The following is a 72,089-nucleotide window of genomic DNA, read 5'->3' as shown; positions in this document are numbered from 1 at the left end:
TTTAATGTAACAACTTTCTGAGCCTGTGCTTAGTTCAGGGACTGTTTTGGGGGCATTTTTGTTGCCTGGCCATTTCGCCATTTTGTTGTGAAAGGTTAAGCTGACAAAGGGACAGTCGTGATTGCTAGGCTGGATGGCTGATGGAAGGGACAAAGAGCTTTGGACACATGTCAAAGTTTGCACAGGGCTGGCTGATCGAAACTATTTCAGGGGTAATCATTATCAGCATATCTGAATAATTAGTCTCATTTTCCAGAGGATAACAGCTTCTAACTACAGTTCAGTGCTTTGTGGCACATAGCCATTTTTCCAGCTTTTTAATGTAACCAGTCATTGACCCTTCGGGAGTCTACTCAGAGCTGTTCTGCAGCCCAGGCAATTGGATTACATCTCACTGCTCTGGACTCCTCTGAAAGTGCCACATGGGTGAACCACTCTGAAACAGATTCCAGTGTGAATACCATGTCCCGGTGCTCAGCTGCTCCATGATGTTGAACGTGTAAACAGTTTAAAACAGCAAAGTGAATGCTGTGTGCTGTGCTGTCTTTTTTGTTCTTTTTGTGTTCTTTTGCTGGGACAAAAGCATTTTGGTTGACAGTGCTGGAGCCTGAGATGTTTCATGTACCCTCCAAATGTGTAGAGTACGAAGGGGTTGCTCTCCCATGAAATGCTTGAACTTCAACGCTTGGCCTAATGCAACCATAATTCAGCCTCATAGTCTCAGACCCCTCAAGGAGATTGTTGGTCCACATCCCAGGGAACCAAAGTCACAGAATCACAGAATCACTAAGTTTGGAAAAGACCTGTAAGATCGTCAAGTCCAACCAATAACCCAACACTACCATGCTCACTAAACCATGTCCTGCGGTGCCACGTCCACACATTTTTTGAAGTCTTTATATAGTCCACAGTCTGGTAGTTTCTGCCTCTGCTAGACCAAGTTGAGTTTTACCCATGTGCCTGAAGTGCCAAGCACATGTGAAGTCTCAGGGACTTTCCAGGTTCCACCTTGCTCCAAGAAACACTCGGGTCACCTGCAGCCATGTAATGAGGTAGCTGAGACTCTTCACATGCTGGTTTGATCACCATCATTTATGTGTTTATTGCCCGATGTCGACTGCTGAAACACAGACTTTGAGGGGTAAAAAATGGCGTACTCAGAAAGATATGAATAGTTATAAATTAAAACTGGATTTGTGAACTTACCTTTTCATCCATCCATCCATCCATTGAAGAAATTGCCTTCCTTTCCAAAGTCAAGAGGCTCCAATATTGACTCTAGAGCTCCTTAGGCACCAGAACCTCATTTATTCAAAGCTCATCTTCGCGACTGTTAATTAAAATGGTTGCTAGGTTTATTTGCAACAAGAAGACAACTTGCAAACAGAGGAAAGCAAGTCTTAGTCACCATACTCTCTTCCATGGGTTCCACCATCTGGAGAACACGAGACTTGTCCTTCCGCGTGTCTTCCCAGTTGGAAGCCCAACAAGAACCCTGCCTCTCCCTGTCCAGTCTGCAATGATTAGGACTCTCATTTTCAAATTAGCTCTCCCTTCACTATAAGAGCTCATGAGAGATACTGCAACTCCCACCTGTGTTTTAGCCACATGCATGTAAACAAGGTTTCTCCAAACAGGTTGCTACACCTTCCACTGAACTCCTTCTGTTTTGTGGCCTTTAAAGAGCTGCTTGAAGAATTGACTGAGACAGATGGAGTTACAAGTCAACAACCCATCTCCTAAGTATGTGACTTTTGCCACAAGACCTTTATGTCTTTTTAAACCTCATAGTCTTTCAAAGTCTTTGAGCAAAAGCCCTATTATAATGCTATTACTATTATGCTGGCTGGCAGCTTGTTATGGCTTTGCATTGCTCATGCACCCTTTTCCTTACAGTTTTTCTATCTCAATCTGTTTAATAGATGGTGCTTTTTCAAAGGCATCTCAGCTCCAGGACACTGGGCCCTCTAAGTGGTCTGCGACCTAACACCTTTCGCAATTATCTTCAGCTTCACCTCCTGTGTGCTGAGAGTCTCATTATTACATACAAGGTGGGTTCTTTTCTGCAAATTGCTCCCATGTATTTGGCTATTTAATAGTTATTGGTTGTACACTGAAGTGCTCTTTTAAGTCCTCTATTCTATGCTGGACTGTGACACTTTTCGCTCTCCAACTCATCAGCCACTGTGAAATGACACTATTTCATATTATGTTAATAGCCATAAATGCATGGTTCAATATTAACGACACTCCAAATTTCAGAGCTAAGCTCAGTCTATTCGATTATTAGTAAAAGGCACAGGCAGCTTTGCAGTGGATTAGACGTAGCACTCTCCTTGGAGAGCAGAGCCGCGAGGGTTATCTCAAATCTGCTCAGGAAAGGATGCTCAAAAAAGAAACAAGGTTATCCCTTTGGGCTAATCTAAGCATGCTGCCACAAGATTCCTAAAATACTTCAGATTATGCCCTTATCTTATTTGTCTTTGGGGGAACTTTACATATCTCGAAGTCAGCAAGTATATAGTTTACTTAGCTTAATTACTCATTAACATAACAAACCTGCTTTCAGTACTAGTAGAGTCATCCGCTTGATGTCACGCTGAAGTCTGAGAAATGCTGCGATTTCGGACAAGTTTAACATAATTGAAAAATACTGCATGGCTGCGCTTCAAAGTCACTTGCTTAGCTTAAGTACACGCTGCTAAGTAGGCGTTGACTATCACTTCTTCCCCTCCCAACCCTGTAACCTCAGTTACTCTATCACCTTGACATCTTTGCTAAATGGATATAAATGACAAATGTTAAGAAATTCCTGTGCCATTCACACAGGTCAAGAAAACAAGCAAACATAAGGTTAATGCAACTTAATCAGATACTGTTTACAGAATAACTGAAGTCTTGAAACAAAACCTCTCTGGTTTTCATAATGAATATTTGTAAATCACTGTTGCCACATGAGATCATTCAGCATCTTTCCTGCCTTATAACTTTCAGCCTAATTTTAATAATGAGTGCCTTTTCAGTCTAACAATGTTCTTTAGATTTAAAGTTAGCAGATTAATATGCACATAAAAAATAAGTACATCACCTCTAATATCTCCCCGGTGGTCAGGTTTTACTTTGCATGACTGACTCATTATGTGTAATTAATATTGGCATGATTACAGTTTGGCAAATTAAACTACGTGCCCGTGGAGTAAATACAGAATGACAGAATAATTTCTTTGCAAGTGAGATGGCCGTACAAAATCGTCTGTAAAAGATGATTCAGATGATGTGTCTTCCTTACCATCTCTCTTGGTTTTCAATTATACATAAAGATATTTCCAAAGATGATAATTTTATTTGTAACTTATAAGAGACCCAACAATGTAAGGCAGACTATACTAAAGCAAGCAGCTTGTTCTCACTTTTTATTCTCCATCCTTTTGTCTGGTGCAGCATCAAACATCTTTTTGCAGCTCTTTTGAATTTTCCAGACTGTTAACTGCCCACAATTGTATTTGCTGAGTGTGTCTTGTAACTTCTTCATAAAAAACTCTACTGTAACTCCTTTTACATGTCCAAAGATTGTATTTTTTCTCACAGAAAACATCCTAAATTGTGCAAAAGTAGGAGGCCAGGTATAAAAGAGAGACTCTGTGACTGCCCTCACCTTTTTCTTCACCAGCAAAGCAAGAAGTTTGTCTCATCTCCTCCCTCCTCCCATCTCTTCGGCTGTACAATGCAACCACAGAATTAAGTTCTCCTGTGTTTGTTTTTCATACCCTCTGCCTTTCCCTGATACTCTCCGTTCAGACTATGGGCTAAGGGGTGCTAAGATTTTTTGATGTTTTCAGAGTGCTTTTTTTCACTCCTCGTGTTCTTAAAAGCCTTATTGCAAGTATATTATCACCTTTTATTTTTTTCTTGGCTTCACCTTCTCCACCACCACCCCACTTTGTTTTCAGCAGGCTACAAAGTCTATTATCTTCTGCAACCAGCACTAAGAATGCCCCCCCACGGCCAGCTATGGGGTAAAGCATAAAACCCTCAAGGGAAGTTGTGCTTCACTTTCTTGTTTGCTCTGACTTTAATGCTGTAAAGCATTTCAGCATGACCCGTGTCTGGAAGGCATTTTACCAAAGAGAAATCGATATCAGCTGGTTATTCCTGTTGCAAGTTCTGTCAATGTCAGCACAGCGTGGCTTGCATTGGATGATTATGCAAATAAAATCCAGAATTACCAAATTGTAATCACAGTGCAAACACTATTAGCACCTGATTCATTGATCACTACCTTATTAACCACTCTGATTAGTATGAGCTGTGAGAAAACCCTCTGGGTACGGATGCATTGATCTACATTTAAATATAGCCATAATTTTGGCGGTCCAATATTGAAACCACCCAGTTCAAACCATAACTTTGTAAGTAAAAGAAAAATGCAGCATGTCATCTCCGGCAGCATTATCCAGGTTAGAGATATATCACAAAACAAATGGTCTAAGATACCTGTTTTATCACTGCCATTGTTTGGAAGCTTTCCTCTGCTACTAGATATACCTGCTGCAACTGAAAGCTGCGTGACATGTCCCAGAAATGAGCTGCTCTTTGTCTTTGGAATCTTTAGTGTTTCCAAAATGCAATGTGGATGACAGAGTTCTTGGCCTCAGTGAATCCCAGTTGCTCTTCTGCTTTTTTTCCAGTTTCACAAAAAATTATTTTGCTTGATGCAATTTATTGTAAATCAATCCAAAGCAAAAATAATTTATTTTTAATGCATACACACATAAATATATGTATAGGTATGTACATAAATCCTCCTAATATGCTGGATCTTCAACATGGTGGTGGAGAGCAGGAATGATTCTTACTGAATTCAGGTTCTGCCAAGTTATTGTGATATTTTCTAGATTCCTGGATTAGAAGTGGATGTACGTACGCCGTTCTTGACAAGCTCACTCTGAACAGCTCTCATGTATTCCAGACACAATGTTTTTGATAACTGTGGAAAAACATGTACAAAAACAAGAAAAAAAAATGCATTTCAAACATTTTTAAATTGTTTGTGGATTGAAAAAGTTTTCAGGCAACTCAGGTTATTTCCTCTCTTTAAAAATCCAGAGAGTTTTTACCGATTTACGCATAGCATTCCTTTTTCCCTGCTAGACGGCTGATGTATATGATTTGTGTATGTGGGGTAAGTTGGTTTATCTGAGAATTTTAGAGGGAATCAAAGGGCAAAATGTGTTCTGACGCTTGATTTTACAAGTACATTTGTTCTGCCAAATAATTAATACTTCAAATTCTTCCAAATGGGAAATCATGTTTTCTGGCCCATAAGCAGACTTGTTATTCCTAACCATAGAGTCTGAAAAATAACAGCCTTTTTTGCAGATATCAGTCCATGTGGCACCTATAATTTACAGCATTTGTAAATTCAATTGGAATTAATGCCAGGTAAGGTTTCCAAAGGGCCTGGGAATCGGATGTGCTTTTGAAAGAGTGTTGACCAAGGATCACAGACTAATCTGTTTAAGGGACATGCCTGGCACACTGTCTTGAAAACTTCTCTTCACCGAAGTAGCGGTGTTGAACTCAGCAGTTTAACATGTCTGGGTAAGCACTGGCAGGATTCACTCCTCCTTAAACGTCTACATTTTTACAGAGCGGTCTGGACATGTAGGAACAAGCTCTAACTATAGCTGACTTATTTACGTTGTTCATGCCAATCAAAATATTAAAGAACTTGGGACATTAGCACCCTGTTATCTCTTTGTCTGTACATATTGCAATCCATACAAAAGAGGAATTAACTCTTTCTCCCTTCCCTCCCATCCTTTTTCATTCTTTGCTTAAATTATTTTACGCTTGCCATTCATTCTTTGCAACATCTTTTGTTTGTATCATTTGAATTTTGGCTTTCGGGATTATTATAGAATTGAAACTACTTTCATTTTCACCCCTTCGGTCCCTCTCAGAAACACTGAAAAAACAAAGGTACAGGTGATAAAAGCAATACTCTGTCCTTGGAGGTGTTCTAGAGTCAACTGGGCATGGCCCTGAGCAACCTGACCTAGTGAAACCTGGTTTGAGCAGGGTGTTGGACTAGATGACCTCTTGAGGCCCCTTCCAACCTAAAATAATTTGCTGCTACAGTTCTATTAAATTCCAGCTAAACTACACTTCCTATGATGACCAATATCAGTATACTGGACAGATATCTTTCCCCAGTAGAGTGACTGGGACCTAAGGAATACAGTTGTATGAGTGTGGCACGGTGCCTAACTTTTAAATCCTTGTTCACCTTGAGCTGTTTGTGGCCCCCTTCATAGAAGCATGGCACTATCCAGAATTTGGGAGACAAGCTGACCAGCCAACATTACTGAGCTAAAGATAGCCAGTGTATCACCCATTACCATTAACAGTCCTATGCCATCTGCTTTCTGAATTAATAGTAGAGCTCATCACAAGCCGCAAACTTTCTGTAGACCAAAGTTACCAGGATTTCTATGCCAAAACCAGCCTTAGCCATGACCATACTGTTAAACGACCTTCCCATTGTCTCTCTGGGGTCCTTTTTTGTTAGTATCCAAATAAAAAGTGTAATAAGAAGTAATAAAAATACCCCAAATCCTGAAAAAAATCTTAGAATATGGAAAAATTATATTAATTACCACTATATTTACAGCAATATGATTCCACACACTTTAAGAGCATTATGTCGTATTAGAATGGTTTAAGTGAGAAAAAGAGTTGTTATGGACTTGATCGTTTTTTACTTACAACCTGGTACATTCCCATCTCTGCAGGGCAGTTTCCTTTTCTACAGCAGTGTGAATGCCTGACAAATATTCCTTGTGTGTATGTCGTGGCCCTGGTTCTCCACATGGCTGCTGCCACTCATCCACTCTCCTGTATCGTACAGTTGATTATTTGTTCTGAGGGCTAGAATTTTACATTTGGCCTTATTGAATTGGACTTTATTTTTTCCAAACAATTTTTCCAATCTGTCAAGACAATTTGGGATTTCAGTCTTGTCTTTCTGCTTGTTCACATGGGTTGCAAATGCCATCAATCTGTAGAATCTCAAAGTCATTAATAAAAAATGTTCACTGGTACTAGTGCTGCGGCAGACATGCTTTTGTTTCTTAATACATTGTTCTGGTCCTATACTTCTCAGAGAATAGTTGTTAATGCTTTGCTATTTCCCAGTCAAATGCCAGTACAATAAATAGTAGCATTATCTAATCCTTGTTTCCCAAAATTGCTTAGGAGACTAGTGAAATAATGTCCAGACCTTAAGTCATAATATTTGACATCTATGGTTTCTTTCCTATCCTTCAGGCCTATTGCTTTGTCAAAAAAAAAAAAATTAAAAAACAAAAAAAAATTCGTCAAATTAGGTTATTCTTTACAAAGAAAAAATATTTTGGCTGTTATTCATGCCTCTGTTGTCTTCTTCACGCTTACAGACTGAGTATTCATTTCAAAATTATTCTGAAAACTGAAATTATGTTAACTCGTTGTATCATGCCATCCTTCTTTCCGACGACTGGCGCTGTGTTACTCTTTTCCCACCTCACCCCCCACCTCGTGTTCTCAAAGGTCATTACTCCGTGTGTTTTTCCAGCTATCCCCCAGGATACACATAGATGAATGTTGTCAAGTCCAGATCATTTGAAACACCTACCTGCTGTATCTTTTTTCCTCCCATTATAGCCTGACTTCTCATTTCTTTTCAGTAATGTTAATTGTGTCAACCACCTAATCACTTTTGAGATAGCATTATTTTTTATGTCTTTGGCTGAAATCTTCCTCTCCCTTGAGCTGAGGAACAGCTGTGTCATGGACATTCATCTCATTCTTCGTATATTTATCAGATGCTTTTTTGTTGTTCTTTGTCGATCTGATTTTTCTCCCTATATATTTGTGCATAAACTTGTACATAGTGCTTTGATGAAGTTTCTGGATCCTGTATGTTTTCTACCTGTCTCTGAGATCCCTAAAGGTCTGTTTGGCCAAGTAAGTTTCTTACAACTTTCTTAAGCCATTTTTCATGTCGGGATAGTCTGTATGTCTGTCTTTAACAGAAATTTATTAAGGCATTTCCAGTTCTCCACAATTTTTCCCCTCAAAATAGTTCCCTCCTGGGTCTTGACTACTTCTATTTGAGGAAATGCATTTTTCTGAAGTCCATTATCAATATCTTGCCTTCTTTTCCTAAAACCCATCCATACTGTTTCAGTCTCGTTCAAGCTGTCCTCTATCTTCGTGTTCTCAGTCTGTTCCTACCTGTTCTATTAAAAGTCATAACATCTCCTTTTCTCTTTGGTTGTTCTTTTTTAGTTGCCCATCAAAAATTTATGCTTATTAACATCCAGAGTTTTCCACATTCTCTATACACCCTGCTGTACTCTTCTTTCCGGACATCTCTGGGTCAAAGAATTCTTTTTTCACATCCCCCAGTTGCTACCAATAGGTATCGCTGTGACGAATTCTGTTAATTTTCCAGAAATGGATTCAAAGTTGTAAAGTGAATTTTTCACACTGACAGTTGGAAGATGGTTGTGGCACGTGACCAGGATACAATCAGTGTTTAGCAAAGGAGTGAATTGTTGCTACACAAGAGACCTTTCTACAAGCGTATCAGTTCTGGCACCTCTGTTAGAAACTAAAACCAAATCAAACATCAAATAAAGCCAGCTGGTACACACAGCAGGAAAGGCTGCTTTCCACAACACTGGACCATTGCTGGAGTGTTTTCTGGGATGATTCTCATCCTGGCTTTATAGGAAACCCAAAGACTGTTCCAACTCCAGGAATCAACTCTGATTGTGGTTCTTGGATACACAGTTTTACACAGACTGTGGCCAAGCTCCATGGAGAAGAGCTTTTTCCCAGTTTATTGGCTGGACTGTTTATATTCCTTGTGGTTTGTTTGTCTGCTTAATCAGTACTTGAATCCCTTTTCACTTTATTTCCTCTAGAAACTGATTCTAGGGTATTTTAGTACCCTCTAGGAAATTTCTTGTAATGCTTCAATTAGAAGCTTTCTCACACTCAGCTTATTTTATTTTAGGGCTCTGCGTTCGACTGACAGAAGAACAATAAAAAGAAAATTGGTTGGACCCTGTTATTTTGATAGGTTTGAAAGGTGAACATTACTGATTGCATGGGTTATCTCTTTGGTTTCTTTTTCTATTCCGCATGCTCATCTATATCATGCTCATCACCATTGTGTCTGAGCACTTCTTGGTCATGCATTAGGCTACGTGACTTACACACATTATCACTGTTCTTGTCTTCCCCCTTCCACCGTGTGCATGGAGTCTTTTCCTGTTTTTTTAACTTATTTACTAAATACACCATTTGTATTAGATGTATTGCTATGCACTGATGTTTAAAAGTCAGGATCAAGGACTAGAAAGACAGTGGTCCTTAGCTCAACAGCCTTACTGACAGCTTTTTGCTATGAACAAGGGGAGTTTTACCTAGTTCAAGGCAAGTTCATTGCATCAGAAGAGTGAAAGTATTAGCCATTATTTTCATTTGATAAATACTGATGATCTGCTACATATTTCAGCCCAAACCCTTCTTCATCTCTGAATACAATCACTAATTACCCTTTTGTATGATAAAATTAACCGCAAATGTAAACCTGCTTTTGAAGCTTCCAGTTTATTTCTGTTAGGCAAAGTGTTGCTGCCCATTAATTTTCTTAAAATCTTGCAACTTTATGAGTTTGCTAGGTGAGCCATGCTTCTCTCTTCCCCTTGATTTGAATGCATCTAGCTGAAAAAAAGTAGTTTGAGTGGGATATCTATGATGACTCGTGGTTGTGATTGCCAAGAGTTAGAGGCAAGCATACCATGCAAATGTACAAAATAAATCAGCAAGTATTGGGCTGGTCAGCTTGTTCAACATCATTTGGATGAATGTCTCAGAAACCTGAATATATATCATGCCCTGCACAGGCCTCGTCTGGCATGCCCTGCTTTGGCTACGCATCTCAATTACTGACCATCACTGTGATTTGCTACTGTGAAGCTGACCTAGTTTCTGGAGAGAAATTCTAATTAAGCAAATATCTCAGCTGTGCAGTTTTTCTTAATAGGAACATGTTGCTTCGAGTACATTATTTTGAAGGATATAGCATTGCTTTGGGAAAGTTAGCACTGCAAAGAATCCACTCAAGCTGTCCAGCAGATACTTAGGAATTAAGTATATCATATGAGAAGGAAACAACGCATTTTCTAATCTTTGTCAACCACATGGAGATTCATCTCTCTTATGTTTCATGTCCTGAGATGATGACCGGGATAAGAAGACTTAAATCCCACAGACCTTGTTTTTGCTTGCAAATTGGCTTAAGCTCATCTTCTAATCAGGTAGTTGAACCATTTATGTTTCTTGGCTGAATTCCAATTCGGGTTCATCTCTTATGAAATTGTTCCAGTTCATTAACCAGTCTGGTGATCCTGAACCAGTCATTATGGGAAAATACAACACTTACTTACAGCCACAAAAGGGAAGATGACCAAGGCAGATTTCAGATAAGACCTTTAGACCCTTTGTCTTAGTCTTGTGACAGATCCTGAAGGCCGCTTCCCAGCAGAGTGTCCCAGATCCTCCCCATCTCCTTCAGCTTGGCATATAGAGCTGAGCACCCACTGAGCCTGTCATGGGGTCATGAGTGGTATCAGTACGATGGCAGGTCCACCTCCCCTTCTGCCGGTGCTGGCACCCACAGCCTCAGAGCATTGAGCTCATCACTCTTGCCCTAGAACATTCTTTGGGGTAGATTGAGGGATGGATGGGGCAGCACAGGTTCGTGAGGCACATCAGCCCCAACCGGGTGCCGCTGAGGGTAACAAAGTCATTCTCCAATGTGACAGAGAGGCATCAAAGGTATGCCTTTGGTTGAGAAAGACTCTCTGTTGGTGATGTTCCTGGAGCTGGCTTTAAAACTGTCAGCCTTGTAGAGTCAGGGAGAGTCAGAACATGGCATGAAAACATGGCACTTCCCTTGTGCATTCCCACTGTCTACCATTACATTCAGCTCAGAAGATTTCCTGAATATGATGCAATTGTCTCATTCAGTAATCTATTTCTTCAAACACTCGTGCAAACTCTTCCAGGCGCCATATAAAATACCTGCACCACAAAAGCCTCTGGCAAGGAAGCCTGTTGTATTTTTTTAATCTGACATGTACTAGTTTCATTCAATGGCCCCCAGTTCTTACTTTGGAAAAGATCAGAAATAGTTGGTTCTTCTCCACCACCTCCATTCCCCTTGATTTTTTTATCCTCATCTTTAAGCATCTCTTTCCCAGACTGAGGAGTCCTAACCTACTTAATCAGACTTAATAGAAAAACTCTTGCTAACAGCTGCATGGATTTGTTGCTCTCCTCTGTAGTTCTCCTATATCCCCTTCAAGATAAGGGTGCCAAATTTACACGTAGTATTCGAGATATGGGAAAATCCAAATATTAAGGATTAATGCAGTATCATAATGTTCTGTGTTTTCTTTTCCACTTCTAACTTTTGTGGTACTTTTTGGTTTACTCAATTGAGTTTTGGGCTGTTTTATAGAAAACCTAGGTATTTATGGAAGTATATATATATATGGAAGTTTATAACCCCAAGAGCTCACTGCATTTTTAGGTTATCTAGTGTGAAAGGAGATAAGTCCTGCAGTCCCTGCAGCTGACACCTGAAGGCATTGCTTCAGCTGAACGTATCACACTGTTCTCACCACATTGAGCTTCAGTTCTTCCAGCATGTTGTAAAAACCCCCAAAATTAGTTTTGCCTCCATGAAGCCAAGGAGGTTTTCTTAATCTGAATCCAGCTAGTTACTTTCAAAGAATTAGACGATGCCCGTGGAAGTATTCAAAAAACAATTACATGGACTATGAACACAAAGGGGTTTTTTACACTCAGGTGCTTGTAGTCTGGCAGTTGTGCCACAGCCATCACTGTCAAGCTGTAGCCTTTGTGCAAGAAAATACGTAATTTCTGACTAGTACGGTACTGCACACTGTTATTTGATAACATAAGAAGTGATCAGAGTTGGGTCACTTATACAAAGGGATTTTCATACATTGTCATGCTGAAAATACAGGAATGGGTGCTAAGAGCTCTCCTAAACAAATTATTTTCCTAGCATTCAACAAGCTATTAGCATTCATGCTAATTTTGCTCATGTGCACCCTCTCTCCTGACCCCTCACTGCTGTGCTAAGGTACTCCCATCACATGGAATTATTTGGATTTCGGAGGCATCCCTGGATGGTGAGGACCTGAGTTCTGGTCTTTGTTGGCTGTAGCAATTGGCTGTTATATTCTTCATAAACAAATATAACCTAAGGCAAACATTTGCTGCTCACACTTTCTCCAGCAAATGTGGCTTTAAACATGGGGGAAAAAACAAACTCTAAGACCGCCTCTCAGCTTTCAATAACTTTTGTGTTCATTTTTCATGTTTTATTTTCCCTCATCCTGGAAGGAAAGCGGAACAGTAGAAAGAATTAATCTCTAACCACAGTAATTTCCTGAATGCCAGAGAACTGCTGTCAAAACCAAGGATTCACTCACTGCTGAAACATCTGCATTAGATTACTGCACTTTCCTTTTTGCTCCTGCATCGTGGTCTGCAGTCAGCCGCTGCTCCGAACCAGAAGCTGGAAGCAGCTGCAGACTTCAAAACCCCTCCAGGCTTCCCCTGCCTAACAGTGTTGCAATGTAACTTTTACAGCAAAGACATCTTTCTGGATTTTATGGAAGCTTCTTTATCCAAACACTGCAGAGCAAACCGTAAATCCTGTTTTCTTCCTGGAACAGAGCTGGAAAAAATCTGTGTTGGGTTCCTACTGTTTTTCAATGTGTCCTTACTAATTTCTCTCTGCCTCACTTTCCAGATTGCTGCCTCTAATCTGTACCATTTTCTCCCACTGACTGTCAAGCTGCTCATAACACACACTTCTCTGGAAGTGTATTTTTCTTCTTTTCCTTTCTGTATATTTATATTCTAGTCCCTACTAAAAATAATGGTGATAGTTTTAATAATGACTGATCTTCCTTGACCTGATTTAGCTCTCTAGCTAGCTGACGCAAGAAGATTATTCATTGTCTTCTCCAAAGTAATTTCCATGAGTCTTTGGGAGTCATGTCTTCTGTCTGATTGACTCATTAGATTTCAAGATCCCTAATAGCCAAGATCAGAAAGACTGCTTTGGATAGCACCTTCTGGGCGTTTGCTGCTGACTTGCATGTCAGACCGGGATTTCTCTTGAGAGGTAGCAACGCACACAGACCCCACAGATTTATCACCAGAAGAAAGCATGACTCTACCAAGTGCCCTGAGATATTTATTTTGACACCTGGCATGTTGCTGGTCTGTTGTGTGATGGCCACCCTCTGCCAGGGTCCCCACAACAAGGACCCTCTGACTTCCAAGTAAATGTTCAAAAAGGAAAAAGCGGGGAGCTATGTGGCATAGCCCCAAGCAAAAACAGTCTCCGTAAAATGGTGGCTGTTTGCACATTGAACACTGTCAAGATATCCTCAGACTGAAGTTCAACTCTCCCAGCCTTTACAACCTACAGCCTTGTGGGCAACTGAGCCCGGCTCACCAGGGACCGTGGTGATCCAGGAAATCTGACAGTGGAGACAGAAAATTTGGCTCCTTTCCCTGAAGGATCCTGGTTAATACCTTTGTTTCTTTGCCTTTAACTAGGGGATAATATGTAAAAAAATTTTTAAATTTATCTCTAACCCCTTCCTTCTAATTGGGATGTGTAATTTGACAGACACACTCAGTAAATGAGGCTAACGCGTCACCAGTGGGAACAGAGATCTGATCCCACATTTGGGGCTTGGATCTCCCAACCTCCTCCCTGGAAAGTCAGAAAATAGGGTATATGCTACAGTTACCAAGTGTTTTCTTGAAAAGTTTCATCATCAGAAATATGCTGGTAAAAAGTCCACCCGACGCTGTTGTCTAAAGCACCTTGGAGCGGCACAGAGGAGGAGGAGATAAGATGACTATATCTCCCTTCCTCTACAGCAGCCTGGTGTCACAGCCACTGGTAAGGTTGCTGAACTTCCATGGGTTTTGGGAACCGCATGGAAGATTTCCAAACCCCATGGAAGTTCATTTGCAGAAACAGGGTTCATACCCAGACAGAAAGCCACCAGTGAAGAAATTTGGGACCTGCAGCTCCGTACTGTTTCCCATCTGAAGAGACAACCTTACAGTGGACACCAGGGAAGTCTGATTCAAGGCATCTCATTGAAGCCTTGCAGGGGCATCATATGTATTATATCCTTGGATGGGCATTCACCTGGTAAACACATCTGCCTATGGTTGCTGGCTCCCGAAGCAGTTGCTATTATTTCAAGCTCTGGAGTCCCAGGTGTATGTTTATCTATCACTGCCCATTCTCCTCCCTCGCTCTGCACGCTAACAGAAAGCCCTGCCCTGGGAGGCCAAGTGCACTGACTGCAACGACAAAGCAGCACAGAATCACTTGGGAACAACTAATAAGAAACCGATGCTGCCATCCAAATAGCCTAGCCATTCCACTAAGGTCATTCCTTCAGCAAAATCTATCTTAATGGGACTACTCTGACCTAGCTCACTTCCAAACTAGAGAGCTATCAGCAATGTTTTCTCGCTTTTACTAGCCAAGACGAAGCTGATGTTCCCTTCTGGCCTCTAAATCAGAATGCAGTCATGCAGTCACTTTAGAGCCAGGGGGAAGAGAACAAGCCTCTCCTACATGTGTCATGCTGAAAGCAAACATCTGGCTAATGCTTTTACATGCCTGTTGCTAAGCCTGTTGCTAAATTCATTACCACTTTTAACTCTGTAGGTTGCATCAGGTTGCAATACTTGGATCAGCATCTAGAGGTATTATTCTCCTCTTCTTTTAGTAACTTTGGCTATTTGTACATGTGTGATGCCTTTATTGGAAATAATATTCAGAGACTAGGAAACTGTCGCGTTAGCATCACTCATGGGGACACTCTTTCTTGGTTTACGGGGGGATTAGCAGAAGCCGAGCTGAACCACATGAGGGTTCAAGCAAAAAGACCCAGAGATGCATTTCTGACCTTTCATGGGGAGACAGGGGAAGGCAGAGCTGATCAACAGGGTGTTGAAACAGGGATAAGGAGATGTCCTCCTCCTGCTCTCAGTGCTGCCATAGGTTTCCACTTTGTGATGGATTACATTTTAGCAGACAGAGAAAGTCAGGCATGCAGAAGAGATGTAATTCTCTCAGCCCCTAGTTGCCCATGCTATAGACCCAAAAATGTCTTTAAGATTTTGTGGCAGAGAGGAGGCCGAGCTCAGTCCAGCCTTTGTACACTCCCAGGTAGCACACGAGTTCCCAAAATGGCCACGTTTGGAGCACAAGCACTGGGTAAGCAAGCAGAGCCCAGGCTGGCTGGTGTTGCATGTCACCGGAACTGGCAAGACAGACCTCTGGCAAAAAGGATTTTGTTTGAGCTGGAAGAAGAAGAAAGCCAGCTGGACAGCATCTTGGTATATTGGGCCAAATTTCACAGAACCACAGATTCAGTAAGGTTGGAAAAGACCTGTAAGATCATCAAGTCCAACCATCAACTAACACCACCATGCCCACTAAACCGTGTTCCACAATGCCTCGTCCACACGTCCCTTGAACACCTCCAGGGATGGTGACTCCACCACCTCCCTGGGCAGCCTCTTCCAATGCTTCACCACTCTCTCAGTAAAGAAATTTTTCCTAATATCCAGACTGAAGATGTAAAACAGGATGGTGCATTGTTTCTGTGGGGAAAAAGGTGTCAGAATTTGCTCCCAGAGGGCTGGTAAATGGCCTTATTTTTACTGAGGGAGACTACAGGAAGAAGCCTCCATTAGACATTGCCACTCGCTGTTGGCATTAAAAGCAAGAAAAAGAACAATGCATTAGGGGGTTTTTTCCCACACCCCCTTTGTTTTGCAAACATTTCTTGGAGACAAGACACTCGTGTGCTTTTATCTACATACAGCCTCAACTTCTACTGTTCAAAATTTGGCACCTGTAATATGCAAGGCATTAAATTGAAAATGAAACAGAAAAAACACCACCAACAAATAGGAAACAAACAAAGCTGGCGGCTGAAGATATTAGTGCAGGAGAGATTTTATTCTAGGTGTGGTTTTCACAGTGAGCCACCCTTGTGTCATGCCATGTGTCCTTGCGCACAGGTAGCCGGCTTCAAGCACTTATTTTATTGACTCCTACCTCAAGGTGGACATGAGGTGAGGAAGACAGTCAGGGCATGAACTTGCTTAATGCCACAGAAATAAATCAGCCCAACATTTATTCCTCATCCTTTACTATTTTAGGTGGCATATAAAAAAACCCAAAACCTCACACACATTGAACCCATATCTTTTTAATCTGTCACGAGGTAGCTGCTAAAGTAACTCCAGCTATTTCTAACTGAAGGCACAGTTGAGGAACAGCACCCAGTTTGCAGAGTTTAATTTTAGTCTGAGTCTATGCCACTCATTTTCATGCCATGTATTTATATTTGTTTGTATTTACTTGTGCTAAACTAGAGGGTGGAAGCCTAGGAGGTCCCTGTGTTCACTTAAGAAAGCAACGAAGCTACTGGGTGAAATGGCAATGAACTTGAATTTATCAAAATACTACATATTTATTTATATTTATATATATTTATATTTACATTTACATTTACATTTACATTTACATTTACATTTATATTGTTTATATTATTTATATTAATGCATCATGCAAACTGCATTGCCAAAAGGTTTTAGGCTGTTGGGCTTTATTGGACTCGAGATTGTTAATTTGCTTCCAAAGCACACTCCTGGCTTGGACTAACACACAAAGGTCAACTCACCCCTTTTACGCCAAGAGAGCAACCCCATGGCCACCCAGCATCACCCTCTGCCCTGTGTGCTTCTCCCCAAGTGGCCACACCACTTTCCCCCTCCTCCTTCCCTGCCGTCCCCTTTGCCCACACCCATGCCCTTGTGTCCAGGATGACCGAGGGACAGGTCTATAGCAGGATCAAACTCGGAGGTGCCTTCACATGCATGCACCATGATGGACACCCGTGTGGTCTACAAGCCCAAAGACCCTCATGCCCTGCAAGTGTCCCCTGCTCCTGATTGCCAAAGGGAAGTCACACAAAATCACAGAATCATTAACGTTGGAAAAGACCTTTAAGATCATCAAGTCCACTCAAGCCAAACACCCAGGATCCTCTTTGCTAACCCTCCCCTCCTCCTAGTGCTCCCGACATCTCCATTTCTCTACCCAACTCCTATATTCCCTGTTTATTTAAACAGCGGCTGTCGGGACAACAACTTTCTCAAGTTTTACGGTTATTTTACAGTTGCTGGGATGGAATGATGTCATGACAACTTCTCTTTGTGGGCCAAGTCCTAGTTTGGTATCCTTTTCCAAAAGCTGCTTCTCAGTACTTTTATTTATGAGCAAAAGAGTCAACCATGAGAGGCAGACTTTTGCAAATCAGAGGGGCTTTTGTGCAGGTCTCTAACCGTATCTGCCATTTGAGGCAGCTGATGGTCTGAATTTCAAACTGGTAGGAAAAAATACAGTAACGACAAATAAATGCTGACATTTGGGGGAAGTGAAATTTCTCAAAGAAACAAAACTGCCAACAAAAATATTTTTCTGTGATAATGGAGAAACCCTTCGTTGTAATTTTGACCTTTTGTAGCATTTTTATTTATATACTTAGTTCTGCTGTGATTTATCTTTTGTGCTATTATTTATTTTATTCTATACATTGGTGGCTGCTCTGTTTGCATCATCATTAGCAATCGTTCTGCTAATTGCTAATTCTGTTAGTAATTTCTGAAGTAATTTGCCTTATGTTTTGTTCGTCCAACACCCCCCCAAAAAAGTGTTTTGAAATGCGAATCTAAAATGTTCTGCTTGGTATTAAAGTATTTTATTATATGGCTCTTCACAGAGCAAAAGACAAAAAAAGAACATCCCTGAGGAATGCTTCATTTCAAACACATCAACATTCCCACTGAAATAACAAACATGTCCAACCAGCCCTATAAACCACATTTATCTGCTGGTTCTATCTACCCATCCCACCTGCTTTGGCTACCCAGATATCAGCATGGACTCAGAGCTGTTCTCCTTGCACACAGAAAATCTGGCCTCTTTCCTTGGCTCCTGTCCACTGCATTAGGCTCTGTCTGAGATTTGGGGTAGAGGCTTACTCCTGAAATGCCTGTAGCCCATGCGTGTCGATAGGCATAGATTGCCGATGGCCCAAAGATGCTTTGCCACCTTGTTTTATTCCATCTCTTGTTTTGAGTTTGGAGTGGTTTCTGTTAGCTTCTGCCTCGCTCCCCCACTTGCTGTGTCAGCTCTTGCACCCAGGAAGCCAAAATAATTTCTGCTCCTGAGAGTCTTCACCGTTAATTACAACCAGGCTCTGTAAAAGCACCTTCACTGCAGTAAGACAGTCAGAAAGAAGGAGTTAATGTGTTTGGTAACCCTTTTTCTTTCCTTTCTTTTTTTTCTTTTTCCCTTTTTTTTGCCTTTTTTTATTCAGTTGCCCCAAAATTAAATTAAAACCCATAAGAGGAAGGTAATAAATTACTCTCCGCATCAACTGGCAACAAGCCATGAAATAACAGCAAAGAAAGTTTAGGTTAGACCAGAGAAGACTTTCTAACCAAGAGGATAGGGAGGCAATGGAGTCCACTGCAGGAGGAGAAAGCCACCATGAAGGGTGGGTTTGGAAGAGGCAACTCCATCATCTGTAGAGGGGCTTGGGCCAGATCACCACTGTCCCTCCCATGCGTGGTCTGGAGACCACTGATGGACACCAGAGCTGCAGTAAGGTAGCAGTAAGGTAGCAAGCAGTTAAAAACCAAACCAAACCCAAAGCAGACACATTCACACGCAAAGGAGAAAACTGACAAATGTAGGAAATGTAGTAAGGGTGTTGATGTGATAGTGGCTGGGGTGGTTCGGGGGACCGGGAAGGCAAGGAGAAAGGGAAGGTATAATACACATCTGGGCAATTTTAGGTAGGTGTCACAAGAGGACTGTCTGATTTTCTTTTCCCTCACCTCTAACAGTCAGCTAATATAAGCTATTTCCTCTCCTTATCCTTCTCGCCTCATTAATTAAGACATAAACATTCAAAGTGTAGCCTGATTTTTCCTAGACTTCCAATAAAATTGTAACAATACAACAACATTATTAAAACATACATTCATCACAATCTTCACAAACCTCACATACATCAACAAAAAAAGAACTCCCCACACCAAAATCAAAATAACGTCATCACCACGCCGACAAAGGTGGACAATTTATGCACGCTCCACCCTTCATCCCTTAACCAGAATTAAAAGAAAAATTCCCCACAATTGTAATGCTGTCCAGTGATGTCCTCTCCCAATTACTGTCCTTATCTGGAATTTCTCAAGAGCCCCATGTTGGGCGCTGCAAAAGACAGGTTTGAGTCACCTCTTGCAATCGTTTCTAGTCCATTTTTAATACGCTTGAAGACCGGGGGTCAGCTGGAGATAGGAGCCAGCAGAGCTAAATGACCTCCAGCTGGATACGGCCTCAGAGGGACATGCAGCGAAGACCGATCCCATCTTCCCAGAGGACTGTTGAATCACCTACACACGGCCAGGCACGACCATCTTTTCAATAACTTAAATATTATCATTTCAGCACTATTCTGCATTGAATGTGACCAGGATCCATCTCTCCCAGCTCTGGACCCAGGAGATGCTGCAGGCAGCGGCACCGCAGCCTTGCAGAGCAAGGGTGCGCCCAGGGCATGACTCTCCTCGGTGTGCCTTGTGTAAACCTGGAGCACGTGCAAATGTTGACCAATGCCCCTTAAGCTGTGGTCTTTTGCACCGAAAAATTGCCGTCTCTTTTCAAGACTCAGGTGTAACATGCAATTACAGTCTGACAAACACTGTTCTTCAGGTGTATGTGTCTTTATTTAAAAAGCCCCATTCACATCACTACATGGCACTGCCCAAGTCCTAGGATAACCTCCGCCCCAAAAGGGTAAAAAAGGGTAAAAAAGAGGGAGGAAAGAGATGCAAATGTCAAGAGGGGAAGGAGCTGTACTTCCTTCCAACTCAAGCCCAACAGATTGGCAAGGTCCCAGGTGCTCGCAGATCTCCGTGTGTTCTTACTTCAAGCCCTTCAGTTCCTCCATGCAGACCTACCCGAACACTTTTATTTGGGTTTAAGTGCTTTAGCATAAAACTGTTCCTCATTAGTTTAAATTAACCATAATAGCCCTGGTTTAGACTGAAACAAGGAGACAGATGGAAAGCAATGAGGTAACTGGATCTTATCGAGTTGATGTTTGCTAGCTGAGCTGCAGTGGCAGCACGGGACGTGCTCTCTCCCTGCCCTGGTTGGGAGGGGAAAGGCATCAGTGCAACCCCAAGGGTTTTGTACATGTTTGGAGCAGGTCCATCAGTCCTGAGCAGCACACGAGGCGGCAGCCCCAGCCTTACCCCCACCAAAAGGTGCAGCTTCAGCTCAGCTATCCCATCCCTGCGTCCCATTCAAACCCTGCGGTCCAAGACAGCTCCAGCTTCTCAGCAACGTGGGCAAGTTGTCTTTGGAGAGGTCAGAAGAGGAGGAGAGCTCACCCAGGGAGGGCACGAGGCCGGGCAGATGCAATCTCCACCCTAACGACATTAGCTATCATGTCATTCGGCGGAAACCTTTCTTTTCTGACCAAAGAGGTGGTTAAAATCCTGCTGTACATGAGAATCTCAGTCCAGCCTTAACTTTGGAGAAAGGCACATGTTTTCTTTATCTCTGTATGTCACTGGATAGATTAGATGAGATATATTTATCTAGACAGCAATCTGTGTAGCTGCAAAGATACAGCTACAAAATTCCATGGGCTGAGATCATCCCATGCTGAGTTTAGCATCCCAGTAAGAAACGATACTTCATTTTGGTGGTTGACATGTTTTCATCAAAACATAAGGAAACTGAGTGATTTGACCTCAAGTGTTGGGTGTCTGTGCTCTTTTTTTTTTTTTTAATTCACATTAAAAAAAATGTAAAGGGTTTGTTGGGTGGGGTTCTTTAAGCAAAACCATCCTTTTGAACAATTTCCTTGTACAGTATTTGTTCCTGTTTGCTTGTGTTTTCCAGTTGCTCTACTTTGCTTGTTCCCAGTAGGGTCAAAAACCCTAAGAAGGAGCGTGAAATCCTAAGGAAGAGAAAAATGCATGAAAGAAATAAGGAGGATCAAAAATGTGTCACTTCCTGCAATGACTGTCAAGGAAAATAAAGGAATAAATAACCTATTATATTTTTTTGTCCACTCTCATATCCAGTGAATCAGCAGATCTCCCGTGATCTGACAGAGCAGCAGTTAAATCACTGTCCACTTGGACTGCCCTTTAAAGTCATTCTTTAGGAAAGAAAAGTTGAAAAACCCTGGATAAACACACTCCAAGGAAATATTTCCTGTGTACAGTAGAAAGGAGCTGAGGGAGGGCCCCTGTTCAACACTGGGGTCAGTCCCCATCGCAACGTATGGAGGCAAGAGAATAGGGTCACTGGGAGGAAACCAGTGTAAACAGGATCTGCTTTTATCAGTGGGAAAAAAAAAACAACCCTGTTTAAATTAGCCAGAAATATTCGCCTATATGTTTTAATCACAAGCTGCCATTTCCAAGTCTTGCAGCAGGGTTAAGTCACAGATGAGGAGCTGCTGATCACATGCTGTCCCTGAATGCAAGAAGCTGATTGTCCCTTCTGCTTTTGGAAGGAACTAGCAAGGGGCACCCCATGCTTGAAGCCTGAGCAGGATGCCTGGGCTGGAGCTGCAGGACGGGAGGACCAGGCTTAGCATGGGAAGGATGCTTGCTAGAAACCCTGGGTGCGGGACAAGAAAGGAGACCTGCCAGCCTTGCAGAGCATCCCTCCTGGTGGGATGCGGGGACTGGGGGGCACCCACCAGCCTTGCAGAGCATCCCTCCTGGTGGGATGCGGGGACTGAGGGTACCCGCCAACCTTGCAGAGCATCCCTCCTGGTGGGATGTGGGGACTGGGGGGCACCCGCCAGCCTTGCAGAGCATCCCTCCTGGTGGGATGTGGGGAATGGGGGTACCTGCCAACCTTACAGAGCATCCCTCCTGGTGGGATGCAGGGGCTGGAGGAGACCCACCAGCCTTGCAGAGCATATGCCTCCTGGTGGGATGTGGGGACTGGGGGGCACCCGCCAGCCTTGCAGAGCATCCCTCCTGGTGGGATGCGGGGAATGGGGGTACCTGCCAACCTTGCAGAGCATCCCTCCTGGTGGGATGCTGGGGCCGAGGGCTGCGGCACGGGTGGTCTCCAGCGCGAAAGTGCAGCGCCCCCCCCCCCCCCCCCCCCCAGCAGCGCGGCGCCAGGACCCCGCGGGGGGGGACGGACCCGCCGGGCCGCCCGCGCCGCCGGGCGAACCCTGCGCTCTGCTGCCCCCTGGCGGCGGCGGGCAGCGCGGCGGCGGGCCGGCAGCACCCCCGGGGTACCTGCCCCTCCCCGGGGTGTCTGCACCCCCGTGCTGCACCCGCCCCCCCCACGAGTGGGTGCCTGCCCGTCCCTGGGCGTGCCTTCTCCCCCGGAACGGTGCCTGCCCCCCAAGTGCGTACCTGCCCTCTCCGTCTGTTTCTGGGCCCCCCAGTTGTCCCTGCTCCCCCCCCCCGGTCCGCCGCGAGTGCGTGCCTGCCCCCCAAGTGCGTGCCTGCCCCCCCCCCCCCATCGTCTCGCCTCCCCCCGCAGGGTCTGCAAGCGCCCGGCGCCGGTGCCGGCTTCATCCTGCCCCGGGGCTCGCCTCGTCCGGCAGAGCAGCGCTGCTGCCGCCTCCTCCTCCTCCTCCTCCTCCTCCTCCTCCTCCTCCTCCTCCTCCTCCTCCTCCTCCTCCTCCTCCTCCTCCGGCGGCACCTGACGCTCGGGGCTCCCGACGCCCCCCCGGGCCGCCCCTCCCTCCCTCCCTCCCCTCGCCCCTCCCGGAGCTCTCCCGTGAGAGCGGGACGGCGAGCGGAGCCGCCGAGCGCTGCCGGCCGCTGCCCAGCGCAGCCCCCCGGAGCATGCGAGGGCAGCGGGGGGGCACCGACCTCGCTGCCCCCCGGGGCGGGCCGGCGGCGGGGCTGAGCGGCGGCGAGAGCCGGTGGCGGGGAGGGGGGCAGCGCGGCCGGCCGGCGTGAAGCGGGCCGGGGGGGGCGCGGAGCCGCGCGTGCCGCCCGCCCTCCGTCGCGGCTGGGGGGCCCGAGCCTTGCCCGGGGCAGCGCGGGGAGCGAGGCGCTGAGCGAGCCTTGGGGGGGGCCGCGGGGATCATGCCGGGGGGGCTGCGCCTCGGCATCGCTTTCTGCTCGCCCTCCATGGAGCCCGGACCTTTTCTACAATGACTTTCCCCGAGCTGAGCAATGGCAGCTTGAGTGGGAACCGGACGGGACAGGGCAGCCAGAGCGGTGCCAACCGGTCCTGGGGGCTGCAGGGTGAGGAGCCCCCCGAGGGCAACGGCACCGCCCTGACCTTCGCCTTGGACGTGCAGGCGGTGGGCGTCGGGGTCTTCCTGGCCGTCTTCATCCTCTCAGCCATCGTGGGGAACATACTCGTCATCCTCTCGGTGGCTTGCAACCGGCACCTGCAGACAGTCACCAACTACTTCATCGTCAACCTGGCCATCGCCGACCTGCTGCTCAGCACCACCGTGCTGCCCTTCTCGGCCACCTTGGAGGTGCTGGGCTTCTGGGTGTTTGGGCGCATCTTCTGCAACATCTGGGCAGCAGTGGACGTGCTGTGCTGCTCCGCCTCCATCATGAGCTTGTGTATCATCTCGGTGGACAGGTACATCGGCGTCAAGTACTCCCTCAAGTACCCCACGATCATGACCGAGAGGAAGGCGGGGGTCATCCTCGTGGTGGTCTGGCTCTCGTCCATGGTCATCTCCATCGGCCCACTGCTGGGATGGAAGGAGCCGCCACCGCCGGATGAGAGCATCTGCAGCATCACAGAGGAGCCAGGCTATGCCCTGTTCTCCTCCCTCTTCTCCTTCTACCTGCCCCTCATGGTCATCCTGGTGATGTACTTCAGGATCTATGTGGTGGCCAGGAGGACCACCCGGAGCTTGGAGGCAGGGGTCAAGAAGGAGAGGAATAAATCCATGGAAGTGGTACTGCGCATCCACTGCCGCAGCGTGCTGGAGGAGCCTCTCTCCAGCACCCGGAACAAGGGGCACAACTTCAGGAGCTCCCTCTCCGTGCGGCTCCTCAAGTTCTCCCGTGAGAAAAAAGCAGCCAAGACTCTCGCCATCGTCGTGGGTGTTTTCATCCTCTGCTGGTTCCCCTTCTTCTTCGTCCTGCCTTTTGGTAAGTGACCCCGTCCCCCATCCCAGCCCCGCTGCCTGTGGCTGAACTCCCGGGGACCTGCTCCTTGGGACAAACTTTCAGGACACAAGTCATACGTGGAGGTGAGGGATAGGTAACTGATGGGTGAATAAACCAGCAATGAATTAATTCAATTAATTAACACTTATTCAATATTTATTAATCAGTGTCTTATAATCAATCAAAGTAAATAGCAAATGAATAAAATAGCTGCATAATAATTGGTTTAATTAATTCATTCTGCATTCAGCACTTTAATTAACGAAGTTCAGGCTGAGGAGGAAGCAGCTCTATTCCAAGCAGGCTGTAGTTACGGCACAGTGGTCTCCAAACAGCTTTGCCGTCCCTGCCCCCAGCCTCCCTTCCTCCCAGCCTGGGGGAGCGCACCTGGATCTGCCCCTGCGTGCTCAGGGCTCCCACCCCTGCTGCGAACTGGTGATGATGCTGGAGATGAGTGAGGTTTGATCCCTCCAAGGAGCGTGTCAGAGTCTGAAACATAAGTCCCACCAACTTCCTGGGACGCCAATGTTGCGCAGGGACCGGGAGCAGGACCAGGTCTTACCTACAAGGGTGATGGTCCCGGGTGATTTCCCAGGACTGATCCAGCTCCCACAGGAGCCGTGCCCTCAGCTCCTGGCCCTGCCATGGTGCCTGTGTCACTGGGTGCTCGTTTAGGGTTGTCTGATGCGTTGTGCTCTAAAATTTTGGCAAGTTGTTTGCACGGGTGCAAAGGATGCAGCTCCCTGCCTGCAGCGGAGGCGGAGTGGGCACAGAGCCCACCGGGCACGGGGCCGTGTGATGTCCAAGGCAACGTCCCCCTCCAGCACCAGTGCTACCCGCAGCCCGTAAAGTGCAGGAAAGCCAGAGCTCTTCATCTCCACCTCAACAGGCACCCAGTTCAGGGGACCGGATTAACCCCTGGAGTGGCATAGCTAAACCTGGGGCGGGGGGGGCAAGATTAAAATAACTTCTGAATATTGACGATGGCCTTTGCACAGAGCTCGGAGGTCTGCCACTCCATCTGCGGGGTGGGACCCACGTGTCCCACGGCCCACTGGGGACTTGTGTCCAAGTAACCCTGCAGACAGGGAAACATAGCTAGTTCTGCACTTTTTCTCAGGATTTTTCAAATCCTCTCGCTCGAGGCTGCCTCTCAAGTCAATGGAAACAGAGCATCGTGACCACAGGACTCACTCTGACCTGCTGAGGTTTTGATCTCCCTCCAGCGCTGCGGGTGTCCCCTTGGGGACAGCTGGAGCCCAAGGCTGTTAGACACCTAACTGAGGCCACTCCATCCCCACCTGCCCTCCAGTGGGATAACTCACCAGGAGCAATGGTGCCTTGGGAGCTGAGGTGTCCCTAGGGTGGTGGATCAAGGTTGTGGGTGGCTGGTCTCACTATGCTGCTGTCTTGTTCCTCTTTGCTTTGGTTTCTCTCTCTGTGTGATGGTGGCATTTGCTGAGTTTATCTCAGCTCTCCGTAGGGGTGAAACTGCTGCTGTGAAGAGTTTTCACCCTATGTGAGCATGAATTATCCCGTCTGTCTGTGCCTCAGTTTCCATTTCATTGATCAGGTGCATTGGGGGATTTTTGTAGCCTGCAAATAAATAGTTTGGGCATGTGGTGCTCAGGGAGATGCCGGTACCCGAAGGCTGAGCTCTCTGGGCAGCCCCAGTCTGATACTCACCTCCCTGGCCGATCAGCAGGGCAGGAACCAGCTCTGAACCTCATTCATACCTTTACACATTACAGCTAACGAAGCTGGGAGTCGGGATCCTGTTCCTGAGTTATTTCCAGTACTTGGAAATAGAGAACAAACATCAGGCAAATAGTTTTCAGTAGAAAAAAATATTTTATTTTGTTTTACCATCTCTGTTCTCCCTTGAAACACTTGAACCAGCTTCTCCACTGATGTAAATCGCTACCCTTGCACTGAGGTCAAAGGAGATATGCTGATTTACACCAGCTAAAAATCCAAACTTCATTCTTTAAGTACCTCCCGTGAACCCATTTGCTTCCTCCAAGCACACAACTTGCCAAGTTCTTTATAAACACGGCTTTGATCTTTACTTCCTGCTGTATTATACGTATAATATAAACACAGCAAAAGTTCATTTATTTTATGACTACAAAATATGCTGCCTTTCATTTCACACACCCCCCCCTTTTATTAATTGCAATTTCCTATTCAAATCTGAGAATCATTCAATGCTATCTAGAAGGAGAACAGAAACTTCTGCAAGGTCTAAGCACTGATTTTACAGCTCAGGAGACAGGTCTGAAACTCAGAGAAATCAGCAAAGTTCACTGTAAATCCACAAACTGAAACATGCTGGAGCCAATTCTCCTTGAAAAGAGGATTGTAAATGGTTAAGTAAAATGGCTTTTTTATTTGCTTGTTAGACAAACTTACGTGAAATAATTCGGGGCCAACTGGAAATTATATTGATACATATTTCGAATGAAAATGAAATACTGGTGAGAAACAAAAATCACTTTCAATTGAAGTGAAACATTTTGTTTCAATTCAAGAGAAGAGTGAATGGAAGTTTATTAAAAAATGAGTACTCAGATACGTTTCAAAATGAACTGTCACATTAAAATGAAATTAATAAGTGATCTATTTTCTTCTGAAAACATTGAAATGTTTTGACTTTTTTTCTGTTTGACATGAATTTGCAAGAAGTTGTCATTGACTGACAGTTGACTGACTGTTGTCTGATTATACTTTTTAGGGATAAGTAAATTTGTCAACTGAAAAAAGACTCCCAGCTCTACTTAGCATTGACTTAGCAAGCAGAAACTTCTGTACCGGCTCTGTCACCGGTGTCTGTGTGAGTCTGCACACATCTTTGCAACTCTCTGCACAATAGTTTCCATATTAGTTACACAGGAGGAATATTTATCACATCAGTGTTCAGAAGCTGAAATAACCAATAATCTTAAATAACAGGACCTATGTATGTGCCAAATGTTGTCAGCCATTTCTCCGTGCTGCTTCTTTAAACCAGCTCAAACTCCCCAATACCTCTACAGTCTATTTATCAGCTGAGTAATTTAGCTCACTCTTGGGTTTGTGATGCACGTTCCCCAAGCAGAAGATGCCATCACCAGGAGTTTTAATACAGTTAACAGTTTCTGTGGCTAATGAGACTCTTTAAGCAGCTGGTTGTTTAACGAGATACTAAATCCTAATTACCCACATAACTCTTGCGTGGGTTGTATCTTTTGCCGGGTGTGCAGTAGAGCTCTACCAAGCTGCTTTGCCTGGGGATCCTTGGTGGTGGTTGTGTGGTTTATTCCAGGGTGCCTCTTCCCTTAGCAAAGACCTGTCAAGAGAAGATAACTGGATGCTTCTCAGAGATGCGGGCCAGGAGTTTAAGGGGGTTTGCAAGATAGGATTCATCTCCCTTTGGTTGTCTCAGACATCTGTGCCTCCATCTCAGCCAGTCATAACATCATGGAGATGCTAGTTGGAAGTGACTTCTGAAGGTCCAACTCCTCTCTGAGAATACCAGATCAATCAGTCATATTCACCCAAAGCTCCCTTTATCTTTCCAAGGGGAGAGCCTGAAGGTGTGACTCACCTGACCTATTTTGGACATCCTCCTTAGGATGAGATGAACTGTGGTGTCAATCTGCCTCTTCTTCTCCCTTGACTACAAAAGCAGCCAGCGGCAACTAACCAGCTGATGGTGTCTGCGCTGCAGGTATTTGCAGAGGTGGGACATATCCTAGTCTGGATTTTTTTAAGTCTAATGGAAGCAAGATGCCCAGGTGAGAGAAAGCTCAATCCTGTGTCAGCTCAAGCCTTTATTAGAGAGAGAGAGAAAAGACAGAGAAACTCTCTTTTAAGTCACACAACCATAGAGGCTTCACTGGCTCTTCTGCTAATGGAAAATCCTGCTAAAAGTTAGGTGCTGGATTTGTCCTTGCAGTAGGGCATCTATGCAATGGGTCAAGGAACCAGAAACCCTTATACAACACCTATAGGTAGATAGCCACCTGCTTTCTCAAACCTGATCCAGAAGGAAGTAAGTAAGAATGGAGGGATGGAGCCCTGCTCCCCATCTGCTCTTCAGTGGCTGGGGAGCATGTAAAGACAATGTGAGACCCCAGATGGGACCATCTCAGGAGTGGAGGCAAAGACCTTCTCCATCACCACCCCAGAAGCATCTAAGAGGAAACAACCATCCCTTGGGATCAAGGATGCGCTAGCCAGTACCCAGGATGGCGATTTGCACACCTCAATGACCCTTGTTTTTTAAGAAGCATAGTCTAGTCTGGGTGGTGGGCTCCCATGTTTGTTATTCTTTGGATTTGGTTAGAAATCAAGACCGGTATCAGAAAGGCACAGCAGCACCCATAGCTAGTGCCACCCAAGGGTGAAGGCCACAACCCAAGGCTCCCCTCACTCTGTCCCTCCTCAAGCAGCAGGTTACCCAGACAAGGAATGGCTTAAGAGATCCCTCATTATGAGCAAAACCCTCCATATTCATGGTCTTATATTTGCCTTGGGGTGGTGACTTGCCTGTCTTTGCAGTGGAAGCTGGTACTCATTTCCAGCTACAATTCAGAAAAATAGTGTACTGGCTTTTTTACCTGCATCCTGAAGGAAAGGCAGCTGCCACACAAACCAAGCTTAGAAAGGTCTCCTTCAAGCCAAAACAAAAATGTCCATGATATATTTGAGGTGCTGTTTTTCACAGGGCAGAAGTCTTTTCACAAAACATTTTGCAGAAGATGGGCTCACAGAGGCATAGCACTTGTAAAATAAATGATGGGGAAGACAATGTAGGTAGATTTCAGATGAGACGGGGTCTGTTCTGGTAGAAGTGGAGAATCTAATTCTATTCTGGTAGAAGAGCATTTAGCATAATTTCCTAAGAAAAAAAAGGGCTATGTCATTGCTCTGTGCCTGTGTGCGTGTAGGCCTTTCCCCACCACCTGACGAACTCTTTCATCTGTCTCAGCCACATTTGAGAAAGTGCTAAATGTCCTCAATATACCAAGTTCCTATAAAAATAGGCACATGGGTAAAGGAGTAGGAACTTTTATACCCTCCCTCGCAGAAGGAAGGTTGCAGAGTGAGCTCAGCCCCTGGTTAGACATCAGAAAATACTCACTAAAAATCCACCACAAGAAACAATTCCACAGAAAATCAAACTTCTTTAGTTTTGTTGTGCACAGGAGGACCTCATCAAATGTGTGATTTAAAAGGAGGAGGGTGAAAGATAGACCATTCAATTACTTTGATTGTCAGGGCAGTCTCTTGTATCTCCTGAAATTTTCTGAGTCATGGTGGAAGTGGCAGAATTGGCATGGAAAAAGGAATGGGCAACTGCTTTGGAATAATTAGCTATGGCCTAGAGCATCAAATCAAACTGGAACAAGAGCAATTGCAATGAACTATTCCATCTGCCACACATCCCCCATTGATCCTGGTCCACAGAAACCATACATTCACTAAAAATGCCAGCAAAGACACAGACACAGAATCTCAAAAGCTGCTAGGTACCAGGCTCCAGTTTGATTTATTGGACATCATCCAGGCAAGAGGCAAGATTCTTCTCGTCTGCTTTGCACCACAGGATGTTTCCATCAAACGGGCTCATGCCAAATTAGCATAAATTCATTAAATCGTGGGGGATGGATGGGTGTTCCAGCCCATCTCCCTTTCTCAGGGAAAGATCACTTGGCCCCAAACCATTCCCGGTCTGTTTTTCAAGGCTATTCTTAAAGCATTGCAGTGAGGGCAAATCCATTGCTTTCCTAGGCAAATTATACTGTTGCTTAAGCAGCCCTCAAATGTGATTTCTGCTTTTCTTTTTCCAGTTCAGAGTGTCTGCAATAACATTAGGGCTGTGTTGCAGCCTACCAGAATGTCATTCCTAGGGCATGATAGCAGGGATGCCTGTGGTGGGCATGGCACAGGGACATAGGGGTGAGTAGAGCCCGCTGGGATAGCACTGGAGGAATAGTCCAGGCACAGGGGAACTGGCTGGGAGTCATCTGCATTGATTGTGTCTGTCTAGGGACAATACTGTGGGAAAGCAACCTGTGAGCTGGGTTTCTCTCCAGGGAGAACATGCTGACATCCTGCAGAAGGGCACAGGAGAGATTTACAAGTAGGCACATGGGTAACGAGCCTATGAGTAAATTATGCAGCTAAAGCATTTGACGGTGTTGATTCACTCCTTGTGCCCTAGTGCAGAAGCCACCAAACTGCAGAACAACAGCGGAACAGTCTATGTGTGTTTGGAAACAGCCAGCAAAAAATGATTATTTAGAGCCCAAAGGAGTGTGTGTGGTTCCCTTCCTACCCATTACCCTGTGTAGAAGGCCAGAGGCGGGTGGAGGGATTTGGTGTAGTTTTTGCTGTTACAAGAGATGCAGCATTCTCGACCTCAAATAATGACTTGCACCCAAGTTTGAATATATGCTTTGCCTCTGCCTGGCCAAAGCGACGCAGTGATTCATTGAAGTGACTGCGAATAGGACCCAGATGTCCCATGACCTATGTACAGGATTACTCTGCTTCAAGTCCACCCACCGCACCACCAAATAAAACTATTTAAAGCCAAATGTCTGTTTTTATATCTCAGTGTCTTGACGCATCTGGAGGCAGTTTCTATAATGGATGTACCACAAACAGGAAAAAAATAGATCTTGAAAAATTTAAAACTACTGTGATTCCATGGGCAAAATGTTATAAAATCTCTCAACAGGAGTTTTGGAACCAATACTAAAATACACCATATCATATTAAATGCATCTATATTAAGCTGGGTCTGATGATTTTATTATATTTGTACACACAAAACTTTGTCCTGGATGTTCTGGGAAGGAGCTTTTAATTAGCCTGATCTAGCTTCATTAATTCATATGTGGATAAATATTTGCTCATTAATTCTGATAATCTGCTTAATGAGATGTAACAAAGATTGAGCGGAAGGGTGGGGATGCTCTTTGGTATGATCATGCAAGGTGGTTGTTTAATCTCTTGCTACCAGCTTGTTTTTAATTGGTTTTGCCACAACAAATGTCATGCACTAGGTACTAGCAACAGTGTCACGTTAGCAAGTAACAGCACAAAAGCTTCATGCTACGGGTAGGGTTTTAATTAGAAGTGTGCTCACTTTAGTGAGTATATACAGCACTTTTGCTCAAGACTCTTCAGAAAACAAGTGTATTTCCTTGGGAAAGCAACCTGAGTTATCTTCCGATTGATCCATCAGGGCTTTTACTTGATATGATTACTGTGCTGTATTCTAGGTAGGGCTGATAGTACCTATTAACATTACGGGACCCTTCTGGAATAAAGTCCCAGTTTCTGGTGCCAAACATTATCTATTAGGTAAAGTTTTCCATTCTGTGTCTTTGTAACAGGCTGAATTTGTTCTGCCAAATGTGAGACAGAATGAGATAGCCGTATCTGAGAAAGATGACAGGAAAAAACACAGCGTTCAGTTCCTATAAGAAGTGTTACGGGGACAGCCTTGAGTTTGAAAAGCTCTGGCAGTACCATATGTCAGAGCAGAAACTGGACATTTTAATCCATTGGGGTTGGGGGGTGCTTTATGTCAGGACAGGGCAGGCGTTGGATAAAGCTGGCCCAACACGGCCAATTTCTGTGAAGAAAGCATGTTTCTGAGGTGTTGGCAAGGAAGGGCTTTTAAGAGCAATGACCTGATGGTGTCTGATGGGCATTTCTGCTCCTCTGCAGTCCCCTGTATTGCTCACTTCCACACTGTTCCCATCTTCTCCAATGTCAAGACAGTCCCTGGCATTGGATGCCAACAGTATACACTCTTCAGCTAACTGCTTTTCAGCTTTCTACATAACCAACAAGGAAAAATAGGTATTTTGAGGCTGCAGTTCATCTCATCCTAATATTGCTATCTAAACCAGTCAGATGAGTCACACCCCAAAAGCACCGGTGTCTCCTCAGTGCCTCTGAGGGAGGCCAAAGATCCCTAGCTCCAAGGTGCACAGTGCACATCTAAACTAGCTGAGGCGAAAATCACTGCGAAGCCAAATATGGGACCAGTTTTGCCAAAGTCTGACACACTTTCAGCTGGAGCTGGAGCTGATAGGACTTAAGGATGTGAAGTGCTCCATAAGACCAAGAGCTCAGGAATCCACACTCAAAATACAGATGTATTTTGACATTGCTTTGTAGATGGGATGGTAAAATGGCTCCAAAGCACCTTTTTCTCCTTGGAGAGCTGTGAAAAGAGAAATATATATGTTTGCAAAAACTTTGGCCAGAACTGAGCAAAGTACCTTCAGATATCCATGAGGAAACAGAATTCTGTCAGAGCAGAGCTGAGCAGGGTGAGTTTGTAAAGAGTGGAGCCACATACTGACCGGTGAGGAGATACTGAATAGCTCAAATGAGCTATTACTTGATTGAGCACCAACCTTTCCTTGCAACTGGTGTGGCAAGGACAGTGCAGAGACAATAAAGCATGATCCTGAAATTAAACCCTTTAAATGTAAGAAAGCAAAGTTTTGCAAATGTGATTTTCACTTTGACCTTGTCAATCTTTTGAGTCCTTCACCTTGCAACTTGCTTAGTGTTCATTTAGCAATTTTATTATATAGGATACAGTATAACTTGTCTGGAAGCTATTGGTTTATGTGGTCAGTAAAAACCAGTGTTCACCATAGTGGTAGAGTTAAACAAGACAATTTTTAACACATAACCCAATTACAAAGCAAGAACGTGAAAATCTATTAAAATATTTGTTCTCTGTATGAGAAAATACATCTTTACAACAGCTGAAGCCCAGAAGCAGTAGTTGCAAAGGCTCTGGTTTACGCACCCCCTTTTCAGCAATTATCTTTCCATGGACAGTGGTGGGATTTTGAGTGGTGCCTGCAGCAACGTCTGCCTTTCAATATAAACTCCAAAATTCAAGTAGATGATAAGGACAGGAGCCGCTTGAGAAAACAGGGGTTTTCATTGAGATTTCTCTTTCCACATAAATTCAATTCAGGAAAATATAGTTCTGCCCCTGGATATTTCTATATGGTGCATGGCATCATTGTGTACGTATTTTGTCTCTCTCTTACCCTTACTGCCCTTTACGTGGTGATACTCCTAATTGGTCTACATTTCCTGGTATACCCCACTGTCTCCCTCTTAGCCAAGATATAAGTGCTAGCCTAGGTTGCATCACGGGTTATACCATCCTCTAGACAAGTAGTAATAGGAAAGCAACTGAACTGCAAGTCTCAGAAGAATGACATTGTCATTGACAATAGAAAATATCCCAGGGTTTGTTTGCTTGTTGTTTGGGCAAAACAAGGCTGTAAGAGCTTCTGGCATGAAGTATAGTTAATGAAAAATCCAGTTTTCCAATTAATACATGTTTAGACTTTTGATCAACCCATGTTGTTCCATCTCCTTATTCCTTTTACACACAAAATTTCAAAGTCCTCTGAAGGTATGTAGCTTTGAGGGTACAAAGAGGGGGTTTTTGTCCATCATTCCTTACAGCATAACTTGACCCGTCTTGTGTTGAGTGGATTCTCAGGAGGTTATGAATCAGCTTTGTTCTCTGGGCAGACCTTTTCCCAGGAAAGCCTGGTACTAACGACACTTTGTAAATGTGTTTTTCTGCTCTACATTGTGAACTAACTACCTCCTTTCCTTGTCATGTGATAATGAGGCAAGGCTAAGTGTGGCCTCATAACCCCGAGATTGTCTTTCACTTTCTCTTGGGTTGTCATCAAGGCAGATCTGTTGCATGCATCAACCCAAAAGAGCTCTTCTGAGGATAGCCAGTGTGTTATTCTTCTGTGCATTGGTTGTTAAATGGTGGTACAGGCATCAGTGACTTTTGCTGATGGGCCAAGCCCTAGAGGAGGATGGCTGCTGTAAAATTCAGGGTGTTGCTTTTTCGTTCTTCACAGCAGGTGTTACACTGGGGTTATCACTATGAGTATATCCACTAGATAAATGCACTCGTTCCAAGAAGCAAACCCTGCATTTTCTCCAGCAAAGCAGGGCAGAGTGACTCACATCCACATAACTCAGGGCTAGGCCTCTCTGGAGGAGACTTGCATTTCCACTTTGATACAGGGTCTTCTCCAGACATCACCAGGTGTCCCAGTGGCTTTAAGACTTGGTTACTATTTTGAGCCATTTTTAATGCAAAATGGTCTACAATAACATACCAGTTGTTGGCAACCTGTGAAAGAAGGATTTAGGTAATGCAAGTGCCCTATGCTTCAGGAGGACCCTGCATACGGGACCCATCCAACCCTCTGTCCCACCAGGTTACCGTGTAGCACCAATGGATGGTAACTCCCTGCGGGCAAGGTCTTCTCTGTTGAGTAGGTGAGAGCACTCATCTCTCCCTCACAAGGGACCACTTGAATGTGGCCATGGGTTTGGAGACAGCTACAGTGGAGCCCGTCATTCGTTGTAGCTTGTTTCTATGCAAGATTTGTGATGGGGAGCAAGGAAAGGCGTTGGAGATGTGAAGGCACAGTAGGAGATGAGGAGGAAGAGCAGGAGGCTTGGGGTGCAGTGAGCCTAATGAGGTGCTGGTAAGACTGGACTGGGAGCCCTTCTTGTCTCCAGCAGCCCTGAGGTGGCAGGGCTTCAAGGTTCCCTGAGGTGACCGCAAAACAGAGGGTTTGCTGAGTCCCAAAACAGAACCGTCCTCTGTCTCTCCTAATGCTCAAACTCAGAAGAGTGTTTTCAGGGGCCAAGTATGTTTTAAGGTCTTGGTTTTGTTTACCCACCTTCTCTTAATTTGGTTGTGGCTGAAAGGGTTTGGGGATTTGGGAGCAAGGGTGGTTCATGAGGAAGAGCTTCAGTATTCAAGTTTAGCAGCTGCCTGCTTTCACAGGAGAGCTGCTTTCCGATTTGGCAGTTAATTGCCATTCTTATTTGCTGTAAATTTTTCCTTTAAAATGCCATTAGGAACAGCGAGTGACGAGCTCTTCCTTCTGAAGGCTTTGCCTTTACGAGCACTTTCCATCCAGAGATCTCTCAGCCCTTTGCACCTGTACCTGAACACACATACCCAAATATCCTAACCCTCCTCCTTCCTCCAAAGTAAATTCCAGCCACCGCAATGCAAAAATGAAGTCTCTGGTGGGTATTGATCTGTGGCATCGACTATCTGCAGTCCAGGCTGGTGAGGAAACCTGGCAGAGGTAGCATTCACGCCTCCCCACGCATTGTATGCTGGGGACAACCTTACGCCAGTGCTGCCAGCTCCATAGCTCAAAGGACTAAATAGGAGGAAGGGGAACACACACAAATGTCATCAGGGTGGGAGACAACCCATCTGTTTCAACACTGTTCATAATTTTTGGCTAGGGAAACTGCGGAACTGCTTACATACCTGTAGTCACTTTAGTATCACTAACACACCAGCTACTTCTGCCTGTCCTCCTTTCTCTGTTTCACTGCTGTATAAAACTGTCATATGGAAACAGAAGACTGTACTTCTCCCTGCACCATAATTTATGGGTGCGATTAGCCCAAGGATGGATTTACTGGAGTGGCTGGAACAGGATATGGCTTTTTAGCTACTCCTAATGAATAGCCTTTCTCCAAGAGGGCTCCTTAGCTAATGCATTTGGAGCCGAGCCAGAGAACCACCAGGTCTGGTGGCAGAAAACCAACTGCCAGCTCGCTAAGGAGAGGGCATTTCCTCCTCCCGGAAAGTTTCCAACCGTAGGCAATTCACAACTCAGTCATTAAGGCCCCTGAAATGCAACTTTTATTTTTACCCCCTCCAGTAGCTGAAAAAAAAAAACCCCCACATTTGCAAGGGATTCCTGCTGGGAGAAATCCCTGTCCCAGACAAGTCCAAGCCCCCTTTCCCATTGCTCACAGTGGGTACATTGATGGCACTCTGTAAAGGAAGACCAGCAGGAGATAGCAAATACTTAACTGGCCCCAGACAGCTCTTTCCAACATGAATCTGCCCAAGGAGTGTGCCTGGAGCAGTATGAGCATGAGGTGGTTGATGCCACTTGGTTCAGGACCTGGAATCAGACCTGTCCCTCTTCTGTTCAGCAGTTTGTTTGTTAATCACAGTTAATGGGATCTGTATTTCCCCCAGTGAGTCAAAGGCTAGAGTAAATCACAGGGGTTATCTCACCTGATTGTCTAAATTAAAGAACTCCTGGCTGCCCTCCCCTGCAAGACTGTTGCAACGCAAGGTTGCAAGTGCTGAGAAGCCCAAGACAAGAGCCAGGCTGCAAATCCTCAAAAAAATGTCCATGATGGGGGAAAAAAGTACGTAAGGAAGCCCTGCAAGAGATCTCCCATGCAAGGATCAATGATGCAAACACTGAGCAGCGGACAGCCCCCACTACAAAAGAAGGCTGCCCCAGGCTTTGCTGGAAGGGCTATGCTGGAGCTTGGTCCAGGTGTTCTGCCCACGGACAAGATCTTTGTGAAAGCATTGAGATGGGGAAAAGATAACAAAGGAACTTGTCTAGAGGGAAATTCATATCCTAAGCCTAAAACTGATGATTTGTAGTATAGAGACAGTGAGGAATGGGGATATCTTCACGGCATGGTGCTCTTTTCTCGTTGCAATGAGCCAAGAGGAGGTTAGGACAACATGAGTGGGAAAGGGAGAGGAACCCTCCCTGCAGCAGGAGGATGGTCTGGAGCCAGGCGTTGCCACCCCAGGACGAGCTGAGGGGAGGAGGTAACAAGCACAGTGGTCTCATGCCACATCTCACCCCTGGCTGTTTTCCAGCTGCAGGTTTCCTCCGACCAGCCTCACAGATCGCTGAGAAACAGCCCACAAGTAACAACAGGGATTGTGGAGGGCACTGTCCCCAAAATCCAGGGACTCAGAGCCACTTTTGAACCCCTTGGTCACCAGATCAAGCTGGCAATGGTGTTATTTCTTGCCCTACGTGAGAGCCCTCTCGCCTGAGTCCCAGGCAGGGGACCTGACACGTGTATTCCCACCCCAGATGTGTTTTCTGAAATGCAGTTTGGAAGGGCATGGAGCACACGCACACATGCACAACACAACAGTGGAGACACCAGCAGCTGCTCGCCGACCTAGTTTGAGCGCAGACAACACAGATCTTGAGTTCAGAGCAGCTGCCAGCTCTTGAACCTCTGCCTTTAGAGCCAAGTTCTCTAGGAGACACTTGTCAAACTGCACCAGAAAAGTTTTCAGCCATGGGATATTTCTGTTTCCAGGGTCCCTTCCATAGGAATTATCTGGAAAGCTGTGAGGATGCGTCGTGAAGTTGAGCTGGCGGCCAGCCACGGTCTCGTCTGCTTCCCTCAATATTGCACTCAGGCTGGGGATTTGGGGAAACAAAACAGAATGATTTCACATCACAGGGTTTGCTTTCCGTGTATTCATCACTCAGAGACGAGCGTGCAGAGATGGTGGAAGAAGGAGCAAAGTGCAGGGTTTTCCAAATAATGCATTTCTCCCTTTCTTCTGCCTTGCAAAAGCACTGTTATTTGGGATTAATCACGTTGTGCTCCTCTTCCAGTGATACCACAGGGTTACAGCCCTTCAGGGCTCTCTGCAGGCTGATCGGAGATCCTTAACAATGCACAAGCCCATTAGTCATGTGCTTCAGCCCCTTTTGTGTCAGGTGCTGTACAAACAGTAATGCTATTTCTAGCCCAGAGGAGCTCAAAGTAGTGGATCCAGATGGATGTGGGAGGCAGGAGAGCACCCAGTGGTATCTGTGTGCAGACAGGCTGCAGTTTTGCCGGCATTCAGGCAAAGGAGCAGGAAATAGTGGTGCAGGTACTGACGGATAGCTTCTGCTATCCTAGGAAAGCAACCAAGGAAAAGGGACCAATTCCCATTGCATCTGAGCGCCTCCTTAGCCACCACCCTCCCTCCCTGGGTCCCTTTTCCCGAATACCTCCTTGCCAGTGCTTCCCCTCTCATCCATGCCTCTGCTAAACAAGGCACATAGTTATTTCTGGTTTGCAGGTAGACAAAGAGATTAGGGATAGGACCAGACTCACAGGTGAAGACTTCTATATATAGTTGTCTACAGGTAGGTGTCTGCATGTGAGCTGGATGTCTCAGCTCCCATTATTGTCCATGTCTAGAGAGCTAGATTGATAACCAGATTTGGATTGCAATTTACTCCCCTAAGATATGCCCAGTGCTGTCCAAGATCCCCTAAGGTAGATGAAACAACCATGTGGGGTTTTTGATTGCAAGACGGGACCTAGAGAACCCCTGTGCTCTTCTAGAGGGACATCCAGGGACCAGGAGAGACATTCCAGGGCATTTATCTCTGGTGGTACAAGGCACGTAGGCAACCTCAGTGTCTACTTTAGGATGACCTGGATTGCACCCTGGATTGCTTTCCCAAGAAATTAAAAAGAAAACCAGACATCCTCATGGAAAACACTTCTGGTAACCTGCCTACACAAACATTTCTTTCTCTATCCCATAAACTGGAATGTAGGTTGTGCCCTGAAGTTTGGTATCTTGATTATGTCAATACCTTTCCCTCAGATGCATCCTTTCACAGGCTAATTCTGAAGCTGTGTCCTGAAAATAAAAATAAAGGGGTCACTACTGCTTTCTCAGATGTCTTATGAGGAGTCAGTCTGGTTTCCTTTTCATCGCTGTCAAGCATTAAAAAGCACACCTAATGCTTCAAAGCAGGAATAGTAGGAAATACACAGAAAAGTCTTTGAAGGAAGGACTTAATCTTTGCTGACTGGCAGAGATAGAGAAGAAAAGTCAATTAAGTGACTTTACTGGTCTGACCTGTCTGTTTCTCCTGTAGGGTCCATCACTTGGCACATTTATCCAGGCAAGTAGGACACAGCTGGCCAAATAGATGGAAAACATGGCGTTACCTGCCAGTGGTGGGTTTGGCCTCTCCTTTTAGGACATGTAGTGATAGTAAGGCTGTTGGATAGGGTGGTGGTGTGCACAAAGCTTGTCCCATCGCAGCTTTAGATCTTTGCCCATCTGCTAATGCTGAGATGTGAGAACCAGCTCAGAAACGCACAGCGTGACACACGTGATGCGCAGACTTCCTGGGCTTCATTAACATCCCTTGATGACCCCAGCGGGCAGCGTGGCTTCTGCTTTCCTACATGATGGATCCATGAACTTCCCCCAAAGGTCAGAAGAATGAGGATGTGGGCGGTTTCGTTTTCCTGCAAGGGAAAGTATTTACTTTCAAAACAGAACTTTCCCAGTGTCTGAGGTTGTTTGAATCAAAGGCAGCGAGGGTAGGGGGCTGAGTGGAGATTGTTTGCATTGACTGCTGCCGTCAGCCTGTCAGGATTTATTCCACATGTTCAGCTGGAAAAGGTCTCTTCCTTCTCTCTGTGTACTCTCGCTGCACACCCATCAGCATGCAGTTAAAGAAACTGCAGGTAATTAGCAGCCTAATGTATGCAACAAAAATAATTTGCTCCAAAAACAAGCATTTACCGCTCAAAGCAGAACCGGGTCACTCACAGCAGAATTCAGCGAAGCCATTGAAGAGCAAGATAGCCAGAAACGTGACCATGTCTGCCATCCCACTGAGCGCATTGGCAATTCCTCAAGTGCCTTCTTCATTTGTAGTTCTTCATCTTCTTCTTCCTCTCCCTGTTTCTCCTCCTATCTGTACCTCTTTGGGGCTCTGGTGTACAAATACCACAGGAGGCTGTCACAATTTTGAGAATGGAGTGACTGCCACTACAGATCACCGTGGTGCACAATCCCATTCAAAATCACTTGAGTTTCATATATGTTCCAGTCCCTGACCCCCTGCTGCCTGTGCCTTTGGGGAAGCCATTCTGGATCTTATTGCATCCAACTCTTAGAAACATTATTGTTTGCAGCAGGACCATATCCTTGCCTCATTTACAATCATTTAGTTTTGTGTCCGTATTGTCTTCTTCCTTAAGTAGTTACATTCTTTCCTTGGCTTTCACCCTTCTGACAGACAGGTCAGAGGTCTTCTTCCCTTGTAGCTTCTTTGTCCTGCATTGAACAAGTGAAAATTCATCTCACCTAAAGAATTCCCTTTTGCCTTTATCGCCCATATTCCTCCATTGGTCCATCTGGATTTACTCCCCTTTAGAAGATCACTGATGGTTTGGATGCTTTGGGAGACCAACCTTGTACTTTACACTCCGACTATTCAAGGTGCACCAGAAAAATGAGTGTCTGGGCAAGCAGTCCTTTGTGGTAACCCTGATGTCCCTGCTAGCAATGGTAGTGGCAGATCACACCTCCCACCTGGAGAAGAGATGGAGAAAGCAACCACCAGCACTGTGTTGGTGGACGTCCCCTGTGATTGCCACCAGGCAAACTATGCAGCTTGGTGCCTGGCTGTTAAGTCAGCACTGGGTTTGGACTCTTCTGAGTCATGTCACAGAGATCTCCAAGGAAGAATGTCTAAAAAAATAAATGGATGCTACCTGCCTGCCCAAGTGCATGCTCAGAATTGTACCAGAGGGTTTATTTCATAAGCCCATCTTTTTCACTGCCGTTTTGCTCCATAAGGGACACTCCAAAGGACCCTCCTTCCAAACTCAGCTGGAAACAGCTCCCCAGGACACCTCGAAGCCACGAGATCCCCATCAGGCAGTGCTGAAATGTGGATTAAGAAATGCTGCTCCACTGCCAGATTTGACTCATCCCGCCTCTCAAACACTCGCCTATGGTCACCATGGTGACTGGGTCAAGCACCTCAGAAAAATGATCTGGGAAAGTCCATTTTTATTTCTCCCTATTTATTTCTTGTCACTTCCAATCCCTGCCTCTCACCCTTCTCCTTCCCCAGCCCAGGAGTGACCTGCATTTCAAGGACAGAGCAGCTCGCAAGGGACCAAGGAGACTTTATTTTATTCCAAACTTCAATCATCAAGGAAGGAATTCTACGACACACGTTTGAAAAAGGTCTCACAGTCCATCAGAAACCACTTTGCTTGTGAAGAGAGAGACAGGGGGACTGGGCCAGCCATAGGTGGTATCAGGACCGAGTTTACCTACTCCTTTCCCATCAAATACTCCATCAGTAAGGTTCTCAGGTGGACAGGCATTGGAAGTTAGCCTGGGCTGCAATAAAGCAGGCTTTCTTCAACACAGGTAATAATGCGTCATACCTCCACCAGTGCTCAGCACCCAAGAAAAAGAAAACACCTTTGCACCAGACACAGGAGAAGAGGATCTCAAGGTTAGAAGCCCCCCTTGGATGAAAAGTTTAGGAACCTCTTTCCTTGGCTAGCCCTTTGTTTATGTTTAACCATGCTGTCCCACCCTCTCCCATCTATGCTGCCCAAAACGTCCCCTGAAACCCACCTTTCTTTGCAAGCACCTCCCAACCCCTCAGGCAGGCGGCTTTGCTTTTCTCCCTCCTCCCCTTCTCATAGCAATGGGCACCTCTGTCTCCCAGTGTTAGAAAATCCTATTCAGGGGTCTGACAGGCACCCAGGCAATGGTGCGGGCATTTTTAATGGCTCTGCAAAGTAAGACACTGAATTTAGGTGTCTGTATTGGGGTCACCACTGGAGTCATCACTGTTGTCACCCTGATACCTGCACAGATCCTTGTACCCAGAGCTTTTTTCCTTCCTTCACAAGGTTGAATCCTTCCTCATTTAGTGGATATTGGTCTCCATCGCACTCTGAATGCCTCTTTTAACCAACCTTGCTGGTGCTAGGCTGGTCATTTAGAAAAGTTTCAGCAGGACCAAGTTTTCCCTTGATTTCATCCTCTCCTAGTTTATCATTATTGCATGTTGCTCCATTTCATTCCCTACACAAAACAGAAACATTATGGCAGGTTTTGACAGGTAAACTGGAGTTTGGGTCCTGCACCAAGGCTGACATCAGTGTTAAGCAGTAGCTGTGCCTCTATTACACCAAATACTGGTAAGGAGCAAAAAGCATCCCACCAGACAGATGTTTCCATTAAATTTGGGAATGCCTGCAAAACCATGCAGAAAAGGCCTACAAATGAAAAGCTAACTGAGTTGTTTATTGCCATTAGCAAACAGCAAAAAAACCCCAACCCAACAAAACAGCAGAGAATGCAACAACGGGATCATTTGGGAACAATTCATTATTTGTTATTCCTACTAATAAAATCTATTTGTACTGCAGTTACATCCAGGAGCATGCGTGTAGGAGCTGGAACTCCCATAGCAAAATGGTGTTTCCTCACTCTAAAGACTTTATTGCCTTGGTTTTGTGAGCTTAACTGTGCAAATTGTTGACCTCTGGCCACCATTAGGTTGTGGGACTATCACAAGTGGTCCACAGCAGATGCACTGAAGAATATCAAGCATTAAAATGCATATGTTTTCTGTGAAAAGTTGGATAATGAGGTTGTTGAATCACCCAAGGGAGATCCAGAAGGCTGATAATGGTCCTTTATCAGCAGGTTTAGGATCTAGTGAAGGGAGAGAGAGAATTGTTGTGTCAACAAAAGAAAATTAAACTGTTTTTCAAATTGACCCATAGTGTCCTATTTCATTTTGTGTTTTGATTAGGTTTGGTTTGGTTTGGTTTGTGAACTTAAATGTAAGCAAATTTTAATACAAAGTACTTTGGTGTGCCTGTTCCTCCCTGCTCCAAAAGAAACATTTTGCCTAGAAAAGTTTCAATATTGAAACTTTGCAATTGTTTTTCAAATACTCTTTTCCTCTCTCATCTGCTTTGGCCAAAAGAATTTGATGAGTTTGCCCTACATGAAAATTTGTGTTTGTCTCCTCCAATCTGTATGCTTTTCAGTGAATGAAAGAGGCAACCAATAAATTTTTGCCCTGATATCCTCAGATGTCTTTTTTTCTGGCAGGATGCATGAGAATGGTGTCAGGAGATATATCCTGGTGCAGCCTGGAAAGCTCTTGGGAATCTCTGTATATAAAATGATTAAGAAAGTTGGATAATAAAGCAGACACATGCTATTGCTATGAACAACCATGACATTTCTTGGTTGTACCCATCTTTTGGTATCCCTTTGCAGAACAAGTCCCAGACTGAAATGTACCTTTGTCACTCTGTGTATCCAAAAAGCCATTTTAGGGGAGCAAGTGGCCTCTTTCAAAGGAAAATTGTGGCGTGTTAGCAGTGGCAGAGAGTGAGAAAGGATGTCAGCCAGCCCTTGAAACATAATCACCTTTGAGCTATCCCAAAATCCAGGCTGGAGGGGTCAGTTTGACATTGTTGGACTGCAAGTTGTCAGTGCACTTGGCCGTGGCAGCAGTGCACTTGGCCACCAGGTCAGGCTCAGCTACGGAGCCAAATTCTTCCCAGTGTAACCTCGAAATGCCTCTTTGGGGCTCTGGCCATAGATGGCATGACCCACACCTCCTCATGTGGGACACAGCTGGGACACCTGTGCCACAGGAGATGAGGAACGAGGGCCGATTCATGACCGTGGAGATTCCCAGGCTATGTATGAAGGGAGCCCTGACAGTCTGCAGAGCCAGCCCATAAACTGGACGGTTTCCTCTCTCTCAGAGGGAACATCCAGGGATTTCTCCGCGCCAGGACATCAAAGAGGAGATTATAACCAGCTGTCTCATGCAGCTAATTGATACCCGGCTTCTTTATTCCTCAGGGACGTCTCTGAGGGAACTAAGCCAAGGGAGGTCGAAAGGAATGAACAAAGGAGCACGAATGTCCCAGAGTGTGAGGAGGGCAGAGACCAACTTCACCCCAGGGTCTCCTCTGGGGAGCAATCTCCTAGCCAGTCCAACATTCCCTGAGGACAGAGTCCATCAGTGGAATCTGGACTGATTTGTCACCCAGCACCCAGGGAAATATCTCATGTCACCCAACTTCTTCCTCTTCTTGTTTAAATAGCCTAGTGCAAGGGCAGGATAGGATGTCAGTACAGACTGGGGGATGAATGGATTGCAGAGAAAGACTTGGGGGTACTGGTGGATGAAAAATTGGACATCAACCCGCAACGTGCGCTCGCAGCCCAGAAAGCCAATCATAGTCTGGGCTGCATCAAAAGAAGCATGGGCAGCAGGTCGAGGGAGGTGATTCTCCTGCTCTGTTCCACTCTGGTGAGATCCCACCCAGAGTACTGTGTTCAGCCCTGGGGTCCCCGGCACAAGAAAGACATGGACCTGTTGGAGCGGGTCCAGAGGAGGGACATGGAGATGGTCAGAGGGCTGGAACACCTCTGCTATGGAGAGGGGCTGAGACAGTTGGGGTTGTTCAGCCTGGAGGAGAGAAAGCTCCAGAGACCTTATTGCAGCCTTTCAATATATAAAGGGGGCTTTTAAGAAAGCTGGAGAGAGACTTTTTACCAGGGTCTGTAGTGACAGGATGAGGGGCAATGGTTTTAAATTGAAAGAGAGTAGGTTGACATTGGACATAAGAGCAACATTTTTTATGATGAGAGTGGTGAGACACTGGAACAGGTTGCCCAGAGAAGTTGTGGATTCCCCCTCCCTGGATGAGTTTCAGGTCAGGTTGGATGGGGCTTTGAGCCACCTGATCTAGTGAAAGACATCCCTGCCCATGGCGGGGGTGGTTGGACTAGATGCTTTTTGAAGGTTCCTTCCAACCCAAACCATGCTATAATTCTGTGATGCTCTGTTATCCCAGTGACTGGGAGTCATCTGAAAACTGTGGCTTAGAGGGACAGCCATGCTCCCTTCCCTGTCTCCTCCACAGGGTTTGCAACTCAGCAGAATGCCTCTGTTCTTTGATTTTGCAGAGAAGCAAAAGTTACCTTATTAGAGAGCTCAGATGGGAAGTCTGGCCACAGGACAATATGAAAGTCAGCGTCCATTTGTCAAGGCATGTTTTGATCTTCTCCAATAACTGGAAGGACTTTCTTCAAACAGAAAGTGAAACTGTCTGAGTAGAAGCATTTTGTCCTCCATTCTCATCAGCGATCAAAAGAATAAGAGATATCTGTTTCCCATGGCTTGCATGACTTCTGTACTTCCAAATCAGCAGCTTAACTTTGTGCCCAATCCAGCATGGCTGGGGATGGAAGTGTTGGCTTTTACAGCAGTCAGGGATGCAGGGCTGAAATGTCTGATGGCATCCATGCTGCTGCAAAGCACAACCATCGACGTGCAGACCTGTATGTATTTGCGTTTGCAAACCTGAAAATGGCTATTCCAGATGCAAAATTGGCAGTTTAACTGCCTGCAGGTGATTGATTGGCATCTTTTGCATTAAATTGCTGGAAAATGGTGTGTTACGTAAGTGAAGAAGGAGGAGTGAGAAAGAAGAAAAGAAAACCATTAGGCAGAGGTTAAAATGGAAATGGAGAAAAGATCCATCTGTGCAACCTCTCCCCTTCTCCTTCATTTACGCAATCATGCCAGAAGGCCCTGTGCTCTCCAATGTCAATCCAGAGTCAGCAGCAAATGCAAATCAGTCACGTTTGACCTTCCCATTGTCATATTCGGGGCACAGATTTAGCCTCCTGCACATCTGCAAAGCACTCGCCATTCTCCTGGGCACAGTGGCCCAAAGTAAGTGAAGCATTTAAGCAGATGCTGAACTCACGAGATTCCCAAGTAGCAGGTCTGGATGCTGGGCAGCAAAGGAGGATTTCATTGGAAAATGCCAGCTGGAAAACCAAGTGGACACGTCCCAGGTTTAACAACCTCTACTTCAATCACTAATCATAGCTCCAGGGCAGCACCTTCATGCCAAGTTTCCACGGCTTTCTTACCATGCAACCAGCAGAGTGAAAACCTTGGCAGCTCTGCGCTAACCCGGGGTTGACTCCTGGATCCAACACGAGTAACCTGGAAGCCCTGAGCACCCTGGCTCCAGAAAGGGTTTTCTCATGCTTCAAGGCTTCCTGCTAGAAGTATGTTAATTTGGGGGACTTTAAGACACTCTGGATTCCCAGATTCATAAATTCCAAGGACCACAAGAGTTCCATTGCCTGATCTCCTATCTTGCTCTGCCCAGGGAAATTCCAGGGAACGTAGCTGGCCAAGGACTTTGCATCTTTCTGTACCCTGTGGCTGGGGAGGGTTGAGAAGGGGGAGAGAGGGAGACTGCCCCACGGTGTAGATCCATCTAGTGGTGGTTGTCTGTTGGCATGCTTTTCTCAATGGATTAACAAGTGTTTCCATGTCAGCTGGTAGTTGTCAGGTTTCCAGGGATACATCCCTTTTAGACAACAGTGTGCACTGCAGGTTCTTAGAATTCCCTTTTTTAAATTTATACTTCCTCAGAAATTTTCATTATTTTTTATTGCATTCTGGTTTTTGAAAGAAAACAAATATCAAACACTGACATTTCCCACAAACCAGGCATCTGCATTTCCAGATAGCTCTGTTCCCAAGCATGGATTGATACACTCTGCAAAAACTGACTCTTAACAATTCCATCTTGTCACATTAAAATCATGGGGATTTGCGCCACTAGGCTTTGTAAAAATATAGATGATTGGGACTGGAAAGTGTCTTAAGAGACGATCTAGTCCCTCCCTTGACCTCAGGTCAGAGAAAATGGGTCTGGCCTATATAATGAGTATGTAGTAGAGTATTCCCATTATATGGGAATTTGTGGTTGCCCTGGTGCTATGAAACTGGTTCCAGTGTGCAAGTCTACTTTTGCTGCTTCATGTAATTCAGGCAGTATCTGCATCACTACAAGTCTGTTCTGTACGGGTTAACATTGAGGAAGAAACTCTACCACCCAACAGCAGTGCAAGTATAAACTGTGTGACATAAATTGACCCTAAATCCAACTCCTGATTAATAGCTTCAGCCTTTGCAAAGCTTGCCTCCTCTTTCCCAGTAGCTCCATTGCCCCAGTCTTGTAACTGGCTTTCTTTATCCTAGGACTCCCCTACACACAGCATACGCATCAGCACCCTTTCCCTGATGTTGAGCTGATTTCTCGTGGTATGATTTGGTTGAGAGTATGGTTTACCAGCAGATGTTTCCATGCAGTAGAACTTTCAAAGGAGTGCAGATTATCTCATGTGTAGGTTAAATGCGTGAAATCATGGAATCTGTTATTCAGAAGTAATTACTTATGTCTAAAATAGATTAAAGCCTGATTTGATACTATTTTTTTGGTACAACTGGTGAATATTGTCGCTTGTTAAAAATATACCCTCATTCATGTGATGCTGGAATTTTGCCACCCTCAACCATGGCATGCTCTGCTGTGCCTTGGTTGATATAGTGACTTAGAAAAATCTCTAAATTTCTGACCAGACACTTGGAGCCCAATGGAAGAGATGGGCACCAACACCACGTTCTTTGCCGTTTGCACAGAAAACCTGGCTGGCCATGATTTTAGTAGTGCTTGGACCAGATACTCCAGAGATGCCTTCCAAACTCACTTAACCTGTGTCTCTAAAATCAGATCCAACTGGAGAGCCATGTAAGTCAGTAAAGTTGTAATTGACCTAGCTTGTTATACTTCAATTATTCCACTCCTGGCATTTTGTTCCAGTATGTTAGGCCCGTATCATTAGATAGTTGATGCCCACCTATGTCTCAAAGTTTCAGAGAAGCAAGCTGTGCCTGTACCAGTAAACTAAATGCCTGGGAAGTTCCCAGACGCTGAAGCCAGCTGGCAGATGACAGCCTTTATCTCGGCTAGTGAACTCTCTTAGCCTTCAGAACAGGGTGGCTGTGTGCAAGCCACCTCTTGGGAATGGACCTTGGAAGGTTCCTATCCCACACCATGCCTTGTGCTGGTTGCACAGGCCAAAGTTGTTCCTTTTCGCTTTCATGGAAGTGTCTGTTCCAGCGGTGGGGATGTTCATAGGCAAGCTTCAAAACGACAATGAATATGGAACCAGGGCAAACCGGCTGGCATAGTAATGCTCCAGAAGACAGTTGCACATGTCCAGGCATTTACATGGGAGGTAGGTACCTAAACTCTCATTACCATGCAGGGTGGTATGGGGCATCATGCTGTTCCCATTAAAGATGTGCAGTGTGCTCAGGTGGCCAAGAAGGCCAACAGCATCCTGGCCTGCATCAGAAACAGTGTGGCCAGCAGGAGTAGGGAGGTGATCATGTCCCTGTACTCGGCGCTGGTGAGGCCGCACCTCGAATACTGTGTTCAGTTTTGGGCCCCTCACTACAAGAAGGACATTGAGGTGCTGGAGTGTGTCCAGAGAAGGGTGACGGAGCTGGTGAGGGGTCTGGAGCACAAGTCTGATGAGGAGCGGCTGAGGGAGCTGGGGTTGTTCAGTCTGGAGAAGAGGAGGCTGAAGGGAGACCTTATCGCTCTCTACAACTACCTGAAAGGGGGTTGTGGTGAGGTGGGTGTTGGTCTCTTCTCCCAAATGACAAGTGATAGGACAAGAAGAAATGGCCTCAAGTTGCACCAGGGGAGGTTTAGATTGGGTATTAAGAAAAATTTCTTTACCGAAAGAGTTGTCAGACACTGGAACAGGCTGCCCAGGGAGGTGGTTGAGTCACCATCCCTGGAGGTATTTAAAAGACGTGTGGATGAGGCGCTTAGGGACGTGGTTTAGTGGTGGACTTGGCAGTGTTAGGTTTAGGGTTGGACTTGATGGTCTTAAAGGTTCCAACCTAAATGATTGTATGATTCTATGTATTAGGATGTCCCAGCTAGCCTCCGATTTCTACTCCAGAAAGTGGCAGATCTCCTGTGGGTCCTGTGTCACAGTTGCCAGTCCTGTGTGAAAGTTTTGGATGTCCTGTGTCATGCCAAACAGCATGAGACACCTCTGCATGGACATCAGAATTGAGCCTTTCACTCACATGCAGATAACTAAATTTAGGTGTCAATTTGTGAGATGAATCCTACACTTGAAAACCCCTGATAATCTGGGTCCCAGCTGTTCTGGCTCATTGAAATAATCTTTCTTACGCTTCCTCTCTGTCATTTGGTGGATGTCCTTCTTTATAAACAGTTTGTTTCAGTCCAGCCATGAAGATTAACGAAGTCTAGTATTGTGCAAATATTTTGTCCACTCCCTCCATATCATTGCCTGTATTTACTCCAACAGCTCCACCTTCAAGTGAGCCTTGACTTCATGTGTGTACCTAGATGAACATTGTGCAGGTCTCTTGCTTCTCCTGCTCTTTGCTATAGGATCCACCACCTCCAGAGGTAACTGAGATCCACGGAGCCCATCCTTGTTTTAAATGAACGTGCCACTGTCAAGGAAGGACTCTGAGCTGACATTCCCATTTCTTTAGTGAAGCAGAACTCAGACATGTCGGTCTTTCATTTGTTCATGTTTTTCCCTAAGCATGGAGTAAGGGCACGTCTGCTGAACCGCTTGCTGCTTCACTTTCCAGAAGAGTGTTGAACACAGCACCTCCCCATGCATTTGCAACTGGGGAATTACGTAGACTTCATGGAGCTGTGAAAAATAGGTTGCAGATGAGTGGTGCGAATTCTGATCTTTGGTTCCTTCATGTTTGCTTTGCTGGCACAAAGGGCATGAAATCCAGCTGAACTCAGGAGGAGTCCACCCCAGTTTCTTTCCCTGTTAGCAAACAGGTAAGGGAATGACCTGAGTGCCCTAACAGGACAACCTTCCTACAGCCTGGTGAGCCTGCAATGAAACTTGCGGTTGCTCTGAGCTGCCGTTCAGGTCTATGAGAGAACTTCAAGGGAGAAGAAGTTTGGAGAAATAGCAAAGTTTTGGGGACTGCACTTTTTCAGAAACAACCTGAGCAACATAACAGCTTGAAATGTCTATTACAAGCTGTCCTTTTCTCTTCAAGGGAGTTATGGAGGTACAGGGGAGCTCCAACTATCTGCAATCTAATTGTCTTTGTTGTTGGTATTGTCTCTTCTGCTACCGATGCATCTCAGTCCAGTCCTGGTTATCTATACCTGCATCAATATAGCATCTGTCACAAGATGTTGTGTGCAGAGACCTGTCAGCAAATCTGAAATGGGTTTGCTTAAATCCAGGATCAGTCCAGGCTCAACTCCATGCCTGGCAATGGTATTAGTAATGGCAGTGTATTGATGTTTTGGAGTTACTTCGAAAAGGTATTAAAGAGGTTATCAGACCAGGGCAAGCACAGCTGAGCTTTTAAGCTTGGAGGAGAGTAGAAGAAAAAAAAATACACCTAAAAATACTCAACCCTAGAAATTAGACATTGGACAGCCACATGATTGTGTGCGGTTTTGGAACTAAATAAGCCCTACTTTCATGGACAATTCATCTGGGGAGCGGAGTGATTTGGGCCTTCCGCGTGTAATGGGAGGATCCAAAAGTGCTCAGGGGTGCCAGAGCAGGCCTGACCTCCAGATATCCAAGGCTGAAGGCAGAAGTGCCAAGCCTCATATACCCTCTGTGTTTTGGGCCCCATATACAGCAACAGCAGCCCAAACACCTTTTTCTTCATGCACACTTCCCAACACACACACTCGTACATCAAGATCGTAAGTAAGGACTTGGTTCAGTTAGAAAAGCAGGGGGGTTTTTTAAATATCAAAGCAGTTGTCTGGCTGCAAACAGTAATTACTGCCCTGTTCCCTCCTGTTTTGGGTTATGCGCTCTGGAAGTCTGATGCATATGCTGAGAAGACGGGGGTATCCGAGTGATGCTACGTGGCCTGATGCATAATTGGGAGATAGCATCCATCAGCATATACAGTGTTGGAAGAGCTGGGATCAGGGGATTTATCTGCTTTCGTCTAGAGACAAATGCCAAGAGGTCACTCTGTGTGTCATCAGGCTCAGCCCAACAGAGAGCTCAGCACCCAAGGTACATTTGGAATAAAGTACCTTTATTAAGGCACTCATCAGCGGTGATTGCTTGGCAGGCAGTAGAGACACAAGGCCAGGCCAGGCTCTGGCGTAACTCTGCAAAGCCTCTTAGAGCTGCAGCTCAGCATAACAGTCTGCTCCTCCCAAAAAAGGGGCACAGCAGTGAGGGAGACATGCGAAGCGCCGGGTGGACCTGCAGATCTGACTCCTAGAAAGGAGGAATGTTGAGACAGGTTTGATTTTTCATAGCCTCATGCATCCCCGCTTCCAGCCATCCGGGACAAGTCCAGCACTGCAGCTCCAGCTGGAGATCTAGCACGGAGGAAAACGTGTTTGTTGGCCTGCAGTGCTTTTCAAGATATTCGCTGAAAAAGAGCCATCCCCTTCTCTCATAGTCTTATGCTGATATGATTCCCAGGCACATAAAGAGTCTCAGGTCCCAGCCACTGCTTTTCCACATTCACACTCAGGCTTCCAGCCTATCTCTTCTATATCCCAAAAGCATCCTGGCCAATTCATCAGAGATTTTTTTTTTATTATTGTTTTCTTAAAATTCATTTCATTTTGGAAAGTGGACCAGCTCTAGCTGCCCAGTCTGCCCCAAAAGAGCAGTCACATTTTGAAAGTACCATCCCTCAAGGATTTCCCTCAGCACCTTGCAGCGGGAGGTCCAGGTGACATCACCCCAACTGAGCCATTGAGGAGAGCAGCCCCATCTCCTCTGGGCCAGCCGGAGGTAAGGGCACCTCCCAAAGACAGTAGCAAGGTGTTGATTATGGAAGACTCACACCTGCAGGTAGGGTAAAACAATACCCCAGATGCTTCTGTGCTACAGTCATGGGATTTTAGATCCTTTTATGGGAAAGCCCATATGTCCTACAAGGTATCTGACACCTGGAGTCAAAGGACTCGGCTAAGGTGAAAAAAGCCACCGCAGCGACCTCCTTTTGCACGGGTCTACATGGGCAGGCATGCAAGGGACAGATGCACTCACCCTGAGAGACATCTGAGGGCAGCTTCCCTGCTTTCTCCCTGACCTATCTTCATGGGGCTGAGACATCCTCCTTGAGGGAAACTAGTATATTCCTGGGAAAAGTATGAGAGCATCTGTGATGTCATCCCATTGCTTGCTTTTGTCCCTGTGGCTTATCTTGAAGACTTAGGCTGGTTTCTGGCATGGCTAATTCCATTTCCAAGGCTCTCAGAAGATGTCTACCTCACTCCTTATGGGTGGTGGGGGCATGGCAAAGGAAAAGGCCACAGGCAACTGGCGTTGAACAGGATAGCCAAGGAAATAAGGTGGAAACCTTAGCAAAAAGCCAAGGAAATAAAGTGGAAACACCTTAGGGAGAGGAATCAGGTAGAAGGAATGGAGAAACTGGGCAGTTGCCCACCCACCACCAAGAGAAGCAGCAATGCAGGGTGATGGGAGTGCCGGGACACAAAGCCTCCCAACTCCTAGCACTGATGCTATACAGGACTCCAGCACCACCGAGCAACAGGCAGAGTTTGCCAAGTGCTTGCAGGCAGGGCTGCCCTGGGTTTGATTTTCCTCATTTGGGCATGGCCAGGAACGAGCGTGTGTCCTTTGGCACCTGTCCCTGAGAGTGAGACGCAACCGCGGAGATGAAGGCACAGGAGAGAGTCACCGGCAGAGGCCGTTTGCTTGACCCGACATGGAACAGGGGATATTTTGATGGGGCCCTTAGGACAGTATCCACAGAGAAAGCACTAGGTGTAGGAAGAAGGGAGATCGGTTTTTTTAATAAGCCATTTTGGTTGTTGGGGTATTTTTTTGTTCTCTTGGTCTTGGTTATACATTTTCTGCGGGACTGAGAGGGAAAGCTCACAGGTCAGGAGGAAGGGGTGTTATTACAAAAGCTCTTTTTCATGGAGTTTTACATCCATACATCTGCTCTTCCAGCTCCTTTGGGGGACCTTATAAACAGTCCCAGGTGGGCTGTGGGCCCCACAAATACAAGGCAGGGCAGGCAGTCAGGCACCAAACAGCACAGCTCAAGAACACCCAAGGCTGCTCCCACCAGCTGGCTCCAGAGCTGCAAAGCAGTATTAGCATGTCATGCATTGATTTCTTCAGCAGCAAAAAACCCACGGCTTTAATGCTGCTGGGACCTGAACGACAGTTCAAAGCTGGCTCAGGTCTCTGCTCATGGCATCCACAGCTTGCTTTGAGAGGAAGGACCCAGAAAGCATTCTGTGGTGCTTCTTTCTTCCCAGCTTTGTTTGCTCTGGGTAATTACTACACACCCAAGCGTATTAGCTCTGGATGTGAGAGTGCGGAGAGACTAACTGGTCTCAAATACCAACATTGAAGCTCATTGCAATCAATTAAGTGTTGACATGATCCCCACAAACAAAACCTTCATTATACTCTATTAAGCCCCCTGACACAGATGCTTGACTCATTGACAGTCCCTCTAATTAAGATCAAATGCATAGAAATGTAGACATCACAGCATACATGTGTCAAACCCAGGGAGAAATCCTGCAGCAGGGAATAAAAGTCCACTGCTATTCCCAACTAAAGCGGTTTCTGGAACAGAGCAACTGTTTCCCAAACAGTTCTTACACTTACCATGTCTGAAGACCCTCTGTGACATGATGATTTTTACAACTCCCCTGTAATCAAGACCTACCGCATTTTGGAATAGAGTTTGCTAATCATAGTCATAGTTTGCAAGGCTAGAAGGGACTGCTCCAACTGTCTGCTGTGATTTACAGATGACTGCAACCCTAAGCGCCTCATTCAATAATTTCTTCAACTCCCCCATTACTCAGAAACAGTTTTCTCATTAGAAAGACACTCCAGCATTAACTCAGGACTGCAAATAATGGAGAACCCATGTCTCTAGTTGTGCTTTTTCCAGTCGTTTTATATCCTTGCTATTAAAAATGACTGCTTTTTTCCCAGGGTAAATTTATCTAGCTATAACTTCAAGCCATTAAATTTTTCTACCATTCTTGCCTAGATTAAAGATCGGTTTGCTATCAGAAACAGCCTCCCCTGTATTTCACCACAATGCATGAGCAAGTGGCTTCAATTTCTCCAGGATAATACCAATAGATCAAGATCCTTTAATCTCATGCTCTAAGTCAAGTTTTCCAGACCTTTGCATTGCCACGTAGAGCTCCTCAGAGTATTTTCTGTCTCCTTGGCTTGTTTTCTGCACTGTGGGCACCGAAATGGGACGTGATTTTCCATATGAGCAACCTTCATTTTTCAGTCTTCCTTGGTCTGGTTCATCTGTTCCTGTTCTTGGCTTTTTTATGATCTGACCTTGTGTTGTTATTAACGCTCTGTGAAACGCTACTCCTAGGTGGATCACACATGCCTTTTTGCCAACAGCCTTGACAGCCTTTCTGTGAGGGAGGTAGCTGTAAGAGCAAATCATCAACTGTTACTGGAAGGAAAGATATTCCTCTAACGAAACATTTCACCAAAATGTTCCCATGTGCTACTGTTCAGGGCGGGCATGAATACTGATCCAGAATTGACAGTATTGCAAAGCTATGCAATACTGGGATTGATACTGGGAACCCTCATGTTCAGAAGATATTTTCATGCTTAATGCCCATGAGTTTAATGAGAGTTCAATGTGTAACTACCTTTAAAATCTCTGCCAAGACATTTATATTAGGGATCAACAGATGGCTTATCTTCACCCAGTATTACAAGATACTTGTCTCTAGGTACGAGCAAGTTGATAGTCTTGAAGAAGCATATCACTGGTGTTGGCTGAGACAAATGGTTTCAGGTGCCAGGGAAATTGCTCTTTTCAGTGTTTTGAATATCTGGAGGCAATTTGTAGGGGATCTGTGTTGTAGGGAAGCTGGATCCCGTCTCACAGCAAATGTAGACCCCCTTTACCCAGCCATAGATTCATTGCACAAGACAAGACTGAACACCTCTGCTTGAAGACCTGCTGACCAAGGCAACCTGGGAACCCACCGGGAGCCCCCCTTTGGACCCCCAGACTCCCTGTCGTAATGTCTACTTACAGGCAGGTGGAATTGCACAAGTAAAGCGAGTTATACATGGCATGGGTTTTTGTTTCCTTGACATGACGACCTATCAAAGTCTGCTAAGAGGGAGGTGGCAAGTCAGAAACTAGTTGGTGATGATGGAAGAAGAGGAGAAAATAATTACCTGGGATGATACCTGTCTTGACAGGGGCTGTCCACAGAAGCAGCATTTTCCTAAGGAGGGGTGAAAAGTCCACTGAGGGTCACTTCCCTGGAATAAGAATTGAATATGCAAAATTAGCGTATCCAAAAGTTAATTAGGCATCAAGGCCACATCAGGACAGGGAGTGCACCCCAGATCCCATGTTTATTACTTCTGAGCAGTGAGTGAAGAGCACAGGATGCAAAAAGGCTTGTTTATCTAATGAAAAGGCGATGGAGAGGCAGATAGATATCTCATGGGAGGTACTCAAATTGCCATGAAAATTGAATGCAAATTTCCATCCTTTCCCTTCAGGATCAGAGATTAAAAAAGAAGTAGAGATAGGGCAGAGATGGAGCAGGAAGCATGTCAGTGGAGAACGAGCCTCATCACCATAATGAGGCACTTTGAGACACTCATCTCCTCTCAGCAGAGATCCCATTGCCCTGTGCAGGCATTTAAACCAGGCAATGCAGATAGTTTCTTGCATTCTCTCTCCTGAAATGTCTCCTTAAAACTCCATGTGGCTGTAAAGCTTAAACAAAACCACCATGATATGATGGTTGGTCTGCTGCTATGCTACTTGGTCCCTCCCAGCATTCTCTTTGTGCTTGTCCCAGGCTCAGCTCTGTGTCTAAGATAACCAGGCAGCCAGTTTTTGCCTCTTGTGTCATTTTACTTTCTATTCAGCCATGATATCCAGGTGGATTGCTCAGGTAACAAAAAATATTGATAGCTTGGGTTTTCTAGGTTTGTCACCCCTTCCCACTGACAGGTCCTGACACCACTGTGCATGGTTATATTATGCCACTGGCTCTGCTGGAGACTGCTCTTGTCCAGACATCGTAAGCTCTCTCCTCTCCTAACGTGGTGCAACCCATGCAGTCTCTCCCATCCGTGCTGCCAGACGTATTCTTGTGGATCACAAATCCTGCGGTACAAACCTTGTGTGTGCTGCGGGCGTGCAGGAACCCTCTGCTCAGCATTAGGTAGAAAACATCCCTTTTCGGGACTGGTTTTCCCACCACTCTGTGTTTGTACAGCACCAAGCCTAAAGTGTGGTCCCACCACCACATCAATGCTAGCAAATAAAAGGGATCAGGGTCAATTTGTTAGCCATGTGCCTGGCATTGTCACAGCTAAACCCTCCCAAACAGGGATCTGCATGCAGGTACATCCCTTGGCTCTACTACGCACTGTGCCATGTCCATGCCAAAGTCGTGCCAGCGTCCATGCAAACAGCCTACATGCTCCTCAGTCAAAATCTGGTCCCTTATCCTGCCCCTGTTCACTGTAACCACAGAGATATGGCTTAAATGCGTCACTGCTGAATAACCAGATAAGAGATGTACAGCTGGTCACATCAGATGGATGACATGACCCTCCCTGTGGAGATGGGGGAAAGGACCGAGTAAGAGGGATCCTTCCCAGGCAACCGATGCAGCATTAAACACGAGACTTTATCCCTTTGAGTTAAGGGCTTCAGGAACTGTCAGCAGCGATGAGGATGTTGTTATCTCAGCATTCCTGTTATATTTTTGGAGCCCTGTTACACTGACCCATTGTTTTCTGAGAGGGGGAAAATATCTCTTTTTGAAGTGCAACATTCTTAGAGCTTGGTATCATCTGAAAGCTGGCTTTCAGGGATGAGGAGAGACAGAGCAGCTCTTTTTATCTCCCCTGAATAAATCCAGGTTGGGTGAGAAGGAAATATGATTTTTTTTTTTTAAGTTTCCCTTCTTGTCACAAAAAGAAAAACAGAAAGAAAGAGAAGGTGAGCGATGAGAAACTCTGCAGATTTTTTCATGCAAGCTAACGCCAGAAGGGCTGTGTCTTGGAGCTGGGTGCGGAAACAAGGAAGGCGTTGGAGGATTTTCCCCTCCAAGCCTGAAAAGAAACAAGAAGTTGGCTGGCTGGTCTTGAATAACCTATCCTGAGCCTACAAAGCCAGTTCCAATTTTTCATCAGAGCTGAAAATATCAAACTCCCCCATCCTTTCTTCCCCACCCTTTCCTCCACGACGTCACAGCGCCCGAGTCCGGCGGTGCGGCTTTCTGGAGGATGCTGTTCAGCATCCTTCACAGCCGGCGACACCGGGAGGGGGACACGGGCTGCGAGTGCTGCGGTGCCAGGCTTTGCAGCCGGTGACGTGCTGTCTGCCCAATTCTGATATAAACAGAATGTCCTTGGGACCGGCACGGTGGAAACGCACTGAGGAAGCTCCCACACCTCCCTTGATAGCGCGTGTTCTAAACTCTGGCGTCCCGCCACTAGCAAGTTCTCCAGACTCGGGGCCACCAGCTTTGCCAGCAATCAGCTTAGGTAAACCTTCCACTGTAGCATCCTTCTAGATCAATGCTCTTATCTCTGTTTGGGTCCTGGTGATGCTCACCCACCCAAGGTGAGTTCTGCTCTCCCTGCGCTGCAAATTAAAGTCAGGGCTCACGCATCTTGCTCTGGGGGCAGAATTTTTTCCTGGGTTGGGTTGGGCCCGGTGAAAAATTGCCTTTTTCCTTCATGCAGCTCGGATCTGGCCTCGGTGTACATAAAATGCCATGTGTTCCCAGCAGGATTCAGCCCTTCCAAGGCCTACCCCGCAGCCAAATCTGATCTACATATTTACGAGCTTGTAAACAGGATGGGGCGGGTGAGTTCACATTCTTAGAAAACCAAGTGCGGAGAAAAGAACTTCTGAGTTGGAAAAACAAAGAGTAGTCTTGGGTCCGACCCAGCAAACACAGTGGTTTTTCCAAGACTTGTATGACTTGCTTGAGAATCATTCCCCTCCACTCCTTTTCTACAGGATTTCCCAAGCTTGCTCTTTAGTTGGAAAAAATACATGTTCTCAATGTTTCTGACCAGAGTGGAGAAGACAGCTTGATAGAAAGGGACATTTTATCTTGGAGGTGAGTTGAAGCCAGGCCTCTGTTTGCAGCAGACACAGAAGAACAGCAGTTACTTGCAAAGGGAAGTTTAAGGAAGCTATCTAAAGGAGCTGCACAGAAGAAGCCGGTTAGAGTGCTCAGCACAAAGTGCCATTGTGTCTGCCAATAAATGCAAGAACCAGTAGTCTAGAACAGTGGTTCCCAAATCATGGTCTCCAGACCTTGATGGTCCATGAAGGCTTGGTAAATGGTTCGTGGAAAACCAGTTTATAAGATAGCCAGGCAGTCTGCAAAAAATTATGAGGATTAACAGGTTTTGGTTCAGAAAAGTTGGAGAACCACCAGTCAAAAACCCTGTACTATGTCCATTCACTATTTATAGATAGAGAAGCAGAGAGCTCTTTATGGCAAAGGCTGAAGAAATATTTCTGCAATTTCCTTGCAAGAAAAGTTTTGATGACATTCCATGAAATACGTGTCAAAGGAGTTATCACAGGGCTAAGTCACAGCAGTGCTTCTACTAACTTGCCCATCTTGCTGGGAAATTTGTCATTCCTTCTCTCATTATAACACCCAGGGTTTCTTCAAGTAGATAATTGTGGTGGATCTTCAGCTGACTCCCCAGAACCCTTTTTGGCAGCTCTTTTCCTTGGTTATTGGCGATTATTCTTAGTTCAGTGTGTATTTCATTAAGTTCTCTGCCCTCTGTATACAATATTTTCATTTCTCTAAATAACTAAGCTGATGATCATGAAGTTCTTGTTGATTATTTTAGAATAGTCTGTGAAAGGAGCATTGTCTTAACAAAGAAGGTCAAGCAATATTTCCTAATATTGATTAGATGTTACATTTGTGGGATGCCTGTTTGGAACCTCTCCTAACACTTGTCATTTCCAGAATCTACAACCTTCAGCCAGCTGAGAGCATCAATTCTTCCCTCTGTTTATCTCAGGCTTTGAAGGCTAAACCCTGTAAGAGGGTTTCAGGGTATATCAGCATAGTGTCTCAGCTGGTTGGTCAGCCATTGAGGTGCCTGGGCAAAGGACTGAAAAACAGATTCACTGTATTGCCAATGGAAACTGGTTGGGACCCTAAAAGAAGTAGAAATTCCCCTATAACCCACATACCTCCTTTTACAGAGGGCTTTGGACAGACAGGAATGTGAAGGCTTCATTCCTAACCAACCCCACATGGAACTTTGTCTCCACTCCTGAGAAATCCTATGTGAGACTTTCCTTTCCTGACTAATCCTGCAGCCCATCGTGAAGGGAACAGAAACCCACAGCAGGCACTGATAATAGTGATGTCCTGTGTTGCTGGGAAGCTTCTGCTTTTGTCTCCTACAAAGGGATCACTTGAGGCAATTCTTCATGTCACAGAGTGAGGAGGGGAAGACTTTTGGTTGTGGTGGGGCGGACCTACTGCACTCCCAAACCAACTGCCGCAAGACTCCAAAGCAAGGATTTAATAGTAGCCAATCTCCTTTGCTTCTCTGTGCATAAAAGCACCGGATCAAAGGTCTTTGTGGCCCTGACACTGACTTGGCACAGCACAGGTTTGCTTGGGAGATGGATAGGTCAAAAGCCAAGGTAGTTTGTCATCAGTCATATGAAATTCATTTTGCTGAGCTGAATTTGTGCTAGATTAAAAGCCAGATATCCAGGGCTCAATTCAGTAACCTAAACACCAGTCTCTAGTGTCGTCTGAACCACCCCAGCGTCTCTGAGGCACCTGCATAGATCCAGCTGATGTGAGACAATTTACCGAGGAGCCACACCCTTTTGAATCATTAGCAGTAGACCAAGATACACTGGGGTGTCTAAAATGGCTTTAGCCTCTTATGGTTAACCAACCAAGTCACACCAGTGAGACAGCAATGCGAGCATCAGGAAGGTAGGGACATAGCCTCCTGCTGTAAAGAGTTATGGTCCACCAAAAGAGAGCATTATACAAGTTAGCAGTTAAGGACAAAGTTATCCAAGGCCAAGAACTTACACGGTTTGCCATCATATTGTTTGAGTCACTGGTAAGCTCACACAGGACTTGAATAAGCAGCATCTTTGCTTATTATTTGCAACCTATGCTTACGGTTGGATTTGTCCCCATGAGACATTCTACCTATGGCTTTCTCCTGCTGCAGATAGCAGCTAGTCAGCTTGTCCATAAATGCTTCCCTTCCCCAAAGGCTGGTCATACTGGCTGCGTTACCCAGAAGTGTGCCTGAGATGCCGTCATGCAGAGAAGAGACTCCCAGGCGCAGCTGCAGCAAGACCTTCACGCTCAGGACACTCCCGCGTTTGCAGAATGGAGAGCCACAGGAGTGCTCCTCTCTGAATGACACGCTGATTTTTCCACTGCCCTGGAGGGAACCTAGCAACCCCACAAGGCCATTGTGTTCATTCAGATCCTGAGCCAGATGGAAATTTTCTTTTCAAAGACCGCTCCAAGCGTGTTTCCTCTGTTTAACCATCCAGGCAAGAATCTCACTGTGGTCTCTGCCGTGCTCAGTCTAACACCAGCACGCGGATTCTAGTCTTCTTCCTGCTCAGACAGCACGACAAGAGCTCTTGACACGCAACTCAGTTACCCTGACTTTTTTCTTCTCTCAGGAGACTTTTTTTTTTTTTTCTTCATTTGCATCTGGCAAATAAGAACCTTCCTGATATCTCCCTTCGGATTTGCCAGATTGGCCGATCTTCCAGACTTTTTTTTTCTTTATTTTATTTATGTTCCTTTGCTGAGTCTCATGATTTTGATATTTGTTTTAAAGTCCTCTTTGGAGCTGGCGTGAGGCTATTATCTGTGAATCGTTAAGGAACAGGCAGTCAAATACGTATATATCTTTCCCAAGCATAAGAAACACTGCAAAAATATTACCTTTAAGGGAGTCTGTACCAGAAGCCAGATGAAAAAACTTGTATGTCTTCTTTTTAATCTTATGAATCATTTTCAAAGCCCATCTTCCTACTGACCCTGCCGTGTTCAACATTGTCTGTGGCCCTGAATCTGCTGGCCAGCCCTTCTTCTTGGAGGGTGAACCAAGCAGCTAAAAAGTCTACTCCTGGGCAGGGCAGTGTCAAGGTGAGTTAATGGACAGCTTGGTTTGAGGCCATGGAGAGGACAATGTCTAACAGCTAGCAAGCTTGGGGCTGCTCTCTGTGCAGTCCCCTTTCAACACTGAACCAGCCATGCTCTTCACCACAGAGCAAACAAAGCACTCACGATGACGAGCTCATCAGGTGGCCCAGGATTAATGGTCAGCTGCAGTCCTCAGAGCCCAGGTCCTGCCTTATTCACAAGCATGAGAAAGCTGTTGGACCAACATTGCCTTCCACAACGTGCAAAGAAGATAATTGGTCCTGGTCTTCATTCCCTCATGACAGCATTGCCTTAACCATTTTAAAAGCTTTGTTACAGAGTGAGCTTGGCTTGCAGTATCCAAGTCCAGGTGTGGTTTCAAAATCTCTCTCCCTTTCCTCTGCCTGATCCTTCCTGAGTAAGGTCCACAGAGCTCCTGCTAAAAATCAAGCAGCAGGGAAAAACTCTCAGTCCTCATCCTGCTGACATATATACTTCAAAAGGATGGTTTTGTCATCATGCCACAGGGCTACAAAGTTGGAAAACAAGGGAATCCCTTCTTGGCCCTTCTACAGACCGAGGGCTCTATATATCTATCCATCCCCTGTGCAGTGGCAGACCACAATCTATTAATTATTCCTTTGTTATCTTGAGCACAACCTTCTTCTTTATAGATCCCTAATGAAAGATGGAAAGCAGTATATTCAGTTCAGGGCAATGGAACATTATGCATGGTGCTAGCATGGCACATCCAGGTCCTTGGAAGGAGAATGCAATGAATGTGATGAGTGATGTGTGTCCCCAGATGAAAGGTCAGTGCCCTCCCAAGAAATTTGGCATATTGAACCTTCTTTGGGCTCCCTCACCTGTCTACAGTATCACATAAGCACATTCCCAGTGGTATCTAGCAAATGACAAGTTTAGCTACAACCTTCTCAGGAACCAAGCTAGCTACTAAGGGTCATCTATGCTGCTAAAAAAAAAAAGCAAAAAAAAAAATAAATGTCAGATTATGGTCACAAGCCCCCCAAGCAAGGGCTGCAGAGCAGACCGGAGGAGACTAAGTACTTTATAGCACCTGGCCCAAAGCCTCTCTTGGGCCCCAAGCAGTGCCCCAGTTGTCCTACAATATAATTACTCTCTTGTGGGAGCTGTGAATCTCTGGAAGCGGGGGATATTGTGTGGCAGCCCACCAGAGTGGATCTGCAGTCTGAAACAGATGCTTTGCATTGCATGCCCTGTGATGTGGCACGAGGGCATATGGAGGTAATTAAGGATGCAGAGCCTGCTGGGACGCTGTTAGAGGACTGCATAGTCAAGTCCTTATGGCCTTTTGGGAATAGTCTCTGGAGTGAACTGTTCCCTGGACCAAATTTATCTGGAGAGGTCTAGCTAAGCAAATTAGCACTGTGCACAATCCAAGACTTGAAATTATTCCTCAGCTTTCTGTTAGGTAACAGTGGAGATGTACCTGTGTGGCTCTTCACTTTGCCACCCTTCACCGCTATGGGAGGCTCACTGGCGAAATTCCTGCAGTGATGAAAGTCCTATCCTGCACAGGAGAGAAACAGAAGCCCGGGAGGTTTTGGAGACTCCTCCTAAGAAAGAAGATCACCAGATGCCAATGACATTAAGGGTGAAGTCCATCGGAAGTAATCTTGGATGCCCATGATGTGGATGCCCATGAGCTAGGAGTCTGGGTCCATATCTGAGACCTTGTGTGATCCACCTGCCCAGTATGGGTTCATGCTTTAGGATGAGACGTGTCATTGCCTCCTCTCCACAGCACCTACTGACTAAACCATCGACTGGAAGAGGAGCCCAGGGACCTGCTCCGATACCTGAATTCAGTTAGGTGACTCACAGAAAATACCCACAATTTTCAGGAAATTTGATGCCTCGGAAACATCCTCATGGCAATGACTTCCATTAGTGGTCCAGATTGATAGGATTGCTTTGAGAAAAGCTCCAACGCGACCTTTGAGGGGAATGAAGGGCATTTTCAGCCAAAGTCTTACTGATGTGCTGCAACTTAGAGGAAAGCTTTGGAGACATCACTAGGACCATACTGCCCAGAGGTTAGGGGACAGGTTTGGGCACTGTGAATTAGACCAGTAAATTACCAGAAAAAGGCTCTGCTGCATTATCCTTCTCTTGCTGACAGGCAAACCACACTCAGTCCTCAAATTTGAGATCTTGCTTGAGAGTGTCAATGTTTTCCAGAGCCCTCAAACCCCCCAGGCTGGCCTCTCCTGCCTTTACAACCTTCCCACCATCCCCAGCCTAAAGTATGTTTCCCTGAGCCCCATCACACCACAGGCTACCCTCCCTCCCCGTGGGGACCCCACACGCCAGATATGCACATCCCACCGTGAGCTTTGGAATTGCCAGGGGTTCTCCAGGAGGGCCTCTCCAACCATCAACTTGGGACAACGCAACACTGCCAAGAAGGTCAGCAATGGGCAGGGGAGGGGTGGCTTCTCCCGGCTTTTCTTCCCAGTCAGATCAGGGTGCAGAAGTTGGAGCAAGCGGTCATGCCTATGCGCAGAGATGCATGCAGGCAGCTCGTCGGGGCTTTCATTGGCATGACGGAAGTTGTCGCTTATCTGTGATATTGTTTATGGGGTCAGCTGGGAGGCTCACAGGCCTGAGGAATTCCACATGATATCCCAACGCCATCGTCCTCCAGGGAAAAAGCCGGAGTCACTGCGAACATGCTGTCCTCCTCCCTACACCAAGCAACTCTTGGATCCCTCCTAGGAGGGCAGTGAACTCCCCCATCGCTCCAAGGCACACCACCAGCTGCAAGGAGGTGTTAACCCTCCAGGGACCCTGATATGCCTGCAGATGCCCAGTGGAAGGGGTCAACAGCAGATGGAGCAGAAGGTTGCAAACGACTGGTCAGAAGCTGAGACTCCCAGTCCCACACATAGGCAGAAATCCTTGGTGATATCCAGCCCGTTCTCCCATAGCCTGGCAGCCGCATCAGGGAGGTTGTCCATCATGGGGGCCCGGGTAGGAGCTGGCAATGAGGGATGCAAGCTGGCTAATGAGCAGAAAGTGGCAGCTCATTATTTCTTTGGACCAGATTTAATTAATTTACTTTTTAACAGCCAGAAAAAAAAAAGAATAGACTGACTGTTTCTTTGTCCAGGAGAGCCCAAAGTGAGCTTTAGCAGCTAGGGTGCCTCCTACATCAGGGTTTTTCCTATACCAGCTGCAATTCTCTTGACTTGCTGCTCTGACAGATCCCAAGGGAGTCCTCAGACCCCTCCTGACCTGTGAGTCCACATTCAGGAGAAGCTCAGGTGATGGGGCACATGTCCCCACCATGGGCCTAATCCTAGATATGTATTTCTGCAGCTTCCTAACTCAAGAACAGAGTGGTTTGCACCTTGGTAGATCTTTTCTTTTCTATGAGTTTGGCCAATCAGTTTTTAGCATCCACAGTCTCCTGCTGCAGGGGCATCTGCAGCTGAGCAACATGCTGTGAGATGAACCATCTCCTCTTCTTTGCTTTTAACCTACCACCCGTTAGTCTCCATCTCCCATGATGCCCCTTGTAGTGGAAAAGGCAGTGAATTATAGCTCCCTATTTACCTTCTCCATGGCATTCCACCAACTCCTGCAAGCTCTCTACAATTATCTGAAAGGGGGTTGTGGTGAGGTGGGTGTTGGTTTCTTCTCCCAAGTGACAAGTGCCAAGACAAGAGAAAATGGCCTCAAGTTGCACCAGGGGAGGTTTAGGCTGGAATTAGGAAAAATTTCTTTCCTGAGAGAGTGGTGAAGCATTGGAAGAGTCTGCCCAGGGAGGTGGTGGAGTCACCGTCACTGGAGGTGTTCAAGGAACATGTGGACGAGGCATTGTGGGACATGGTTTAATAGCCATGGTGGTGTTGGGTTGATGGTTGGACTCGATGATCTTACAGGTCTTTTCCAACCTTAGTGATTCTGTGATTCTGTGATTCTGTGAAGGTCCAACTGTCCCCAAGCTATTTTTGTCCAGGGCCATTCCTCATACAGAGCCCACACCAAGCAACAGCGAGGCTCCTCGTCAGCATGAACAATCCTGCTGGCCCTTGCATTTCCCATTCATGGTGGGACAGCACTGGGGCATGACTTTGGCACTTTGCTTATCCCACCTGCTATCACGTCTGCAGTATTTTTGTGCCATGGACTATTCAGGACACGCTGTAAAGCAGGGACTTTTTAAAACAAAAATGCCCCTGCCAACTGCGGCAGAAAGCAAGCCTGCTCACAGATTCTGGCTGCATGCTGGGAGCCGAGGCCAGAATTTAGATTGGACTGGGTCCATTTCCATTTGTGCATTCGTCTTTTTTCTTGTTTTGCTTTATTTTTTTGAGCACTGAACACTGGGACCAGCAACTCTCCAAACAATCCAGTGATATCACCTTCGAGTGAGTCATGGGGAGGGCAGGGTGGAGAAGTACAGACAAGGAAAGATCATGAGATTGTGCTCACTCAGACAACCTAAAAGAACGGGATATGTGTCTGGATGTGTTGAGGGGAGATTGCATCCACTAGCCACCCAACACAGGGTGTCACAGCTTTGGGAAGCATGCCCATGGCTTCAGAGATTTGTAGCTGGCTGGCGTTTTTTTCCCAAATATGAGCAGGGTGACTTTACCTAGGGGAAAAAGAAGGTGTAGGTGCACACACAGCATACAAACACATATGCATGTCCTGCACATACACACATACGCACACACTAAATACTACAAACACCAAATAAACTGCTTTTTCGCTTTCACATCAGAGCACATACCTTATTGGCTCAACTTTTGCACGACCGAAAAAATGAAATCCAATCTTCAGATCATGTCTAGACTGAGTATGGTTACTTTGCATGGTGGGGGCAACTTTCCCTGAGTTCACCTGCAGCTTTCTTAATTTCTTAATGATCCTGAAGATAATTATCTAAGGTTACAACAGGACCTGCAGTCCTTGCTCACACCCAGCTGTATCACTAGGATTCAGACTCTGCAAGATGTGGAATGACCTTTTATAAAAAGCTGAAAGGGATAAAGCCCCATAAGGACTTTCAAGTCCCCCTGCAATATTATTATAAATTTTTTATTTATTAGGAGAAGAAAAAGTCCTCAGCAAGATCTCCATAAACCAACATGGAGCCTTCTCAACAAGGCAGTGGGAAATATGGAGGTCAAGGCTCTGCATCCCACCCTACCTGGGAGCATCCTACACTGAGATACAACCAGGATGCTCCATCCAGCAGGAGAGCGAGCATCACTGGGTAGGCAGTCAGGGTGGAGAAGGGGCACATCGGAGGTCTGTCCCTGCTCCCCAGGCTGTCTCTGTGTTTCACACGTGGATTTGGTTAGGCTGGATGGAGACTTCCCTACTGAGAGCACTACCCCCAAAAGCAGCAGTCCCGTTCAAGCAGAGCAAGGGCAAGCCAAGTCTCCGTTGTCCTCTCCCTGTGAGGGCTCTGGGGTCCCAGATGCTCCAGCATGACAGGGGGTTGCTGGATCCGAGCACACATACTGCGTACAGTGTCGCCGCTCACCACACCAAGACCTATGGTGGGATGTGGATGGGTGGATGTCCCCAAGGTGGGTGTCAGCACCTCCTCCTTTGGAAAGTACATCAAGCTTTGCCATGAAGTGTTGAGCCGGATACCCAAGAGAGGTGTCCAGAGGGCTGATTTTGCATGAGTAGGAAGAGCTCCTCTTTGAAACAAGACTAAGTTTCACAAACTTGTGCTGTGACACAGGTCCTACAATATTTGGGCTTCCTGTTCTATGATATTGCCCTGTTCTGGCTTTGATGCTTTTGGGGCCAGATCATCAAAAAGTGCTTTTACACTGAGATATCAGGCTAAAGTGCTGGTGCATCTCTCTGTGTTGCTATACCTGATGTTTTACTCCCATTTTCTATTTCTGGGCCTTGGAAACATCCAACTGTGTTTCCTGAGCTCTTCAAGTGTCATTACTCAGTACTGTCTTCCACGCATCCTTACATCCATGCTTCTATGTAGTAACTGCTACAAAGCCCCGTTCGAAAACCTTCCCTCTCTCCAAATGTTGTTGCATATTTGTGTGTGTGAAAGTAAGAGCTAATTTCTTCCATACTTTTATCACTCCCTAAATAAGACCCCGCAACTCTTCCTTACGTGCAGCATCCCATTGCCTATCAAGAGAGTCTGATGCTCCAGCGTGTACAAAGTTACCAGCCAAGGACCTGTTCTTGGGGATCCCTGCCTAGCTCTGTTCATCCCAGTGTGATCAAATGAGGAAATTATGGATGCACTCAGCACACGTCTCTTCCAAGGGGCACACTTATTTGCATGGCAATGAGGATGGTAATGAGTCTCTTGTCTTCAGATGTACACAAGGTTCTAGTGGGTGAAAAACAGCCAAAGCTGAAATTCAGGGATTTCATAGCTTTTTTTCTTTCCAATTTGTATTTTTCATCTGGGCGCAAAAGGCAAAGCATGTAGTACAGAAACTGCATTGTGCAATGAACCACTGAACACTAGATGTAAGATTATTTTAACAGCAATTAGGCTGTTTAAGCAAGCACCAATCTCTTAAGTAGCCTGGCTGGCTCAAGCAGTAATTACTAATCTCATTTCTAAAGAGACCCTTCTTTTATTTGCTTTGTTACCATAGCTTTTTCTTTTCTTTTCTTCTCTCTTAAAGTAAAAAATGTTACATAAAGCTGCAGCTCCTCTGAGAACCCAGTGCACACTGCAAACAGGGTTCCCAACACCACTGTGAAACAGATTATGGTAATTAGCCCCATTCTGCAGTGGGGAAACTGAGGCACAGAACCTCTCCCCAACAAGAGTATGAGCAGGATTACATGCTTAATGAAGTCCTTCACCTGTCTTGGCCCCAAAAGTTCACACTGAGCAATGGCAGGGTGAAGCTAGGACAATGTGATGTCTTAGGGCTGAGAGCCAAGGATCCCCTTGCAGAGAGAACAGGGCTCTGGGTAGAGGCTGATCCCTGGGCAGGGCGGAGAGAGGGGGGAGTCCAGGCAGGAAAACAGACCCATCCGCTATTGTCAAGGCTTGAGGCTGAGGCGAGGAATTGATGCCCGGCTTGGAAACCCACCACTGGTCCACGTTGCCCAAGGCATCGGATGGTGCCTGTGGGTCCAGGGTGGTGGGCTGGGGGCAGTGCGAGAAAGGGGGAAGGCTCAAAGCCATGGTGGGATGGAGAACGGAGGAGATGCTACATGCAATGCAAAGGGGCATTGTCCCCAACACCACTGGGGTGTTTAAAAGTTCCTGGATAAACACTCAGGGGTGGTGTTTGAGCTGTGGTTGGAATTCGATGTGGTGATTCAAGCAGCCTAGTGCCAACCTATAAAGCTCACCACAGTCCCAGAAGGAATAAACCCGTTTAATCAAAAACAGCCAAGGTGGGGGCACTGCTTCTGCAAACCCCTAACCCCAGTGCTACTGCTCTGTTCAAAACCACAGGCTACACCACCCGCGGCTGCTCATTAAACTGCAAATGCCATTCATTTCCCTGAAGGCCCCGGGTCTTTCCAGCAGAGACGTCAGTCCTGCTTACCGTCCTTATTCAATACCTCCTTTAGCACATATTGACAACCAGCGTGTACGCCAGCCCTACAACTTGTGTTGGCCTTTAGCAGATATTTAAGCTGCATGGCTGCATCTGTGCTTTCCCTGCCTAACCATCAGAAAACACTGAGATCTGTCTTTCTTCTCTCACGTCCCCGAGATGGAGTAGCCCATGTGCCTAATGCTGAGTCCGGCTATAATTTCTGCACTTTTTAGGGATGGGTGTAAGAAAGCTTTGCTGGAACCAGTGCTCTGAGTTTCCTGGATGATGTTTTTTCTCCAGCAAACAGCTTGGGGAGCTTTTATGTAGTGTCAGTCCCGAATTTCTGGCTCCTGGCACCTGTTTTACTGTTTTGACACCAGGCTTTTGAGCATAGGGAAAATAATAATGATACCCAGAGCTAATGCTATTTACTAAAATACAAATTAACGCTCAGTCACATGGTGGCATGATTTGTCATCCAGAGCTAAAATTGAAAGAAATTAAGGCTGAGTCAGAAAGTTATTTCAGATGTGAGTGGGGAATGCTAAATGATGGGGCCATGTGGGAGCAACGCTGACATCTTCTGGCTGCAAAAAAAATCTCCGGCTTTTTCACTAAGAAAACCACCGGGAACCTCCAGCACAAAAGCGTAAATAGGGTTTGGGGTGGGTAACAGGGCTTTTTGAAGTTGCGGGTACAAGCCTGGGGCGGTGGATATTATCTGAGCCCACTTAAAGTGTCCACCTTAGCATCACTGTAAAATTTGGACAGAGAGTGTGTGACACTGATGACCCAAAATACATGAGTGTAGGAGGTGAAGAGGTGTTGCTTTTCCATCAGCGCAGGTAACAGGGCTGTATCCATCCTTTTACGTTGCAGTAGTGAACTGTGCAGTGCAACACGTAGGAAGAGGCAAGCACCAAGGACCAATGCATGCAAACCAGACAAGCAACAATTTTCTCTGTCTGAACTGGAATGGGACAGGTCCTGGTTGCCTTGTGCTGATAAACCAGGAAGGCATGGGGACCACTGAACATGTTCCCCAAAATGATGCCCTCAGCCCCTGCTGTAGGGTCTCAGAAAGCAGCCCCGCTGGAAGACATCTCTTGGTCTCCTACATCAATTGAGACCGGGATGGCTAAACCCACAGTGAGGTAAACAGGTTTGGCCGTGGGGCTCTTGGGTTGCTGCACCAGGACTTTCTCCTCTGGAGTGGATCCCCTGCAAAACACAGTGCATGCTGGATTCAGGGAGGGGCGGCATTAGCTGGATGGTTATCTGGAGAGAGGTGTGAGAAAAAACCTCCATCCCCACCACCCCTACTCGTGTAGTTCCTGCAACAATTAACAGCCTCCCTCCAAGCTGTATGGGCTTGCCACGATGGCTCACAGCTGTGTTTGAGGGTGCTGGGTCCATGCTGGGTCCATTGCTAGGAGCCCTTTTGCAGTGGGGACTAGGAGGCTCCTGCCAAAGACATAGTACTATCCATCATTATCACTTTAGGGTCGATGCCTTGCGGTCCTGCAGTGGCCAGATCTTCACTCTGGTGTCAACGACATTGCTAGCCAAGGACTGAATAGCAGAATCAAACCTTCAGCCTTTTCTGAGGGTCTTGCCTCTTCCAGACTGGGCTGACCACCACCCTTGTGGCCCTATGCTGCCATACCCTTCCTTTTCCTCTAACCATATTTCTTTTACTCTGTTCCAAGGTTCTTTCTTCCCATCTCTGAAACCCTCTGAAATGGTCTTCAAGGTCATCTTCTGGCTGGGATACTTCAACAGCTGCGTGAACCCCATCATCTACCCGTGCTCCAGCAAAGAGTTCAAGAGAGCTTTCATCAGGCTGCTCAAGTGCCAATGCCACCGGAGAAGACGGCCCCTCTGGCGCGTCTACGACCACCACTGGCGAGGGGCCTCCATGAACAGCTCAGTGCAAGACTCTGAGACAGACCTGAGGCCCAGGATTAACACCCTGAACAGCTCGTTCATATTTAACTCCTCCTTGCAAGAGAGAGCCAGTAAGAGGCGAACACTCAGCTTCAAGGGCTGGAAAATGCTCACTCCTTTCCAGAAACCAGCATCCACACAGCTGAAGGAGAAGATGAACAGCCTTTCTAATAAAATCCGGGGTGGTTCCATCAAAGGGGGGGTGACAGCCACGTACAAAACAGAGGTGGAGTCTGTGTCTATCGGGATCCCTCACGACTTCACGGAAACCATCGACTATCAAACCTATGACTTAACAGACTGCTGTGGGCTGCGAGAAACAGATATTTGAAGCCACTGGGACAGCTGTCAATGGTTTCTTTCAAGGTGTCTAGCAGAAACATGAAGGAATACCATCTGTGGGTCTGTCAGGCAGACTGGAAACAGCAATCAGGTATTAAATGCAATTGCCCAAAGGTTATACAGGCATCGCCCACGTGGATGTCAGCCCCTTCTCTGGAATTATGGGTTCCTCAAATAAGAGCCAATGGCATATCCCATTTTAATGAGCCACGGCAGGAGGGGAAGATGTGGGGTGGAGATGGCCTTAGCACAAGAGCTGTTTCCTCCATTGGATGGTTATCTTTGACTTTGGAAGAAGCTGTGCAATTAAGGGAAACCAGGATGTCTCCTTTGCCTTAAAAACATCCCCACAAAATCTAATGGAAAGATCAAACCCCAAAAGATGCCAACCCTGCCTTAGTACGTGTGATCATGTTTCCATCCAGAGGCAGCGCCCAGAAGGGACACTGCTGAGCAGTAGCTGGCTGCTGATCCTTTAGATAATGGGTCGGGAGCTTGTAGATCTCCAGGGCTGGGCAGGACCTCCAGCCGAGGCCTTTGGTCTGGAGGGCGAGCAGACTGTGGTATTCCCAAGCAGGGTGGGGGGATCCTGGCTCTCAGCCATCATGTCTGCAGTGACCACAGCTTTGCCCCTTCCACGTAACCTGGTTTTAGGCCAGAGGAGCAGTCCAGACGTGTACACTAATGCCAATGGGTGTGTGGGTCTCTATTCTCGAAGTCCAACCTGTGATGCATTTCTCATTTCACTTTTCAGTGAAACACTTTCAACCCACCTTGCTCTAGTGTGCATACCTCTGAGATACAGAGAGAAAGCAACTCCTTTTGGTGTCAGCCATTCCCGGCCTTTTTCTCTCCCCTTCTTGCTCTTACTTGCTGTCTCTCTCAAACAATGCAGAATAAAGATGCATCCTAGGGGCTTAGCTCAGGTCCATACTCAACCTGTGCTGTGGCTCAGGAAAGGTGGGATGGCTGCGTTTGGGGCCCGTTTCTACTACCCATAGAGTCAAAGATAAAACGGAGCTGGCACGC

At 46.0% G+C, this 72,089-nt stretch overlaps 1 protein-coding gene across 1 annotated transcript; it reads left to right on the top strand.

The window, feature by feature from the left end:
• The first annotated feature begins 23,432 nt into the window (after window positions 1-23,432).
• On the top strand, window positions 23,433-71,049 carry ADRA1D (adrenoceptor alpha 1D). Its single transcript, XM_059818054.1, has 2 exons — window positions 23,433-24,399; window positions 70,481-71,049. The coding sequence occupies exons 1-2, from the start codon at window positions 23,433-23,435 to the stop codon at window positions 71,047-71,049; spliced, it is 1,536 nt and encodes a 511-aa protein (XP_059674037.1).
• The last annotated feature ends 1,040 nt before the right edge of the window (window positions 71,050-72,089 follow it).

The sequence above is a fragment of the Gavia stellata genome, chromosome 5 (assembly GCF_030936135.1).
Source record: "Gavia stellata isolate bGavSte3 chromosome 5, bGavSte3.hap2, whole genome shotgun sequence".
NCBI lineage: Eukaryota > Metazoa > Chordata > Aves > Gaviiformes > Gaviidae > Gavia > Gavia stellata.
This window is presented reverse-complemented; position numbering and strand designations above follow the sequence as displayed.

Bases quoted from the DNA above. Each gene is read 5' to 3' on its own strand.
- ADRA1D (XM_059818054.1), top strand. From the start codon at position 23,433: ATGACTTTCCCCGAGCTGAGCAATGGCAGCTTGAGTGGGAACCGGACG. The intron at 24,400-70,480 runs GTAAGTGACCCC...CTCTGTTCCAAG, and splicing joins CTTCTTCGTCCTGCCTTTTG to GTTCTTTCTTCCCATCTCTG.